The following is a 52,233-nucleotide window of genomic DNA, read 5'->3' on the forward strand; positions in this document are numbered from 1 at the left end:
AGCTCCTGGTACCTCCAAGAGCTCAGGAAAGTGGGGCTCCAAGCCCATCCTGAAGAACCCATCCTTAGCCCCCAGCTCACTATTGCTGCTCCCCAGCCCATAGAGCTTTCTCCCTCAGTTTCCCCTTGGTACAGTCAAAAATGTCACCCTCTGCAAAACACCAGGGATTTAAAGCCAATGAGAAATAATCTTTTAGTGTTTTTAATGGAAAATTATTTGTTTCCTCTAAATGTAGTAGGCTTCTACTGACCCAAAAATACCTGCCACTCACTCCCCTCAATCCCAGCCCTGACTGCTATGAGGTTCCAAAGAACGGAGAGCTCCCTTCCTGCCCTTTCTTAGTTCAATGATACACCACTGAGAGCTCGGCACAGCTGAGCCGCCACCCATTTCTCAGCTCAGGTCCTTTGCAAGGTCTCCCCTCCTCCAGCCCTCAGGCTGCATAGACCGGACCCGAACCAAGCAGAACCATACACACAGGGTAGCGGCTCAGAGTATGGATGGTAGTACGGAGAGCCAGCTCCCGCAAGCCTGAGAGTTCTGGTTCAATGAAGGGAGGTCGTCCTAACCATTAGATATTGCCTCACTCCTGCAGGTCCCATTCTGACCATGGTCCTGACTGGCCCGGGGCATGGAATGTTGAGGGAAGATGTAAATAGGGGGAGGGTGTCCTTTGAAGACCATGGCCATGAGACATTCCTTGCTGCTATTCTAATGGCTGGGAGGAAGAGAGATCCCCATGTTGTCACTAGTTATGGTCACCAGCTCCCATACAGGAATGAATTCCCCTTCGTGGGTTCTGAACAATAACAGCAGCACAAACTCAGGGGGGAAATTGGAAGGAGAGGGACCTGGTCCAGAAGGAAGACTTGAGAAAAGCACTTGCAGTCAAGCTTAGAAAGAAGGGCTAACGAATCTCTCGGAGCTTCGGCTCTCGAGGACCTGAGCTGGCAAAGGAAGAGGACTCTTCTGTCCCAGAGATGCTACCAAGCAGATGTCAACACTCAAGACTCGGTGTCCCCCAGGGCTCTGGTGCTAAGCCCTCTGGTCACCCTTTCTCCCCAGCTGACACTCTTGTCACCCACAAACAGTTTCAGGGCAGAGACATACTTAAAAAGGGGTTTTATTGCCAACCTTCAAAAATTAAGTTGTGCTCTAGAAGCAAAAGACGCTGGATGCTATTTCTCCTCCTCCTCCTCCTCTGGCCAGGCAGGTGGAGCTACCACCATTCACATTTGTTGTCACCTCACCCCTTTCCAGGACCTCTTTCACTAAGAAAGGAGAACACTATATGTGGCGCTGATACCCAACAGATCAATGCAGACCAATGATTCCGTTTTTAAAAGCGTAGCACCCCTAGAGAGGCGGAGGTCGGGAAGGAAGTCTCCAGAGGGAAAAAGAAGATGGTGGGAATCCTTTGTATAATGTATACATTGGCTCTTAATTACATAAAATGTAAGCTTGTGCCTACTCCAGGGACCCACCTCCTCCTGGAGACCCCCATCCTTTTCTCTGAGCCCCATTTACTGTCACTTCCCAGTAACTGGAGGCCCTACAGTGACTTCTAGGAACAGGAGATCTCCCATCTCCCATTCCTACTCAGCCCTGAGTGTTATGGAGATCTGAGGTCTGCACCTCAAATTTAGAGGGAACTAACAACTGTCAGCAAACAGGTTCCCACATATCTCTCTGAAGCAGAATTCTATGGATGAGTCCAATTAAACCCCGTAACTCCAGCACGACTTTGGAAAAAAAGCCAACTTACTCATGGCAATATCTGTGTTACAAGATAAAATTTCAGTAAATAAGGCATCAACTTGCATTGCTAATTTCTGCTGTAGCCAATGCCAGTGCTTGACAAAGGCCAGCCCACAATTTTAACATTAAATGACCACTCTGTGCAAGGCACTGTGCCAGGTGCTGCATCATTAGGAAGGTCCATGGTGGCGTTCTCTCTTTTTTTAATCCTTCACTAAACAAAAAGTGCTCATGCAAAAAAAAAAAAAAAAAAAAAAAGTCTGGAAAATTTATGAACCCAGCATAGACTTGGAGGGCCTTTAGTGAAATTTCCAGAATAGGTTAAGCCCCTGAGCAGGCATTCTGTGGCTATAACAGGTAACTACTGGTTGCATACATCTGGGGATATTGAGATCCAGGCTGTTCCAGGGAGAGCAGCTGATTGATACCAAGAACCGTTTCTGAACATGCAGAGTCCAGTCTTGGTTGATGAAGGGAGAGAGACAGTAAGATGAACAATCCATAGTGACACACAAGGCAAACTGACTGGGACATCTCCCCTCCACCTCCACGCCCCTCCCTGTCCCTACAAACCCTGGAAGAAGAGACAGTTGTGAGGCTGGGGAGGGAAAGGTGAGGGAAATGGAATTCCTATCACTGCACCAGTTCTTCTTTTCCCACCGAACTATCCAAGTTTCCAGTCCCAGTGGGAAAGTAGGTGAGAGATTAGGAGGGAGAAAGATGAGTGGGACACAAATCACAAGGTCCAACTCTATCCCAGATTTTCCACAATGACCTTGGTGGAAATCACTAGAGATCACTCGCCTGGCAGGACCTGGCCCTGTTATCCACTGGTGGGACTGAGAGGAATTACTCATTCCCAGGACAAATTCCATCAATTCAGTTGCTATAACTAACACTACTCAAAGGAATGTTTGTGGTCATTTACGAGAAATGGCCTGACTGACATCCTGATGTCTATTTAACCAATCCAGGTGAAGGGAGGAGACTAAGTGTATAAATGGCATAAATGTAAATGTCACTCAAGGAGGACAAAAATTGTGATCCTCCTGGAAGTGAGTTTATTTTGCAGTCTTAAAAAAATAAAAATAAGAAAGGTTCTTTTGTGGGAGTGTCCAGAATTGAAACTAACGCAAGAATTTAAGAAATTGGACAACCTGGATTACAATCCTGCACCAAAGTAGGGGGATGAACCAGGTAAACCTTTGAGAGCCCTTCCAAAGAGAATCATGGAAACCTGTGATGGCTCAGCATTCCCCAGCTAATTGGTCCCCTAAGGCCAACCAACACTCCTCCTTATCTCTTATTCTGCAGGAGCAACCCCCAGGCTGTGAAAGGGTCTCAGCTCCACTGTTTGAGTTTTAGGAATCAAAAAGCAGAAAGACTCAAACACTTTTTTGCTAAGCATAAGTAGGTGGTCTACCTAGGAAATCCTTGAGCATTTGGAAGTGAAGTTGCCCCCAACCTCCCTTTTCCCAAAGGACACAACAAAGTGATGAGGATGTGTCCTGAAGCTGGAATGTAAACTCTAGCACACCTCCCAACCCCTTCAGGACCTATGACTAATAATGGACCCAAAGCTAAATCAAAGTGGCTAAGACAAATACTGAGACATTAAGAACGGTCAAAGGCAGCCATGACTTTTCTCCCTGAGTGGGTAGCAGACATTATTGTCATTCATCTCTCTACACTGCCCAAGTAGGTTATCAGGACAAGGGCGGAGGGAATCACATCCCAAGAAATGTCTAGTCTACAGGGACCATTAATCCCTGATGAATTCTGGCTAAATTGTTCCAGATACTTAACAGCTCTCTCTTAGACTGGTGATCAATAATTCTAGCCTAGATCATGTTGGGAAAGCCCCAGACCCAGACCCGAGCCATGGATATATGGTTGGGCCCCATCAGACAATTCCGCATTGAGAGGAGGGGGAGCAGGAATTTCCAGAACAGCGAGTGCATTACTGTTCTTTTCTGGCATAACTGGCCTTCCTTCCAAAGATGCTTTTCCTCTCCTGACTGATCCTTTATGCAGCCTGATTTTATCTTCAAATGACCGTGCAGACGACCAGAAGGTGAGGAGGCACAGCAGAGATAAGCCTGGATGTTCATGGCCACCCCTTCCCTGCATCTGAGGCTGAGCACCCCGAGGCATCCTGGTCACTCACGTCCAGCTATTTGGGGTTAGATGGAGACCCTGCAGAGCTGCAAGATGGAGACATGTTATTGACAGGCTGTCATCCTTCTACAGTGGTAACTTTCTGTGCCACATCAACGAAGAGAAGACTTCACTAGAAAGAGAGCATTCAAGAGAAGAGGAAAGGGGGACATTGCTAAGAAAGTGACTGGACAAGGGGTAGGGCCAAGCCCAGACGTACGACTGTCTGCTGGCCCAGCAACAGCATTGGTGAATAAAAATTTTGAGGGAGACCATAAAAGGGGAAAAAAAAGAAGGGAAAAAAGTGCTTAAGCATGCCCTAGGGAGCACTTCTTCTGTACAGAGTCACTAAGTCCTTCTGCTTTTCTTTCTGCTTCTCTGTCAGAGTGGTCGATGGTTCCTTGTTCAGTTCCAAAACCTTAATCTCTTGCAAGACTTGAGTCGCTTGCCTCAGCTGCTCTACTGCCTGGTTGAGCAATGTCTCGGCATTGACAGGGGGTCCATTTCCCTCCTGAGCATGCTCCAGCTCTCTGCCTAGGACCTTGCTCAAGAGCTGCTCAGTCTTTTCCCTTTCAGAGATCACCTTCTTCTCTATCTTGACCAGCTGGCACCTATCCAGGGGCAGGCCTTGACCCTTGTCACTCTCAGTCAGCAGGTTCCCAAGGAGGCACATCGGGGCTGGAGCAATGGCAGTGCAGGGGATCCATCCTGGAGGATCGCTCCTGAGCCCTCCTGGGCTCCCTTATTCTCCAAGGAAGCTGGGCTGGGCTCTGCAGGGGCCAGCTGCCCCTCGTCCTCCTTCGGGGGAGTCTTCTGGTCAGCTCTCTCCTCCCCAGCTCTCTGCAGGACTTGCTTCTAGAATGGGCTCGGCTCCATTGGGACTGTCAGTCACGCCATTCACTGAAACTTGGAAAAATCTGGATCGGGATCCGGAGTCTTGGCAGCCTGTGAGCCCTGGCATTGGTCTTGGCCGGTGGTCTCAATGCCCTTTAGAGATGCTTTCAATTTCTCAGACAGAATCTTTGGCGGAGGGGTCGGGGGCTTCCCCCCCTCCTTGGAAGCCGCAGTCTCTGAACTGGTGGGTTGCTCTGATTCTTTGCCAGCAGGGGTAGGAGGCTCTGGGCTGGGATTTTCCCAGCTTACTTTCAGTTTGTCAAGCTGGACCTTGGGAGGTGGCTCAGGAGGCTTTTCTGAGCTCCTGTTTCCTTCCATCAGATTCTCTTTACTGCCCCCCTCTTCGGGGGCTGAAGTTCCCAAGTCCTCCTTGGTGGCTTCGGCCGCGCCCTGGTGCTCAGGGAGGTCTTGGGCGCTTTCAGCGGAGGGAGCTGGGGAGCTCTTCTCCGCCTCTGGTTCTTCAGCACTCTTGTCCACATTTGGCTTCTCTGGGTCCTGGGAGGGTTTGGTTGGAGGCATGGGTGGTCGAGGTATCTCGGTGGGGGGGGCGATCGTTGATGTTGTTGCTGGGAGTGAAGGAGGGGGGCTCGCTGTCTGGCACATCAAGGTCCAGCCTCGACAGCCCATCAGATGCAGCGCTGGCCACCTGATCAGGGAGAAGAGAATACAGTCTGAGTGTCATCTTCCCCAACTAACATCATTCAAGGCAATGCAGGGAGTAACAAGGACAGTTACAAATGGCATTAATCCTCCTCTCAAAGGTCACCTGAGTCAGGGGGATCAAGCAATTGCTCTAGGTAAGTTTTGGGGTTGCCAGGCATTGACATTACCCTGTCCTACTGCCCCCCCATACACACACACACACACACACACACACACACACACACACACACACACAACAAAATTCTATAACATTCTAGAGGCACCGGAATAGAAAGGAAGGATGGAGTTTATTATTTATAATCATTATAAACAGAAAAAGAGCATTGAGCTGAGAAGCAGGGGAACTGGGTTCTAGAGCCAGATCTCTTAGCAACTGTCTGACTTGAGGGACTTTTTCTTTTCTGTTTGGGGGTTTTTTGTGGAGGCTGAGTCTCCTTATCTTGCCCAGACTGGAAGCGGAGCAGCCACTCACTGACCCCATCCCACTGCTGATTGGCACAAAAGCTTTATTTAGCAAGTTCCATTTCTCACCCAGGCCAGTTTGCCCTTCTTTGGGCAACCCGGTGGAACCCCTATTCCCAAGGGACCGATGTACTTCAGCCAGAACTCCCAAGCTCAAAGGACCCACCAAGCTCAGGCTCCCAAGGAGTAGGCCTATAGGCTGAGCTTGGTGACTTCATTTTCCACTAGACAACTTCTAAGGTTTCTGTGACTCTGGGACATCTCCTTTGGAGATTTGGCTTAATCTCTTCTGAGTCAGGCTCACAAGCAGGCAGTTTAGCCTACAGTTCAATGGATTTAGTCTGTATTTGGGGGATAAAGTGGAGAATGAGACTGAGCAGGATCCATGGCTTCTCCCTGACAATCTGGGGGGACTTTTCTCACATCAGCTTCACGGCCCCACAATCTTGGGGGAGTGGGGGAGAGCAACATTTCCAGGACATCATGGACAGTAACATTACTCTAGTGAGGAAGAGTTTTGAATAAGAACAATAAACCCACTGAGCCCACTGAGTCACATGCAAATCAAGGAAGCTACCATGGCAACAGTCAGAAAGTCATCAAAAAGATGGCCAGGAAAAGAATTTGTAAATATTGACAAAAAAGATGACTCAGGACGCCTGGGTCCTTGTCCCAGAGTCCACCAACATACTATGTGACTGAGACAAGTCACCTCTCTGAGCCTCAGTTTCCCCATATGGAAAATGAATTTTTTGGGCAAGAGGATCAATAAGGTTCCTCCCAGCTCTAAAATTCTGTGATAGAATCTTGCTATCTTCCTTGAGACTATTCATGGTCTTATGAGCTTCACAAATATCATTAGGTGAGAAAAGTAGGAAATACCCAAGTTATTCAGTAAAGGCCTATTTTCTAAGACCTGCACCAACCAAGTGTCAATCCTGCTCCCCATATCCCCTCACCATTCCTATACTCTTGCCTGGTGTCTCTTTCTTCCTCATGTAGGGTTTGTTTTCCCTACTTTTCCCTACTTTTCTCCCCCTACTTCAGATGTGAGGGAGGGGGCTCCAGGGTTAGTAAATGCCCTTTGCGATTCCATCTGAGCTCTGTTTATTCCTCCTGCTCTAACCACCTTATGTCTAGTTATATCATTATATATGGGAAGAAACTGAGGCACAAGTGGAAGGATATGTTCTACAAATGATCAGCTGCAAAATTCATTCCCTTCAAAAATACATAAATAAAAAATTCATTCCCTTCCCAAGTCTTTTTTTTAACAGCCTTCATTTTTTCTCCTTCTAAACTCAGGTATGTTTGACCTTCTAGAGCAAGTACATTGTGCCTGAGGGGATGTGTCAGTGGTGTAGGGGAAGATGTGTTCCCCTTTCCTCTCCCAGATTTCACAAGGGTCTGGGTAGAAACCAGGCACTGTATGTCATAGACAGGAAGTTGTTATAAATTAGGGTCCTATTTAGAAGAAAAAAAACAGAGCAGCTCAGTAGTTTTCCCCAGAGACCCTGCTCTGAGGTGCCCTGTCTTGGCTCTGTGAACTGGCACCGCTATTCCCAAGCAATTCCTAATCCAGTGAGTCCTCAGGCCTTTTTTCCAGGAGAACATTCTCCCTAAGGGAAGAATGAACAGTCACAAGTATAAGAGAAATCTAAAGGTTAAATAAGGTCCAACCCCCAAACCACAGCTTATTTTCAGGAGGAAAGAAAACAGTTGCATAATAAACATACCCAAAAGTCCCTCTTTCTTCCCATCTCCCTGCCTGTCTTGAGGGTTCTGTGGACCTGGAACAATGATTTGTCAGGGCCCTCCCTGACTTTTGGGGAGTCTGGGAATGTTCTGCAAAGAAGGGACCCCATCTCTGGTCCCTTATCTCTTCCAAGAGGTTCTTTCAGTTCTTGTGATCTAACAGGGACACTCCTATTGCACAACTGAATCCTTAAGACTCAGATTCTCTCCAACTGCACATCCACTTAAATATCCTTCCTTTCTTCTCACTTCTTGCCCTGATCTCCAAGGCTGTTCTATCCTCAATGAGACTTAGTACCCTTTGTTCTCTCCAACAACTTCATTCTTGCTTTCTCTAGCTACCAGCTCCTCTCCTGCCCACAAACATGATCAGCTTTTCTCAGTTTTGGAAAAAATCTTCACTTCCTCCTCTAGCCAGGATCCGATTTCTTTATTTCCTTTCATACCCAAATTACCTACTAGAATGAGTGATCTATTCCCATTGCCCTCTATTCCTTTTCTCTGTCTCTCTCTCTTGATCTCTCTCTTGTTTCTCTTCTTTCCATCTCTGTCTCTCTCTGTCTCTGTCTCTTTCCCTCCCTCTCTCCCTCCCTCCCTCTCCATCTCTTTCTCTCTCTCTCTCTCTTTCTCTCTCTCTCTCTCTCTCTCTCTCTCTCTCTCTCTCTCTCTCTCTCTCTCTCTCTCTCTCTCTCTCTCTCTCTCTCTTCCCCCCCATCTCTGTCTCTTTCTCAAATCAAATGGGATTAAATTACTTGCCCAGTATCATACAGTAAATGTCTGAGGTCAGATTTGTATTCAAGTGTTCTAGCCACTAAACCACCTAGTTACCCCTAAAGCTGCTTCTCTCAAAGGTCACCCATGATATCCAAGTTGCCAAATATAATAGCTTCTCCCCCATCTTCTGACCTGTTGCTTCATTCAATACTGCTTATCAGGCCCCTCCCACTTAGAATTCTTCGACTTTGGGACTCTGCGATACTATCCCAATATTGCTAATGGCCTCCTCATTTATCTCTTTCAAGTCTCTTCTTTTCTCCAAATCATCCTTCAGAAAGTGTTTTTTTTTTTGTTTTTTGTTTTTTGTTTTTTTTTGTTTGGTTTTTTTGCTGAGGCAGTTGGGGATAAGTGACTTGCCCAGAGTCACCCAGCTAGGAAGTGTTAAGTGTCTGAGATCAGATTTGAATTCAGGCCCTCCTGACTTCAGGGCTGGTGCTCTATCCACTGCACCCCCTAGCTGCCCTCAGAAAGTGTTTTTCATACCCAGGTCTGCTCTTGATCACAAAACTCCTGTAGCTCTTTATCACCTATAGGACCAAAAGGTTATATACTATTTCATTTGATAGTCAACATCTTGCACAATGACATGATGACTCTCCTTCATACATTCTATAGTCCAGATAAACTATCTTCCCTTGGACACTTCCCTCCTGCCCCATATGAAATGAATTATTCAATAGTTATTCTTTTCATTGTATTTAAGAGAGGACTCTCCATCTTACCCCTCCCTTCCCCATATCTGTCAATGGTATCAGTAACATGCTGGTCACCCAGCCTCAAAACTTCAGTCCTGCTGGACTCTTCCCTCTTTCTCAATACCCAGGCCAGCCAATTACCAACGGATGTCAGTTCTTCCTTCATCTACGCCCACCCTCTTTCCTTCCTATTTCCTGTACCATGGCCCCAATTCTAGCCTTTCCTGGTGTTAGCTCGCTCGTGGACTAATATTATATCTTCCTCAATGGTCTTTCTATTTATTCACTGTTTCTTCTCTTTAGAACCCTTCAAGTCTCCATCAGATTTGTGTTCAGGAAGCACAAATATGATGGTTATCACTACCCTCCTTAAAAACAAAACAAAGCAAAAACATAAACGAAAAATAACTCTAATGACCGTACTTCCTAAACAGGGCCCCAAATTCCTAGTTTGCCATTCAAGGCTTCCCACAATCTGTCCCCAAAATTCCACACCATCCTAATCTCCCCAAAGTACACATACTCCAAACTCCAGCCAAACTGAGCTATGTAAGGATAAGATTTCTGGCTCAGCCTTTGCACATGCCTCTGCCTAGGAGGGATTCCCCAACATTGCTGCTAATCAACATCCATCTTTAGAAGCTCAGCTTTTACTGTTGCCGTCTACAGCAAGGGTTCACTGCTCATTCCAACCAAAAATTCTCTCTCCCCCTCTGAGATTAGAGTACTTTGTTCAAAGTAGTTAAGTGGCATAATAGATAGAACAATGGACCCAGAGACAAAAAGAAAGGAGTTTGAAGGCAGCCTTAGACACTTACTAATTGTGTGACCCTGGGCAATCTCCCTCAGCCTCAGTTTCCCTATCTTTAAAATGGGGATAATAACAGCAATTACCTCACTGCATAACTGTAAGAACCATACATGAATTTTAGTACATGTAAAATACTTCGCAAACTTTAAAGCACTCTATAAATTTCAGCTATTGTTATTGTTATTACTTATTCCACTTCCCATGTATTCTACTTCCCATGTATTCTACTTCCAAGTAGGCTATAGGCTCCCTGGGAAAGCCCATGTTATAACCTCTTTCTGTATGCCCCTTGGTACCTATCAAAAGATTTTATAACACATAACAGAGGGCCTCAAAGTACTTATTTGTTTAGTTGATTTTTTTTTTGAGGCAATTGAGGTTGTGACTTGCCCAGGGTCACACAGCTAGTAAGTGTTAAGTACCTCAGGTCCTCCTGCCTCCAGGGCCAATGCTCTATTCACTGTGCCATTTAACTAACACTCCCCCCCAAAGCACTTATAGAATAAATATTTAGACAATAAATGCAGCCTCTTAGGCTCACAGACACACACAGACACACACAGACACACACACACACACACACACACACACACACACACACATCTCGATAGTTTTTCTCCATGGACTTCTGGATTTTCTTGGAACTCTCCATCATGCCCCACTGCACCAGGACCTCCTCTCATTCCCTCTCCCTTCCCATTTTCATTTAGCTTTTTGTTTTATCTTCCCCCTTTATTAGAATGTAAACTCTCTGAGGGCAGGGATTTGTTTTAATTTGTCTTCTCAGCACATAGTAGGTGCTTAATAAGTGTCCTGTTATTGTTTCTAAAACAATAGCTAAACGGAATAGCTAAGCGGCTAAAAGTGCTAAAAGGCCCACAAAGTTACACATATGTAACTTGCATATGCAAGCACACACTCAGGCGCACAAACTTGTGATTCACAAATGAATGCACACACATCTCACAGCCCTCCCTCCCACCACCCTATTTCATCTCATAGAGGTATATGGCCTTTGATCCCGGCCCCAGGCCTCAAGGACACTACTGTCCAAGGGCCCAGGACAAAGCCATAGTGTGGTCCTGTACCAGGCACAATCCTGTGCCTGATACTGATACTGACCCTTCCCCCTTCACCAGGATGAGGGGATTCTAATGGACAAAGCCGTAATCTCTGAGGACACTGGCCCCCCAGACCTCACCAGCTGTTATCTGGTGACAAAGGAGCCATACAACCCCCACTCTCCTTCTTCCTGGCTGAATGTATTGTAGTCACCCCTGGTGTGTGTGGGGAGGGGGAGGAGAGGATTGGGGGGAGGGAGTACTAATAGAGAAGGAGAAGACATGGGAGGGGTACCCAGTCCTCAGTTACAGTTGAAGGGCCCCACCCACAGCCTGAACAGGTCCTTACCTCTTTCAGGTGGATTCTTGTGGGTGGCCGGCGCCGCTGTCCCCCCCTCACCCGATCCCGGGTCACGTGTTCCAGGGCACAGCTCTTGTCCACTTTAACCTGAAAATGTTAATGAGACTAGAGTTAGTTATCTGTTCAAAGCCTTAGAAGGAAGGGAAAAAAAACACAGATCTGGAATTAAATCCAATCTAAACTACTCCAATCAATTAACACATACTTACTAATATATAGATGATATCTATAAATTAATTTATAGATTAGGTACTAAGAATATAAAAATAAAAATGAAACCATTCCTAACCTCAAGAGACTTATATTCTATTGGGGGAGATGACATGTATGTATGAATGTGTATGTGTGTGTGTATGTGTGTGTGTATGTGTGTGTATATGTATATATATATATATATATATATATATGGAGAGAGAGAGAGAGAGAGAGAGAGAGAGAGAGAGAGAGAGAGAGAGAGAGAAGGTGGTGCTTAAAATAAGCTAGATATAGATATATAGATATATGGATATAGGTATGTATGTATATAAGGTAGTGCTTGAGACAAGCTTTGAGGGTTGCACTGGGTGTCCCTACTTGCTGCCCTGGCCACTTCTCCTCATCACCTCAAGTACTTCTGGGGGCATGAGGAGCAGCACTTCAGCAGGTCCTGACATCTATACAATGGAGACAGCATCTCTATGGCCCCAAAGTTGTTCTCTAGTTGAACTGGAGTGACACTTTCTGGCACATTCCTGTACCTCAAATTCACTAAAAAGCTTCCTTAAGAAGAATCCAGCTGTGTTATAGGCCCTGACTTGGAGCTCCGGCCTTGCCCACCACTCCCCAAGCACTCTCAGGGAGCTGTCCACCACAGGATGAACCATGGACACCAGTCTCCTACTTCAGACACAGTAGGCAGTGTCCAAAACAGAAACCAAAGAAAACAGATGGAAGGAAGGAAGAAGGGAGATAGGGAGGAAGGGAAAGGAAGGGAAGGAGAAAAAGAAGAAAGGAAAGGAAAGAGGGAAAGGAGAGGAGATGAGAGGAGAGGAAAGGAGAAGGGAAGGAAGGGGAGGAGAGAGGAGAGGAGAAGAGGAAAGGGGCAAGAGAAGAGAAGGGAGGAGAGAAGAGAAGAACAGAAAGGAAGGGAGGGAAGGGGAGGAGAGGAAAAGGAAGGGGAAGGAGAGGAAAGAGAAGGTCTACCATGGTCTGAATGTGAACCTTACTCCTGCTTAAAAAGTCAACTGCTTGGTCCTGCTATAGTGGGAATCCCTCCCCTTCCCTGTCTAAGCCCAGCTTTCATGAGTTTTGTAGCACTTTCAGGAATAGCAGCAAAGAGATCAAAATCCACCTATCACCTCCCCAATACTCTCAGTGGGTGGGTCACAATCATCTATCTTCCTCAAAGGGGAAGAGGGCCAAAGGCACGAGGGAGTCAGTGGAGATCTCCCTGGGAAAATGGTACAGTGGGAAAAATGCTAGATTGGTCATCTTACACATGCTACCTATGCAACATGAGCAAAATCATTTAATGTTTCTTCAGTTTCCTCATCTATAAAATAAGGAGAAAGGGGTTCAATAAATGACTTCTAAATTTTCTTCCAATGCAAAATTTATGATCCCAGGAACCTCCAGGTAAAAGCTGACATTCTCAGTAAGAATTCAAGTCTGCTCACAGTATTGCCCCTCTTTCAAAGTCTCAGCACCAACATGAGAGGGAAAAGGAAGGGAAAAGGTTATGCATCTATGGCTACAATCATAATCAGAAGACCCACCACAATTTCTAAGGGTCCCAAAGGCAAGGCTGGCTTTTGGCTAATGCCCAGAGCCCCTTCATCCTCAGGACTAGATTTTCCCTTGCCATAGTCTATAGACTCTATTTTTTTCCCAGCCTACGATTTTTATTATAGAATGTCTAGTATGAAAATTCTCTCCACCAACTCAAGCTAACAACTTCATTGTAACTTACAGTTTTGAAGAATATCCAAGGTCAAATGACACCCAGGACCACAAAGGCAAAAGTGGAAACTGAATTTAAACATTGCTGACTCCTAGGTCAGGTCTCTATCCACTGTGCCTTTCCTTACTGGGATTCCTATATCCTGCATCCTCGCTTTCTGCTGCCAATAATGGGAAGGGATCTGACTAACCTGAGCTAAGCTGTGCCTCACCCATAACAGGTTTAGTGAATTGCTACTTCCCTGGTATTTGGCAGGGGGCAAGGCCTTGTCCCAAAGAATCCACAGCAAGATTTACTTTCAATACTTCAGGGATCTGTGATTTTCCCAGTGTGGGTCCCCCCATTACCATATCAGAGCAATACCTTTCGTGGAACAACAACTTACCTTCGGATGGTATTTTAAGGTTTATGAGAGGCAAAGTGGGGGAATGGATAAAAATCAGGGTTTGGGTCCTGTCTTTGCTCCCCCTGCCACTGTGACCCTGGGTAAATCCCGTAACTGTTCAGTGAACTGGGCTACATTCTAAAAGCATACGTTCTGGGAAGATGCTGACCCGCATTAGGAAATGGAGCTTTCTTGTGCCAGGATTCACTATAAAATGAAACCAAAAGTCTGGCTTGTACCATTTTCCCCCTTTACATTTTTTCCTTTCCTTTTCTTTCTTTATGTAAGGCAATAGAATTTAACTGACATAGGGCCACACAGCCAATAAGTGTCTGACCTCAGGTCCTCCTGACTCCAGAGCTGCTTCTCTATCCATTGTACCACCTAGCTGTCCTAGCTTGGGGTAGATTTCAAAGCTAGTGGATCTGTCTCTGGCTTCTCCTCAAAAAATCACACTCCTCCTCTGGGCAGAGCTACCCACTGAGCCCAGCAGAGATAGACCTACTGTTTTCTATTGTTGACAAGTCATAAAGACAAAAGATGGAAGGAAGGAAGAAGGGAGAAAGGGAGGAAGGGAAAGGAAGGGAAAGAGGAAAAGAGGAAAGGAAAGGAAAGAGGGAAAGGCGAGGAGAGTCAAAGAGAGAAGATAGGAGGGGAAAAGAGAGAAAAGGAGAGGGAGAAAGAACAAGCCACTTCCCTTTTCTGGGACTCAGTTTCCTTCTCTGGAAAATGAGAGGAGCAGACCAGATGACCTCCAAACCTTTTCCAGTCCCAGCCTAGGATTCTCACCTCATCAAAGGCTTTATTCTTGCCTTTGTTAATGCCTTCATTGAGGGCTTTGATCCAGGATTCCTTCTCCTCCCCATTCTGAGCCTGGAATTTGATGTCATGAACCTAGGAGAAAATAAATACAATTTAACAGACTTCAGATGTGTCTACCACCACCATTTAAAAGGTGACAGAGAACACTATCTTTGAAAGTAAGACTCCACCCTTCCCCCCCACTTGTACACAAACAGGCCACATACTCACATAACACACCCCCACATACATGCACATCCCCTACGCATATCCTACACACATGTACACACACATACAGAAAATATTATAATCCTTCGGTTACACAAATGTTCCTCAGTCAGGGTTGAGGAATCTGTATGTTCAGGAAGTGGAGCATTAATGGAATTACAATTAATGGAATTACAATGTTTTCTAACCCCCAGTCAAGCACAACACCTGATACTTTCATGAGGGAATAGGGCAGTAGCCAGGAAAACAGGAGAAGAGGGGGAGGGAAATAAGAGCATAGAGTCGGGGAGAGGCAGGAAGGGCACTCCAAGGGAGCTTGCGACTGTACCCAATTGGAAAAGCAGAATAAAGATGATGGAGTGGAAAGACCTGCAGGGCTAAATAAAAATAATAGCAGCTGACATCTACACAGCACTTTGAAGTTTGCAAAAAGCTCTCAACTCACAACAACTCCATTAGGTAGGATGTGTTATCTCCGCTAATCAAACTGAGGAAACTGAAGCACAGAGAGGGTACAATTGGCCCAAAGACACAACTACTAAACATCAGAGCCAGAATTTACACCCAAGTCTTCCAACACCAAATTTAGTACTCTCTGTATTACAGGCCACACTTACCTCCATCCAATAGTGGCAGAACGGAAGCTAGCTCCCTTAAGCACATACCCTGTAATCTCAGATTAATGTTTGGAAACCTGAGTGTAAATACTACCCTGGTGACTGCTTAGAAAAGACATAGAAAGAAAGAAAGAAAGAAAGAAAGAAAGAAAGAAAGAAAGAAAGAAAGAAAGAAAGAAAGAAAGAAAGAAAGAAAGAAAGAAAGAAAGAAAGAAAGAAAGAAAGAAAGAAAGAAAGAAAGAAAGAAAGAAAGGACATCAAAGGCAGACTACAGTCTGTTCTAGTCATTCACCATCACCCCAAAGTCCCAAAGTCTTCTCTCAAATACTTCTCAATACTCAATACTCAAATAATTCTCTGGGGTCTTCCCTCGGTCCATCCTGTGCTTTTGCTTTAAGAGCTTGGTGGTCTGTAGCAGAGTTCCCCTTTACTCCCCACATACCCTCCAACACACAGACTCCCCATCAAAGAGAAATGATAAGGAGAGAAGAAGAATATTCAGTTGATTTAATGACCAATTAACCTCAGAGCAGCTAGGTGGTAAAGTGGATCTGAGTTCAAATCCAGCCTCAGACATTTGACACATTGGCTGTGTGACCCTGTTTAAGTCACTTAGCCCCGACTGCCCCCCTCAAATAAATTAATAAATATCCAATTAATATTGATAGTGGCTTAAATTTATAGAATATTTTGTGAAGGCATCAACAGAAGCTTTATAATTCCCATTTTACAGATGGAGAAAGTGAAACTCAGGGACTTATCACTGTGATTACTAGCAGGAAAATTGGACATCATGTAGACAGAGAGTTCTTAAATCTTTTTTATGCTGTGAACCCTTCTGCTGTCCAGTCAAGTCTATGAACCCCTTTTAAAAAGAATGTTTTTAAATGTATGAAACACAATATTTAATATTACAAAGAAGACCAATTATATTGAAATTAAGATGCAAGTATTTTTCCCATCCAAGTTCAGCGTCAGTCTAGGGGGCCAATGGAGGCCCAGTTAAGGGACTGATCTCCTCTCGTAGAAGAATTGAGTCCCAGTGAGGAAAAAGATGGTATTCAACTCAGGTCTACTGGCCCCAAGTCTCAAGTCTCCAAAAAATCCACTTATTTGTTGGATTTGTAGAAGGCATTTCTCTTGTCTCTAGTTTCCCATGTCATAGAATACCTTCTCCTTACAGTTCATTATTATATAATACCTTCTTTAGCATGTGTGTCTTATAGAAACATTCCCAGCCCTCTCCTTACCGCCCAAGAAGCAACATAGTGTAGCATATATGGTATTGGATTTAAAATCCACAAGACCTGTGTACAAATCTCACCTCAGAAACTCATTAACTGGAAAAATCACTTAACCTCTCTGGGCCTCAGTCTCCTAATCTACAAAATGAGAGGGTGAAACTGGAGGGCTTCTAAGATCAGTGCCAGTTCTAAATCTATGATTTAAATCTAGGCCGAGTGGCAGAGTGAATAGGGTTCTGGGCCTGGAGTCAGGGAGACGAGTTTAAATCCAGTCTTGGACACTTCTTAACTTTTTAACCACAGACAAGTCATTTAATCTTGTCTGTCTCAGTTTCCTTATCTGGAAAATGAGGATAAACAGTCCCTACCTTTTAGGGTTGCTGTGAGAATAAAGTGAGGTAATATTTGTCAACCCAAAAGGCCTATAAATATTTGCTATGAGCTAATATTATCATCCTGTCACTTAACCATGTACTCAATTGCACGCAGATCATCAAGTAAGAACCGATTTCTCCACCTTGAAGAAAAAGAACGGCAGCTCTGGGGTGGGAGTAGATGGGACAGTTATCCCTGGAGAGACAGACATTAGGAAAATAGTGCCCTTTAATCTCGTACTCCTAAGATATTTCGGGAAATTCAGGGGTAGTACATAGAATTGGAAGAAAACCTCAGGCTACAGAATAAGAATGTAACTCTAGTTAGTAACATTATATCATACTTTATCCATTCCAAACTACTTTCATGTCCATTATCTCACCTGATGCCTATAATATTATGAAGTTATCTTGTTGGGAAACAATTTCCCCACTCTACCAATGCAAAAACAGAGGTCCAGAAATCTCAAAAGTTCTTTCCCAAAATCTCAAAGTGCCACAAGGCCTCAAAATTTCTCTAGTTTTCCACTGAACCAAGCTGTCCAGCACCCCAAACCCTTTAGTAATAGAAACATTTTTTAAATATCTGTCTGGTCAATACAATGACCATCAGATCAGGCTGGTAATTCCTCTGCTGGATTTTCAGGGCTTCTTCTTCCTAAGAACATGGACTCAGCTTCACATTAGGACTTTTTTTTTAATTTTTTAAAATTAATTTTATAATTATAATTTTTTTGACAGTACATATGCATGGGTAATTTTTTACAACATTACCCCTTGCACTCACTTCTGTTCCGAATTTTCCCCTCCTTCTCTCTACTCCCTTCCCTAGATGACAGGCAGTCCCATACATGTTAAATGTAGGACTTTTTTTTTAAAGGGCTTTTAAAAGGCTTACTCTGGTGCCATATTTTAGAATTCTCCATTCAGCTGTTTCAATTTCCCTGACATATTTCAGGCCTCTCTCTTTACCCCAAATGAATAAAGGACTGGAATGAGCTGGACACAGGCCAAAGAGGCCACTGTCCCAGTAAAAGAAAAGAGAAAAAAAGAAGGAAGAAGAAAGGGAAAGGGAGAAAAAGAAAAGAGAGAAGAGAAATAAGAAAAATGAAGGAGAAAGAAGCAAAAGGGAAAGAGAGAAAAAGCTTAAGTGGGAGCCAGCAGACAGCAAGGGCCAGAATGGAGCACTATATTATCCCAGTAGTCCTGCAGCCTGACTGACAATGTCTGAGCATGACCTCATGGGTCAGGGGCGTGGGGACCCAGGGAGGCACAAAGAGAGGGTATACAAGACACTAGGGCTTTTGTTTATTTAATTAAAGGGGGAAAAAGGTCCCCGGACTAGACAGCAATGCCCACGTGATCTCTGTAGCCAGTCCTGTGGAGTATGAAGGGGAACACACAGGGAGATAGAAAACATCCTGTAGGCTAGCTGATGAGGGGGGCTGGAGAGGGGAGAAAGTGATGGTGATGACCCAGTACAGGCAGAGAGTACAAGAAGGCCCTTCTCTCACACAGCAGCCCCTCTTCTCCAGAGAAGCGCACCCGCCTCTCTGCCTGCAGGCGCCTAGAGCTCCAAGGAGAATGCCTTCCTTAGCTAGCAGACTCTGGGGGAGAAGGGGAAAGCCTGCCCCAGGAAATCAGACATAAACAAGGGAAATATAGTAGCTCCCAGGATCCCTGCCCCAAGCACTGCCTGAGCCGTGAACCTCTTCCCTCCTTCTCCCCACTGGGCAGAGCTTCAAGAAGACAACAGGCCTGAAGGGGACTTCCCAAAAGCTGGGGACCCATCGGCTCCCAAAGTTCTGGCTGGAGCAGCTTGCCCTCCCCCTCCCCCTTCCCCATTCATTCACTCAATCAAGCAGGTTATTCCTGTTTTTACCCTAGGGAAGAGATAGGGGTTAGACTACATGACTTCTAAAGTCAAAGATTCTATGGGTGTCCAGAAACTCAACCAGGAGGGCATATGGGCGAGAGGGGTTTGAGGATGCCCATCATCCCTATCCTACCCTAATAGGGGCTCTTATTACCACCCAACTGGACTATTTTAATGGCTTCTAATAAGAGTTATTACTTCCATCCTCTCCAAACAATCCTTCACACCTTATCTTTCTCACATCACTCACCTGCTCAAACCTTCTCTGACAGCTCCCTGTTAACTATCAAAGGTTGATCTTTGACTACGCTAGACTCTAGGGCCACTTCACCTTTTTAGCTCTCTGCAATTATTTCCCCTTTAAGTGGACTAAACTCTAGTCAATCAGATTCTGTCCCTGCATTCTTTCAATGCTTTCCCGTCTTTAGTCACACTGTTGCCCACTCCAGGAAAGGCTCTTGCTGCCCTTAGCCCTATGGGATTTCCCCATACATCCTCTACCACCCAACTCAAAGGAAACTCCTTCCAAAAAGCCTTCTCTCATTGCCTTCCTCAATTAATAATGACCTTTTTGCCCTCAAACCTCACAAAGTACTTTGCATTTATCTTATACGTTTTATTATTATGTATTAATGCAATAATCATGTATTAAATATGTATTACTTTGTTACCTTATGTCTCTGATTTGTAGCTATGCCATATTTCCTGATAGAGTATGAACTCTGTGACAGCAGGAAATACGCCTAACCTAAATTCTGTTTTCTCCTGATCAACTAAAACATCACCCTGTTCAAAGGAATTACCTGTGAAATATCTGTTACATTGAATTTGTTGAAACCCAGGCTCTAGGGACATGCTAAGGGGTCCCCGGGCTTCTCCTCACTTATGCGTCCTAGCTCCTCGTGCCCTGATCTATTCTCTGGAGGGCAGCTACATGAGGGAAGTTTCAAATGTATAGGACCTTCCATAGATACTAGTAAAATCAAGGTGCCACAACAAAGATGAAGCTTCCAGAGACAGACCAGTTCAGTTCCTGAATTTGAGGTTAGCTTATAGCTTATAGTCATAGTTATAGTCATAGTCATAGCTTATAGCTTATAGGTTACCTTTGAGCTTACGACATTCATAGTCTTAGGGTCAATCAATCTCTTCAGCCTTGGGGGTCATCAACCTTTTAATTGTAGGGTTATTTTTAAAAATGTAAAAAAAAAAAACAGAACTATGATCACATTTCTCTGATGTTATCAACCCCACTAAGCAAAATGATCTCTTTTTTTCCTAGTTTTCTTCTCTCCAGACCATAAAATGACAAGGAGAGCTCTGGTAGTCATCATAGGGAGAAAAGAAGTGACGAAGGGAAAGCAAGTGGTGAGATTGAGAAAGGGAGGAAAAGCAAGAAAAAAAAAAAAAAGGGAGGGAGAAATAGCAAAAAAAAAAAAAGTGGGAGAAGGCAAGACAAGAGAAGGAGCAAGGAAAGGGGGATGAAAGAGCAGGAAAGTAGGAGGCAGAGAAGAAAAGAAAAAGGTGGATAGAAAGAACAAGAAAGGGAGGAGAGAGAAAGCCAAAAAAAGAGGAAGAAAAAGAATAAGAAAGGGAGAGAAGGAAAAAAGTTAAGCAAGAAGAGAGAGAACAAACACGAGCAAAAGGACTCCCAGCTAAGGATCCCACGGCTTCTCCATTTCTGCCCTCCCTAACTCCATTTTGGATGTTTCTCAGAAACTGAGTCACCCAGAATTTCAACATAGTGCCCAGCTCGTCTCTGCATCCCACAGAGTCCTCCAAAAACACCGCTCTAACATCTGACCTTCAATTGTCCCTACAAGAAGCTCAGATGCCCATTCCTTCCTTCTTTCACATATCCCTTCCCAGGGCCACCTGGACTTTGAGGAGGGAGGAGGAAGGGAAGCGGCTGGAGCCAGGGAACACCTGAGCCACAGGTCACCCCGACAGGTGATGCAGGAAGGCATCATCCTGAAAAGTGTTCTTTCTTTTTGTTCCCTTTACTATGAAAGACTGAGGGAGAAAGAGAACGTAGTAAATCAGAGACACCGCTGAGGCAGGAAACCTTCTGGCAAAGGTACCCCAAAGCCTATCTACACAGGGGGATTTGCACAGGGTTAACAAAGGCAGTGTCTCATACATGCACACACATCCAGATCTGGGAGTAAGACTGCTGGTCTTAAGTCTTCAACTGGGCTTAGCCTTGCATCCATTCTCCTAGAGGAAACTCATCTGCCAGACAGCCAGAAAGAAGGTCTGACTCCTCTTCCATCTGGAGCAAAGATTAAATAACTATTGTCAAATGGCACAAACCTGGCCTGAGCAGTAACCTCTGCCCCAGCCCCATAACTTCCCTTCCTCTAAAAAGCCAATACTTATAACAATAACAAGATCAATATTAATAATAGCAAGCATTTGTAAAGTTTTAAGGATTGCAAAATGCTTTGAAAATATTATCCTATTTTTCCTTACAACAACCCTATTATTATCAAATATCCTCATTTTACAGATGAAGAAACTGAGGCAGACAGGCAAGTTAAGTGACTTGCCCTGCCACCAGCTTTATAGCTGGTAACTCAAGGTCTTCCAGACTCCAGTTCTATTGTTCCATACACTAGAATACCTGGATTTTGGCTGCTCCCCAGCAGGGATCATCTTTTTTCCTTTTTTTGTATCCCTGGGAGCTTAGTGGAGTTCCTACCCTATTATTGTAGGGGCTTAATAAATGTTTGCTAAGTGTGGGACCTAGCTACTCTAGTCCTGGCTCTGGTTTGTCCCTCTTGTGCCTCTCTGAGGTCCTCAGATCTCTCTGCTGTCTCCTAGACCTCTCATTCCAACTTCATACCTTGAATCAGAATCCATCCCTCACTGGAGGACAAGGGTTAATAAACTAATACTGGGAAACACAAAGCTTCCAGTGCAGGAGGCACAACAAGTATGATCAGGTACCGGGAAAGAAAGGAGTGGTGGAGAAGGAGTATCTTGGACTGAGGTGGAAAAACGCTCCATGAAGACTGGGGGAGGGACAAGATGACCTCTTCAGGGAGTGGGGAGGGGGGGGTTTAGAAAAATGAGTTGGCAAAGGGAATCTATGATTCAGTCTCACACAATTGTTCCTGCTGCACATCACAAATGGAAAATGCTGGGTGGGTAAGTAACACAGCACACCACACAGCTGCATATGGAAGTTGGGGGGGGGGGGGAAACGCAATCTGAACTCTGTCTCAACATCTGTGAAAGTATGCTGTGTGTCAACACCCACTACAGACTCCCAGCCAAAGAAAAAATGGCATAAACAGCAAACTTTTCATCTGCAACCCACTCCCCCCAACCTTTTTTTTTTTTTTTTTTTTTTTTTTTTTTTTTTTTTTTTGGCCACAGAGGAATTTTGCCAGCAAGAAATCATACCCAGGCTCAGATAGAAATGAAATCAGGGAAATGGGGAGGGTGGAGCTCTTTAAAGTCATGGGATCTCCCAACAGAGAATGATAAGGGAAGAGCCCAGAAATTCGGAGAGGTCAATGCTGAGCTCATGCCCAGGGACTAGGGGAGATAGACCCTCCAATTCTCTTGCTATGGTGTTTTCAAAACACTCTCTATTAGGACATTACTTAAGATAGGAGCAGGGAAGTAGAGGGAATGCAGGGGGGGAAGAGGGGGACTAGGAAGACCATCATGAACACCTAAACAACTAGGGGCCACCTGAATCCAGGGGTAGCCAGCCTCTCCTTGGGCTAAGATCCAAAGTCCCCAACCCCCAGATCTTTAGAGCTCAAAGTAATTCAGCTCTACATCTCCCATTTCCAAACTTTAGCCTCAATCTTAAAGAAATATACACATACAAACTGCTTCTGTCAGACACCACTTCCCCTATGAAAAACTAGGGAGTAGGACCCACTGGGGTTCAGTCAGGGACAGGTTCCACTGATCAGACCAAAGGAAAACTTACAGATACAGCCTGGGTACAGGCTGTCTCCTGGCAGAAAAGGCAGGGAGGCTGTGCTAAAGATACATTGCTCAATACAGAAAGAGGTTTAAATGCATCTCCTGTCAATAATCAACTGGGGAGATGTCCAAGAGAAAATTATTAAAAGGACCCACTTGTAGCAGGCCCCTCAGTCAGACGATTTCAGATTCCAATTAATGTAAGCTCTCCATGTGATAGTGTGAGGGAGGGATGTCTGCTCAAACCCAGCAGCCTTTTAGCCAAGGCCTTGGAAGAGGGGACAGGCACATGCACCCAAGAACTCACCCAGGCACATTTAGCTCAATGGAGGAGCTACAGAACTGAGTTAGACACAGCATCAGTGCAGTAGGCACTTCCCAGAACAACCCCCATTGTAGGAAAAGAAGGAACACATCAATTGATGGAAGGAGCTCAGAATCAGGGAAAACCTGAGTTCAAATTTCACCCTTCATCTTATGCAGTTCCTAGCTAGAACTCAGGCATTTCCCAAAGCTTTCCCTGACCCTTTCCAAACCTCCTTCACTCATCTGAAAAATGGAGCTAGTAACAGGTATCTGGAAGGGTCCTCAAGAGAGTCACCTAAGATGATGCACACTTTAAAGTACTAAGTATTGTGGTGTTGTTATAAATACTGAATTGTTAATAATAATGTAATAAACAATAATAATATAGTTTTCCAAAAGGAATCTCCTGGGGGCAGCTAGGTGACACAGCCCAGCCCTGAAGTCAGGAGGACCGGAGTTCAAATCTGATCTCAGACACTTAATTGTAACACTTCCCAGCTGTGTGATCCTGGGCAAGTCACTTGATTCCAATTGCTTCAGAAAAAAAAAAAAAAAAAAACCCTAGTGACCCTAAATCACCTGTGACCCCAGGTGAGCACACAATCTTTCCTCAGTCAAACTCTCTAAGCCTCTGAGCTGGAGAGTAGGTGCCAACTTGGACTGATGAAGGGAATTCCTCCTTCAGAGTGTGCAATAGTGATGGATGATTGAGTGCTGCCCAACAAAAAACAAAATTATAAGGACTAGGGGGAGGAGGTGCAGAGAGAAGGAAGGGGCAAAGGAGATATTTCCTTACCTTGTTCCCAGGAGATCGAAGTAAAATAAACCTATGCTTCTTCTTTAAGAGAGCTCGATAGTCTTGGCACTTCTCATAGCTGCCCAGTTCTACAGTCTCTATGCAGTTCTGCTCATCCTGAGGAGAAGAAAGAAAGGTGATCACTAGATTAATTAGAGGATGAAATTCCATCTTAGTTCCAACCCTGCTCGAGCACTTACACACACACACACACACACACACACACACACACACACACACACACACACAAGCAACACACACACTCAGGGCTGGAATTTAGGGAGGCCAGCAATCTCCCCTATGGTGTTACCTGTAAGAGGAAAGACTAGTACACAAAGGAAATTTTAAAATATTACTTTTTAATAATTGCACAAGTTTTATATCAAGTATTTATTGATGAAAATCTCTTGGATAACTACAAAAAAAAAAAAAAAGAAAAAAGAAAAAGAAAGAGCTCTGGGCAGGGAGACTGGCTACAGAAGATCCAATGAAAAAACAAACATTTACTATAGGAGTTCGAAATAACAAGGTACATCACTGAGGCACAATTCAGCATAAAAGGGTCTTGCCTTCAAAAGCCTTACGGCACATAGGTGGGAGGCAGGGTATATAAGGGGGGGAAAAAAAAGGAAGAATTGTAACAATAAGTAGGTTCCTATAATAAGGAAGGAAGGAAGGAAGGAAGGAAGGAAGGAAGGAAGGAAGGAAGGAAGGAAGGAAGGAAGGAAGGAAGGAAGGAAGGAAGGAAGGAAGGAAGGAAGGAAGGAAGGAAGGAAGGAAGGAAGGAAGGAAGGAAGGAAGGAAGGAAGGAAGGAAGGGAGGAAGGAAGGGAGGAAGGAAGGGAGGAAGGAAGGGAGGAAGGAAGGGGAAGGGAGGAAGGGGAAGGGAGGAAGGGAGGAAGGGAGGAAAGGAGGAAGGGAGGAAGGGAGGAAAGGAGGGAGGGAGGGAGGGAAGGAGGGAGGAAGGGAGGAATGGAGGGAGGGAGGGAGGAAGGGAGGGAGGGAGGGAGGAAGGAAGGAAGGGAGGAAGGAAGGAAGGAAGGAAGGAAGGAAGGAAGGAAGGAAGGAAGGAAGGAAGGAAGGAAGGAAGGAAGGAAGGAAGGAAGGAAGGAAGGAAGGAAGGAAGGAAGGAAGGGAAGGAAGGAAGGGAAGGAAGGAAGGAAGGAAGGAAGGAAGGAAGGAAGGAAGGAAGGAAGGAAGGAAGGAAGGAAGGAAGGGAGGGAGGGAGGGAGGGAGGGAGGGAGGAAGGCGGGAGGGAATAAAATGAAAACAAACAAGGACAGCTTTGAAAGTTATATGTGGACAAAAAAGACTGCTCACCTCCAGATACAGAAATGATAGTCTCAGACATAAATTTTTTTTAGAAGACATGGTCAAATTTGATTTGTTTGATTATACATGTTTGTAAGAGGGGATTTTGTTTTTTTGCTTTCTCAAATGGGAAAATAACAGAAGGTAAGAGACAGAAAAGGAAGAGCTTCATATGAAAACATTTTTTAAAATGGATATGTCAAATGTATTATATACTTAAAAAGCATGATGTAAACAAGAGATTTATAGTTTTATATCCAGTCCTTAAAATGTCAGCCCTAAAATGTCAGTCTGCAATTTAACCAATGGATCCTCTTTAACTTATTTTACAAATGAAGAAATTGAGACAGGGAAAGTTGTAAAGGGCTTTGCTCAGAGTCACTAATGTAATTAGTGGCAGAATTGGGATTCAAACTCAGCTCTTCTGCTTCTAAATCCAGTGAGCTTTCTCATATACTATATGACCTTTAAGTTAGGCATTGAAGACTTGGTAAAAGGTTCTTGTTCCTACAAGAGAACTGCATAAGCCAAAAAAAAAAGTGGGGGGAGGGAAGGGGAACATGGACTAGCTAGTGGATAGTAAGCCTTTCTACTAGACTACTTGGTGGTTCTGGATCAAGCCTGGATACTATGAAATGTCATGGAGAGCTTGGTCACTGACCCTGTTCTTAGACTCCTGAAGCTTCTGTGAAGGTGGAATAATTACCTAAGAATAAATGCAGAACTTTTGGACATCATGAAGTCCATGGATTCTTGGACAGATTTCTGGGTGTCTATGAACTTGGATGGAAAAAAAATTGTAAATTTATTCAACATAATTGGTTTGCTTTGTAATTTTCTTTATGTATTAAAAACCGTTTTGAGAACAGGTCTGTAGACTTCACCCAATGGCTAAAGGGGTCAACGACACAAAGAAAGATAAGAAGCCCTCACTTTACAGTAAACTAAGGCCCAAACAAAACCATATAACTAACTGGTCTGTAGCTCCATTGACCAATCAGCTAATAACAAGCATTTATCAAGTGCCAAGTATGTAATGGGCACTGCTCTAGGCACAAAGGAAAAAAAAGACAGTTAAGTTCTGAAATATTTTCTTCTTTTCTCAAGAAGCTTATATTCAATCAATTGATCAAAAGAAATCCCTCTTGAGCTATGCTCTCCTTGGATCTCTTGGTCATGAGGGTAAAGTCAAAGCCTAATAGTTCTGGGATGAAGCCTGTGGGAATCCAGAGGACAGTTCCCCTAGAAAGTGTCATCCCAGGAAGCTCTGTCTTTAGTGACCACACATCTTCCAGCATCCTCTGTGATTAAACAAATCTCGGACAGCCACAGAGACCCCCCACACTAACTTTACCTGCAGCCCCCTCAAGCTCTTCAGGGGATTCTCTGTGGTGCATTCCTCCCACCCCAAACACACACAAGGATGGGGCTGGGGAGAGGCAGCAAATTAAACCTCCTTTCTTCCCCACTCCCATTTAATTGGTTTATCCCCTGGGTGTGACTAAGTTAAAGCGTTCTTCCTGGGTGTGGTTTTCTCTTCCCGGAGGGAGTTCTGAAGTAGCAGAAGCGGATCTGGTCTGGCCTGGAACACACAGAGCCTGGGGCTGAATCCTCCAGTAACCCCGCCACCCTAAAAGAGGCAGCAGCCGAGCCTGGGTACCACAGAGAGAGCCTGCAGGAAACAGCAAAGGCTCTGGCTGGTTCTGATCCCACTAACCTGAGCTAAGGGTTTCACATGCAGTTGTCACTTATGAGACACAGCTGAGCGGATGCACTGATAGCTTTTGATAATTCCTATGTACAGGTGTTTATCTGAGCTGTTTTGTTGACACAAGGTGCTGAAGGCCTAGGAACCTGCACCACACCAGTCTTGCATCCCCATCCCCTCCAAACTCAGGCTCCTTATGGGAATCCCCCCTGCCTGGCTCCACTCTAGCTTGTCCTAGTCTTCAAGACCTAGCTCATGTCCCCCACCCCAACTCTGGAAAGTCTTGCTAGACCCAACCAGTGATCCATCTCCCCTACAGCAAGGATGCCTTCCTTATTTGACATTTATAGAAAACCAGCGCATTACTGATTACAAAGTCCTTTTTCCACAGCCTTGCCATCAAGTAGATGGTTCAAGTGTAAAGGGGTGGTTTCTGTCTGCACAAGTGTTATTCCCATTTTCCAGATGAAGAAGCTGAGGCTCAAAGTTAATGGGATTTGCCCAGGATGTGTCACAACCAGCAGTCCAACCTGAGGCATCCCACTTCTAGCTGTGTCCTTTCCTCTTCAACACTGTCATATGTGAGGGTTGACTGACTAAATTAGCGTCCGAGGGGCTTCCTTGTGAACTCTGATGAAGCTGATCCTGGTTGAGAAAAGACCCAACTACAAGGCAGTTTCTAAGAGAAACTACTGCTTTTTTCAGGACTGCAGAGGCAACCTCCCAGCTGGACAAATACAAACATAGAAACCCCCTTCCCTCTTGCCCTTCCCCAAGATAGACATCCTGGAAAGTGATAACCGCGGCTGGGGGTTTGGGGGAGTAAGGCCGGCCCTCTGCCGATGCCATTGCCAAGAGATGTTATTCCTGAATGGCCAGCTAGCTACCAGCTGCCTGCTCATACCCAACCCAGCTGGGGGAGAATTTCTGGGCATTCTGAGCTTCATCTCAGCTCAAATTGCTGAATCATTTCTGACCTTCTACAGCTCAGAAAACTACCCCCTCAAATAACAAATCCAAAGCATTAGGAGAAGCATCTTTAGAATATCAACTTCCCTGTCAGCAAGAGAGAGAAGCATTCCTAAGGATCCCTGTTCCTTGTCTCAAAAAAAAAAAAAAAGGGAGGGGTTAGAAGTGAGCTAAGAGATATTTCATAATTCCTGTCCCACAGCCAAATCCCTCACTATCCCCCTTCCTCAGAAGGTTAAATTCCTGAAATTGTGTTTTGGGTTTCAAATAGTGATCCTTTTTGTTTAACTGAATTTTTCTCTCTTCTTTGTAAATCATATCCGGATGAAGCAGTAGGTAAGTGAAACTTCTCCATTCTCTAGGCTCCCACCAGATGTGGACAAAGATATGCCCGACAGAGTCTGACAGCCCCGCAGCTGCTAGGCTGTCACTCATCCTCACAGCAGCTGGAAAGCTGAGCTGTGACAAGAGCATTTCTTTATAAAAATACCACCACAAGTCCATGTTTCCAACTCAGGCACATCCAAATTTGGCAATGGTGGCAGCAGCACTGCCTCTTACATCTGGAGGGTGTCTGCATTCTCACCCGCTCCTGTTCCCCAAGCACCACAATCCCTGAGTGGGACTCAGGTAGGAGAAGGATGAGATGCCCTGCAAAAGGCAGCACCTTTTGAGAAGGATCTAAATTTATGCTTCTCAATTCTGTGTGTGTGTGTGTGTGTGTGTGTGTGTGTGTGTGTGACACATTTGTGAACTTGCACTTTAGAAGTGGGAGGTCTTCTGCTTCCTCTACTCCTCAAGCCAGCTATTCTCTGATAACATTCATTTCATTTCACTCCTCAACCATGTATAGTAACATCTTCTTTATTCAGAGGACAAACAAGATCATCTCAGTCCTTTAGCTTGAAAGAGGCTGGGCTCCTTAGAACCTCCCAGAGAGTTTTATTGACTCTTACTTATCCAACAATTCTAAGAAACTCAATGGTCTGGTTTCTTACATTATAGATTAGAAGCAGCAAAGGAAAGGGGGCAAGGGCTGGTGCTATTAGAGGAAAGTACAATAACAGTAGAGTTGACAGCTGACAGCCTGACACACTGAAGAGAGAAACAGAAAAAACTAAAAAAGCACAGAAGTGTATTACTATTCAATACAATAATGGATGTTTGTAAAGATGATCCTGAGTCATCAAGAAAAGGTTAAATTCTATTTCTGATTTAATAAAACAGACTATAACATATTTTATAAAGACTTCATTCAAAATTATTAGAACAAAATATTTTTCAATTTTCAGTTAAAAAAAAAAAAACTACTTTCAGCTTTCTCTGATCTTCTCAGCAGTAAATAATCACTACACCTCCTGAGATTCTTCATAATACTGTCTCTATCTCTCCTATGCCCTTTTCACATTCTACCTTAAATTATAGTTGCTAGTGACCTTCTCATCTAAGTAGATTCCAAGCTCTTTATCATCAGGGACTATATCTTATTCACTTTTGTATTAATTAATAATGCTCACTGAATTTAATTTAATATGAGAAGTTCAATTATATGAAACCATTCATTCCCAGAGAATGCTTGATCAATGAGATAATGAGATAGATATGCTATTCCTCCACATTTGCGTACTTTACACTTGTGTCAGAAATACCCATTCTTCTCTTCACCATGGTTCCAGCCACTTCCACCCCGATATCAAAGTGACCTGCCAATTCACTGTCTGATGACCTAAATCAATAGAAAAATGTCTACATTTCTCTAACCTCCTCTCTAAGCATCAGGGAAGGATATACTGTCCAGCCTTAGGAAACTGATCTGGTCCAAGCATCCTCCTTCAGGCTCATCATGCCCACATGGCAGCATGTTGCTAAGCCAACAGCAGAAGAGATAAAGTGTCCGAGATTATACAGGAAACAGAAGGCAGAGACATAACGAGAGCTCTTTAGGAAGTGGTGGGAATGAAAACAATATGACTGAATGGCTGTTGTAGGGTGGGGTTCAGAAATAGCTCCAGCCATGTTCATTTGGCTGAATTCCACCTCCGTTTATCACTAAGACCACTGTGATGATGACCATGATAATTATTTTTATTAATAATAAAAAGAATGAGGATGCTAATGATAGTGGTATTATCCTGTACTTATAAAGTACATTTCCTATTTGTTATCTCATTTGTTACTCAAAATAACTCTGGAATGGAGGTAGAACAGGTATCATTACCCTGACTTTGAAGATTAAAAAAACACAAAATCCAGAGGAAGTAAGTGATCTAAGATCATACTGTATGTTAAAGGCAAAGCTAGACCCAGAACTAACAATAGGATTTCTGTAAACACTTTTAGACTTATAAAGTACTTTGTACATGTGGTCTCTTTTGTTCCTCATAACAGCCCTGTGAGGTAGGCACTGTTATTATCCCCATTTTACAGATGAGGAAGTTGAGGTTAAGCAAAGTAGAGTGCCTTGTCTCAGGACCACCCAGCTAATAAGTATGAGGGATTTGAACTCACTCAGGTCTTTCTGACTCCAATTTCAACAATCTATCCACTGTGCCATATGATTCTGATTCCTACTCTGCACCCAATTAGATTAGAATCTGTCTTCCTATTTCTTCCATGTTTTTAGGATGGATAACTCTCCCAACTTCTGTCTATCACAACCTCCGACCTGTCACTCCCCCATCCCTGACCCTCCCCAACCTGCTCTTCCAATCCCCAAGTCTTACACTTACAACTTGATTGAACTTGCTGGGTTCCTTACCTCGTTCTCGTAGACTAGAAGCTGTGCCTTGCAGAGCAGGAGATATCGATCTTTCCAAAGTCCCAGGAGGCCCCCACTACTCTTCTTGATCCATCCGGCTTTATCTGCCATCTGGGCACCCCGAAGTTTCTCACCACCCTCCTTCATGCCCTGAAATGATAGCAATGGACACACCCGCATGAGGAAGAGATTCCAGAGCCAAGTTGGGAAGGAACTTCCCTTATCCCCCAACCTCTGGCTGTCAGTGATGATGGAGGACAGTCACTGTAAGACAGTGTTAAAAATATAACATGTTACCCTGCTAAAATTGGGGTGTCAACCATTTTTACATTGGGAACTTTCTCTCAGTGGCTCCTACTGGGCATTTCAGGATTTTCAATTTTACACCCATCTTAGCTGACAACTTAGACTCTCTCAAGTTTGCATGACTGTGTATACCCAGTGTGAGTTTATGTGGGGAAGAGGGGAGGTGTCAAAATCCGGAGGATGCTAGATGAAAATTAACATTTACTAATTTGGGACATTTTATTATTTACATAAAACTTAAAAAAAAAAAAAAAAGGTCCAATCAAAAGTAAAAGTGGCTGTACCACTCCTCCTCCTCCTCCTCTTCATGGGTGAGTTCATCTCTTCTGGCCCTATGGAAACAGCCAGAAAAGCTGTCTTTGGAAGAACATACATATGCAAATTTATTTTGTCTCCAGAAATGTTCACAGAGGCACCCTGTTTATAGCAAAGCAGAGCTTTGCCATCCATCAGGAAGAATCTTCCCCTTACACTGCAGCAAGACTCTTCACATACCCCATTCCTCCTGGACTTTCACTTCTGGAATTCGTGAATCCCCAAATAATCTCAGCCTATAGGGCTCTCTCAGGACTTTCTGCCAAGGTAACTTCTCTCACTTGGCGTTTGTAGTCTTATTGAGCTGAACCTTATAAACAAAGCTTCTGAAGTTCCTCCACCCTCACTCCTTCTTGACCTCTTCCAAGAAAGCAAGAGATCCTTTTAGGGTTCTCAATTTCACCAATCCAAGCTCTAACTGGCAGCATGCCTCTTAGGCAGAATATACAAGAAGGACAGTAACAGAGGCTAGTTATCACCCCACGGCAAGCACAGCTACCTGATTTCTGGTATAGAACAATCCCAGTTCTTCAAAGGAAAGAAACAAATTACTTGAATAATGTCCAACTAAGCACTTTTACTCACATAATCCTATGAGATAGGTCATATTTTTAGCTTGTTTGGGTTTGTTGTTGTTGTTGTTTTTTAGTATTTTTACATTTTATATAGGAAGAAATTGAAGTTAAGTAACTTGCCCATAGTCACAATGATTAGGAAGTCATAAGGACTCAGAGAGCAACCTGCCCTTCTGACTCTGTGTTCAATATTCTTTTTCCTACATAATATTCTCTTTGCACTTGAAGGAATGAAGAAATCAGAATCCATTCAAAAGCACAGACCCCTTAAGCAAGTTCTCTTGCTTTCAAGCCCTTCTGGAAGGAAATGGGAAAGCATCCTAGCCTAGTCTATATCCCCATCTCCATCCTATGCCCCACTAATTCAAATACTAGATAATTCCTATTTCAATACACAGAATCTGGTCCCAGCCTGGAAGTCTACAAAAACTGGGACCTAATCCCAGTTCTTTATCAAATAAACACTGTGACACTCAGATTTCCCTCTAGAAATTTTGGAATATAGGTAACCAAATACCACTCAGACTACTGGGATATAAACTGATCTCGTCCAGGAGAAGTTTGATTGGGAAATGGGCCAATTATGCAATTGTTGCACTGGTACCCACATGGAATGTAAGTTCTTTGAGGACAGGGACTGATGTGTGTGTGTGTGTGTGTGTGTGTGTGTGTGTGTGTGTTCTATACTTAACACAATTACGAAACACTTAGTAAACACTGAATAAATGCCTGATTGATGATTGTTGACTGAAAAGATGGATTCCAACTCATTAACTGAACCCCCAATGGACCAAGAATAACACAAAGTGAGAAAGCACGGAATGTGTGCACTCTGCACTCTGGACCATAGGCAGTAGCCTCCACATTAAGATCATGGTTCCACTGAAGGGTTGACAGAACATCAGGACAATGAGGCCCGACTACTTCTCCAGGTACTTATCTGGCAGTGTAACTACCAGATAGATGCCATTTTTTCAGGGATAAAATATGGTCCCAATGTACAAATCCAAGAACCAGAAGAAATCCAGGTCCTCCTCCACTGCCCATACCTAGAAAAGAGGCAAGCAAAAATTTAAAACTGCATTTTTGTACTGCCTTTTTCTCTAAGTGTCTGATGCTCTGTCCTCAGGTCCAATCTTCCTGAAATACTAATGGAATCAGAATACTTAGGAGCAGAGTGGCAGCAACCGTGATGTGAGCAAGCTGAATTTCTAACAGCTACTGAATGTCTAGCTGTAGGTGATACAAATGTCTTACAATGCAATGTCCCTTCTCAAGAAGCTTACAATCTAGAAAGTATAGAAATGAGAGGGCACGGACAGCTCACACAATGTACCATAGGAAGCAATCCTGGAGATGTGATTCATATTTGGGATACAATTACCTTGCCACACAAGACAGGATAAATATGGTACTAGACTGTGTAGTACAGACTAGATGCTAAAAGAATTAACAGAAAGAAAAATTCAAGTAGGGTCAGGGAAGACTTCATGGACAGTGTCTCTTTTCTCCCTAGGTTTTGGTCCAACATTTTCCATTAACCCTTGGAAAGAGCACTGAATCTGGAGTTAGTGCACATGGGTTCAAATGGAGCTCCAAAACTTACTATCTACAATCTAACCAGAATATTTACTTCTTCAGGTCTCAAATTTCCTCATTTATAAATGAAAAATGGTCTAAATGATCTCTTAATATCTTTTTCAGCTCCAAATTCAGGATCCTACTTAAACCACTCCAGTTCACAGGGATCTCTCTCTCTCCTGGACACTTTAGTGAAGTTACTTTTTCATACTGTTTGTTCATTTTATATTTTAGCATATGAAGCTTCAGAAAGATATTTGGCCCCTGACTTGTCTTCTAAGTAGATTATAAACACCTTGAAGGCAGGGAACCACTCTACATATATCTCTATATTGTCTCTCTTTCCCTTTCCCCTCAAATGCTAGGCAAACCAGATGAATAAATAATATATAAGTATCAGGTAGGATGTGTGCTGATAAAATGTTTAACAACCAGCTTTTTTTAGAGGGGGAGAGAAGGATGTGTGCAAGACATTCTTTTAATTTAATCTTCAGTATTAAAATTGTTCCATCCCTTTCTATACAATCAACAGAATAAATCAAGCCTGATTTGCAGTCTACCAATTTCTGAGGAACTCACAGCAAAAATTTCTCAATCCTCAGAACCTGTATGAGAAGATTCCATCATACCACTGGTACTAGATAAATTAGAGATGATCAAGATTGGAGTGAGAGGCTATAGTAAGGTGGTTAATACACAATGTTAATCCTGAAAAGTGCAGTGCTCCATAAATGTGTATCAAATCATCCTATTGTGCCATGGAAAGAAGCTGCAGGATTTGGAGTAAGAAAGTTTAAATTTTAATTGTGCCTCTGCTGCATCCTCGAATTAAAGCCTTTGCTGAGTAACAGCTTTCTGGACCTCTGTTTCTTCATGTGTAAAATGTGGCATTCAGACCAGAAGAGTATGGAGGTGGCTACCAGCTCCTTAAGCTAGGCCCGAAAGGACATGAAAGACTGTATAATTTAGAAGTTGAAGGGATCTTAGAGAACATCTCACTTAGCCCTCTCATTCTGAAGAAAGTGGGAAACTGAGGCTCAGGAAGCAATTTGTCCAAGAGCCATGCTCTGCCAAAGAATAAACAGACCTCAGACTCTAAGGCCAAATCCCTCAACTCTTCATGTTCTGCCACAGATTTAGATGGGTAGAATGAGTAAAGGATAGGCATAGTTAACAGCATGACATGTCTTTTATTATCGCACCTCATCATCATCCCCACACATCACACATGGTCCCCCCTTTGCAGATGGCTAAGTTTAGATATACTCTGTTCTTGCTGTCACTCCGTTCCACCTGCCTCCTCCCTTTTCCTCCTCCCCCTCAGACTCTGAGCCACCCTCCCCCCTACTCCATGAGGTCAGGGGATTGCAATGCACCCGGAAGTTTTAATAAGCCATCCCCTTTCCTTGGCGAAGCAAACCACTGCCACAGTGGAGGCTTTGTCCTTCTCAGCCTAATTTCACGGCTGCCTCTCCTCTCACTCACTGACCGGCTGACCTGGCCTCTTCTGTTTTTCCCTTCCTTGTCCCTCCTCCCAATTATCAGGTCTCCATGGGTACATTTTGGGTACCTTCTGCTATATCCCAAGACCACTCAGCATCAGGATGCCTCTTCTTCCCAGGGGCATCCCAGAGCCAAGGACAAGATGCCACCATAACCACTACAAGGAAGGTTTTTCACTCGGGGAGAGAGTGACCAAACTGCATAATCTGCTAAACAAAAAAGTGCTAGGTAGCCATGGACAAGACTCAAAAGTGTCCAGAATGATAGCCTTAAATTGGTACAGAGCACCCTATTCACTGAGATTCCTATAGTCAAATACAACAAATTTTTAACCTCATGAATGAGTAATACAAAGATACTAAGTAAATTAGAGATGGCAAAGGCTAAGCCTAGATGCAACTAGAATGCCTGAAGTCAAAGCTGGAGTGGGGGGGGAGAGAAAGTACTTCCTGTAGAAAGTAACTTCTAACCAGTTCTGAACTAGAAAGGGACATACTTTGGCAATCATAAGGATGAGGACATATAAAGGGCAGAGAAGGTTCCCAAGTAAATCAGCACACAGAACACTAAAGCTGGGAAAAATCTAAAAGATCAGAATACAAGATATTCCAAACCCCTCATTTTATACATCAGGAAATGGAAATCACAGAAATGAAGTGATGGCCCAAAATTCTACTTGGTAGACACTCAATCTAATCTGTTACAAGTCCTATCCACTACTCAACACTGCCTCTGCAAAAAGGGAAGAGGTCTGCAGGGAACAGTCAGAAGAGATAGATTGGAACAAAGAATACAAGGCAGATAACGCCAATGGATTAGAGAAAACTATGGCCAGGAATTGAAATCTGATTTAGAAGAAATTGAGAGGAGACAAGAGTTTCTGGGAAAGGGAGTGGCAGTATCAAAATGATGCTAAGGGCAGGCTTTCTTCACTTCCCTATACAGGATGAAGAGGAAGCTATATTGTCTAGGTGTGAGGAAATGGAATTAGGCCTGTAAGTGCAAGCCTGGGGAGGAAAAAGTCAGAGCTGAGAAATAATTTAGGATAAAAAATAATTAGGATCTAGTACCAAGATAAATATAAGGTAATATAAGGTAAAGAGATAAAGAGATAAAAGGTAAGAAGAAAAAGAGGTATTGAAGATTCAATATGACTTCCAAATTGCAGGGGAGAGGATGTGATGAGGGATGAAAACTCCAGTGGCAGTGAACAAAATGGTAGATGGGAGGATGAGGGGAAAGGATAAACATTACATTTTCACTTTTTTAGTTATAATTGTCTTTAATAGAGAATACATTGGGTCTGAAGTCTCTGGTTGAGATAGTTTGGAGGTGGACTCCCAAAACCATCTGTAAAGAGGCTCTGACCTAAAAAGTTAGATTGGCAAGAAACCAAATCACCCTGTTCCAACAATGGCCATGCTACCCCAACCTTAGAACCTAGATACTTAAGAATAGTAGCACATAGTAGATACTATGTAGATACTTAAGAATAGTAGCACATAGTAGATACTATGTTACCCAAAGTTACAGAATGAACAGCAGAGATGGACTAAAACCTCCCCTATCTCACTCTAGTGTCTGATCATGTTGCTACCCATAAAAACATAACACTGAGACAGCAGGGAGGAAAGACAGTAGATATTCTTTGATCAATGGTCATTCCAGTTGACCATATGTGAAAAGCTTGTGGCCCAAGTCAGTCAGGATCTTGGTACTCTCAGCTATCACTTCAACCAGGGATTAGGAACTTGGGTTCAGGGAGTGCTAAGGACCATAATGGCACCATTATGGCCACATTTTTCCTTGACCACCCAGGCTCAGGTCATCCTGGCCAAGAGAAAAGAGTCAAGTTCTTAGACCTCCTACTTCTAACCTCCAATCTCTAAACTCTTGATTCAGTCTGGAATCTGAGACTCCAGAATTTCCTCTCAATGGAAGAATAAGGAAGTACCACCTCCAATTACCTAAATAATAGGAATTCTTTCCCACCTACCCAAGCCACTATGACCCTTCTAGGTAAGAGAAATTCTAGACCCTTTGCACACACACATACACACACACACACACACACACACACACACACACACACACACACACACACACACATATATATATATATATATATCTGTCTCTCTCTGATCAAAAGGCTCCAGAAAATGCTGGACTAAGTTGAGGAAAGGCTGTGGCCTGCCATTAGGGCTGATACTTCTCTCCCACTGTCACCCTTCCCCTCTCTACTTTCTTTTCAGCTCTCTTCCTTACAGGGAAACTGTTCCTCATACCTGCAGAGGATAGGAGAGGGAAAAAGGGGGGATAACAGTCAAAGACATCATCTGCAGCCCTAAGGGTCAGTCTTCTGCTCAGCCTAGGGAAACGGCAACTCGGGCTACCCAACACAGTCTTATAAATGACCTCTGTCCTCCTCCTTCCCCCAAACCCCTCCCCCTCCCGGTGTTCCTTGGACAGATGTGGTTCGGTGGGTGGGATTACATAAAGTACCTTTTCTGGGTAGAAAAACGAAATTTCTGAGTTCGAGGAGGGGCATGTGTGTGTCAGCAAGCTCCCCTTCCCAAATCCTCTCTATACCAGGCAGGTTTCCTTCATCTACTGAGATACATAGTTACATTGACTCAGATCTCTGTTATATCTGGCAGTTTAGGTTTGCCCAACAACCTATTAGAACTTGAAAGAAAGGTTCCCCTTCTCTGCCAGACACAGAAACACACTTAAAGGGTGTTTCTCCTACCACAAAAGTAGGGTTGAATTTCGGGGCCCCAGGAAGCTTTCCCCCTTTCCTGAATTAGGAGGTGGTCACACCTTCAGAGCCCGGGTCTGGGGAAAGAGGCAGGAAAGGAGGGGTAATCAGACCAGGGTTGGAGGCAGGACCTGGGCACAGAAGAAGCCCCCCAGCCAGCCCGCACTCCCTCTACTCCAAGGATGAGCAGCGCCGCCAGCCCTGCACGCCCTCGCAGGCATCGTCTCTCGGGATCCCCGAACCACTAGCCTCCTGCCTGCCTGCTCGCCCCCGCCCTTCCTCCCGGTCTGTTCCCTGGACTCTCCCTCAGTCTCGCCCCAGTCAGCGGATCCGGGGCCCCTGCTCAGTGCCCGCAGCCTGGGCTGAGCCCGGGGCACGGTGCGCCCGTATCCGCCGCCGCCATCCTCGCGGCCAAGGAGGAGATACGCGGCCGAGACCGAGGAACCCCGAATAGGACCGAGGGAGGGGTCCAGAACGATCCCGGTCCAGGCCATCCAGACGCCTGAGGTTGGAGCCCGGCAGAGGCGCGCCCGTCCCCCCGAGACTGAGCTCGACAGCCCCTTCTCCTCCCTCCCTCCGTCCTGGGGCTGGGGGGCCCCTACCGCCAGTCTCACCTCCTCCTCCATGGCCGGGCCGAGCGGGAGGCTGGGGGGAGGAGGGGAACGGGCGGGCGGCTCCCGCTCCTGCCGCTCCGCCCTGGGTGTCACTAGCCCGTCCGCCGCGGGGCCCCTGCGGTTCTGTTCGCCCCCATCCCGGCCGGGCGGCGGCTACTCCCCTCTGTCTGTCCCGCCCGCAGCTCAGCCAGAAGAAGAAACTTCGGCGAGGGGCGGAGCCGGAGGCGGGGAAAGATTTCTGGGGTCGGGGCGGGACTGGGGGCGGGACGAGGGGGCCGGGAGAGGCTGGTGGGGCCAGAGTCGGGGTGGGGCCGGACTCTGGAAGTGGGGGATAAGGACCCGAGGAACCGAGAGGAGTTGTTGTGTTAGTGGGGCCAGAACCTGGGCGGGGCAAGGGGCCGGACAAGGGGCGGAACGAGATGGGGGTCGGAATGGGTTGATGTATTGGTGGGACCAGAGCCTGGGCGGGGCTCGAAGGCGGGACCGAAGGGACCAGGAGGGGCTGTGGGGCCGGGGCCGGGGCCTGAGCCTAATAGGGGCAGGGGCCGGAACTAGCGGTGGGGCGGGCCCTTTCTTTCCTCTGGGCACGTCCCCGATACGGGGCTGGGTGGAGTGTAGGATGGGGGATCGTAGTGCCCGGTCTCAGTCTGAAGTCACCTGTCCGGAGAAGAACCCCTAACCTGGGCTAGGGAGGCGGAAAGGGCTCCGGAACCGACCCAAAATTCGAGCTGTGGTAGGGGCAAGGGCTGGAGGCGGATGGCTAGGGACTAAAGATGGGAGTAAGCGAGATAAGTCTAGGACGGGGCCCGCCTTGAATGGGTTGAACCAGGCGGAGCTAGGACTTGAAGAAGGCGGAGTCGAAGCTGCCGGAGTTTAAACCTCCAGCCGATCACCTGCTGAGACGTGACTCTAGTCCGGCCCTTCATCCCCCTCCTCTTTCTTCAACCCTGTCTCCTTCTGGTTGGCTGGTCTTGGGACCCGCCTGTGTAGCGCCTCTTTGGTTGTGGGTACCACTCTCTGCCCTCCTCCATCTGATCAGAGTAGTGGTCTAGGAGAAGGAAAGCAAAGAAGAGAGCGTTGGAGGCAGAAGGAGGCTTAAGGAAGCTATAGACATTAAAGCAGGGTCTGGGCGGCTTCTTTTTGCAATCGGTTACATCAATCTGGTCACCTCCCTCTCAGGCCTGTCAGAGATCTGGGAATTAGCACACCTCCGTTCTTTTGGCAGGTCAGTCTCTCATTCTTAATGTCTTTCAGAACTCGACTCTTGCTCTTGTGAGCTTCAATTTACTCTGGTACACATGAAATGCTATGTAGTAGAGTTGAACTTCGAATTAGGAGAAACCTGAGTTGTCAATCTAGCTTTTTAGCGTTTAGCTGTTTTGGAACCTTGAACACAAGTCATTTAACCAAACCTTAGTTTTCTCATCTGTAAAATGGTAATAATAATACCTATAGCCCTGTTCCCCAGGGCTGTTGCAAGGATTAGATGAGATAATAACGTGCTTTTGCAGACTGTAAAGTGCTATATAAATGGCAGCTATTATTACCAAGAAGGGACTCTGGAATTGGGAGCAATTGGATTTCTCAAACGCCGGGAGAATTAAATCTAAGATCTTTGCCAGGTGGTACTATGTGATTTTCAATGTGACTGCAGCCAATTCTAGTCCTCTTCTTTCTCCTCTTATCAGAAGTTGGTACATGCTCTCCCCTCCAAATTAGTCCCCAGATAAGATAACCACTACTTTCCAAATGAAATTCCTCTCTTTCCAGACAGGGAACATCTTGTTTTTTCTTTTCTTCTTCCCCTGTAGACATGTTTTCCCTCTCACCTCTCAAGCTGTTTGGACATCAGCTGGTTTCTCTTTGGGGGTTTAGTTTTGTCCCATCCCCATTGCCAAAATTTCCTCATTACAAAGTTCCACTGTGAGAACAGTACCAGCTGACATTTAGAATCTCTTGGAGTCACCACAGAAAGGGTTAAATCATACTTGCAGGATCAGTTATGACCTCCTTAGCTTCTTATTTCTATTGCAGCAACTTTATACAGTAGTTGGGTCTCGACTTCCAGATCTGCCCTTTCCCAGACAACTGTCTTTTCCCAGCCTGGGCACCCTGACCTGCTTTCAGCCTTGTATCCTCAAAGAGCAGTTTGAGGGCCTGGTGCCCCAGAGGTAACAGTGCCCCTGGACTGGTTTGTCACATGTTGAATAAAGATGAGAAAATCGGGCCATTCTCAGCTCTCAGGATAGATTTGGGCCGTCAAAAAGAGATATTGGACTCACTGAGAAATCACTGAGCTTGTCAATCCATGGAATGTGAAGAAGGTAGGGAGCTGTAGTGACCGGGGCTCCTGGACAGAGGAAGATGTCCTATCCTGCTTAGGGTCTCCATTTCTTTGTTCTTTTCCCCTCCAGCCCCACACAAAGCCCAACTTGACATCACAGCATCAGAGATTTAGAGCTCAAGGGACCTTGAAGGTTATTTATTCCCTGTCTTCATTTGCAAATAAGGAAACTGAGGTTCAGAGAGATTATTTCTCTTGTCTTCCTCTGGAAGTGCTTAGAATCCTACCACCCCTTCAGACTACATCTCAGATATCACCTTTTCCTCTTGCCTGACCACAATGATCCCTTCTTTCTGTGAACTGGAATACCTATACCATTCATTTGGCACCCCCTCTTTATTGTCTTCCATCTTATAGTTAGACATCACTTGTCTCCCCAACTAAGAGGTAAATATGAGGAGCATGAGAACATGAATCATGTTTAGGTTTCTGTATCTCCAGCACATAGACATTCAGTAAATGGTGTTTTGTTTGTTTTTGGTTTTTTTTACTGATAGGATGCTTCTGACAGTGCTAGAGGGAAGCCTGCTGGGTATTTACTATGAATAAACCCAACACAAATTTTCCAATACCAAAGCTTTTTTGTTGCTGTTTTTCCTCAAGTACTTGACAGGTCTAAATTATTCTGGTGCCTCTTGTGTTTATTGTAGTATCTGTTGAAGAAAATCCAGTCTAGGATATCTGAGGAAGCCAGACCTGTCGCAAGCCAATGCAGACTTTTTTTTTTTTTTTCTCAATCTCCAGCCTTTTGCAATCATTGTTCTGCCCTCTTATCCTGTCTTGGGTTTAGATATGCTGGGTTGTACTAGTTAAATCTTCAGCTTCAGTTGTCGAGTCTAAAGAGTCTATGTCTGTGTCCTGCTCTGTTCCCACCATAGTACAATGCATCTCCCAAACCCCTCATTTTATCATTAAAGAATCAGGGCTCAGTTCTCATTTACATTCTGTGCATGGAATCTGAAAGGTAAGGGTTCCAATCCTGCCCTATAGTTATTTGCTAAGTGACCCAATTAATAATTCTAGTACTTAGTACAGTGCCCAGCACATAGAAATTTATTTAACAAGTGCTAGTTGATTTGATTTGGCTTGATTTGATCCTCTGCAAATCATTTAACTTCAATGAATCTATTTTTTTTTTCATGCATAAAATGGGGAGGTTGGACCTGTGATCTCTAAAGTCCCTTCTAGCTCTAAATCAATTGTTCTTAACCTTTTTTATATCCTGGACCCCTCCGACAGTATGGCAAAGTCTATGGATTTCCTTTCAGAATAATGTATTATTAAATTTGCACACAATAAACTAACAAAAATTACATAAGAAACCAATTATATTGAAACAAATTATTTTGAAAAAAAATTTTAAGCTAAGTTCATAGACCTCAGGTGAAGAGCCACATCTTTAAATAATTGATTCCATGACAAATGTCCCTTACAGCTATTATGTTTCATGAGTCTATATCTTTTAGAATGCAAAGGAACCCTGAAAATACTGAGACCAAGGCACTGAAGGAGGCATCCTCATTTTCTGCAGTGGGCTCACAATATATAGAAAGCACTCCTATAATCTGACTATAATCTGACTACTCAGATCACATCTAGAATATTGTGTTCAGCTCTAGGAGGCCTATTTTAATCTGAGCATTGATCTATTGGAGATTATCTGAAGGAGACTGATAAGGATAAAGAGGCGCATGCAGTTCATGCCATTTGAAGACTAGCCAAAGGAATTAGAGATGCTGAATCTGGAAAATAAAAGGCTTAGAGGAGATATGATAGCCATCTTCAAGTATTCAAGTATGTTAAAGGGTGTCACATGGAAAAAAGATTCAACTTCAATTTATCAAACATTTCCTAAGTGAAGACTATGAATATATAGACAAAACTAAAGATCTTGCCTTCTACTATGAATGATAATGTGTATAGTGAGAAGATTGCAGGCTTTGGTATCACAAAGTCTAGATTTGAATCTCAGATCTTCTGTTTACTCCCCCTGTTGAACTTTAGGACTAAATAGCCTCTAATGTCCCATCCCATCCCAGCGATCCCATACAAAAACATCATATACACAAGTAAGTAAACTTCCCTTTCAAGAGAAGTGCTACCATCTGAGTCATTTAGAAAGGAGCTTGTGTAAGAAATAACACCTGTGTTCTTCACTTGAAAGTAGCAAGAGCTACAATAAGAGTGATGAGAGGAGAAGCAAAATCCAGATAGACTTGGGTAGGAGAAAGAGGACAAAGACTTGAAGTCAAGAAATGGAAGGAAGGAAGGAAGGAAAGAAGGAAAGAGGGAGGGAAGAAGGGAGAGATGGAGGAAGGGAGAAAGGAAAGGAGGGAGGAAGGAAGAGAAGGAGGGATGGGGAGGGAGGGAGGGAGGGAGGGGTAAGAAGGGAAGGAAATTTTTGTTAAGTACCCACTATGTTCTAGGTACTGTGCTAAGTGCTTTATATGATCCTTCCAACAACTCTGCTTGGTGCTATTGTTATTCTCATTTTACAGAAAAAGAGCAGAATAGTATTCATTGGAAGTTTCATGAAGGCAAACTAAGGTTTGATATAAGGAAAAACTCCCTGATGATGGTATCTCTCCAAAAGTGCAGTGGGCTGCTGTCAGAGGTGTACATTCTACCCTCCTTTGAAGTCTTTTCAGCAAAGGTTGAATGCCCACTTGCTAAGTATAATATAGAGGGAATTTTTTTTTTTTTAAGAATGGAGAAACTGGATCTAGATGGTCACTGAGATATCTTGCAGCTCTGAAAATCTGTAACTCTGACTTGCTGAATGTTTTTTATGTCATACAAGCTAAATTCTCCTCAATTGTTTTCATCCCATGCTATACAATGTATTTTGTCACTAGACTACATAAGCAATACAGAAGTATAATCTGGGGATCTTACCATAGTAAAGCTAATAATAAGTTCTGGGAGGCAAGAATCATGAATGGGTAAGTACCACAATATGAAACATTCTCCCCTGTTCAGTAACTCCTTTCCCCACAGAGCTGACCCTGAGCATAATTATAACATAGGTGGAGCTAGTCTTGGATCCATGCCAATCTACAAAATAGACCTGCCTGCCTCTAAAAATGCCCTACAACTCAACCTTTCTTACCAAATCTTCCTTGATGAAGTAAAACTTAGATGATTTTTCGTCCTATATAATCAGACTTGTTTGTTCATTCAACTCCTCAGTGCTAAAAAGGCAAACTAAGCTTTTTTTTTTTAAGCAATTACACTCTTAGTACACTGGTAGTCAGTGCTAAAGCATTAAGTAATGCTACCTATATTTTTTATTTACAGTAGTCCTTATTCTGTAAGACTTTCTCTCTGGAGTTGTACTGGGGGAGAGCCCCAGGGCTTGCAATCAGGAGGGTACTGGGGATAGAGAACAGGGAATAAATGAAATAGTGTACAGAATAGGATAAAAAGTAAGATAGGATGGATATGGCAGCCTGGACTGGGAATTCAAAGACAAGAGAGAGGAATCAGAGATATGGGAGGAGTCCTTTCCATGTCTGGACCTGCCCTTGACTCCTCAATCCACCATTCTATTAGGGATGACTGGTCTTGTTCCTATACAGCTTAACCCATTTGCCAGCAACATAAGGAAATAATGAGAAAGTAAGATCAGAAGAAAAGAAAGAGAATAGTCAGCAAAGAAAAATGGCCAGAAAAGAAATAAGTACCTTAGCGAGTCCTCCCCTGAAGAAAAGCACCTGAGAAATGCCTCCTAGCTCCCAGTGGGAAGAACTGGCATTAAGGTATTGGTTAAGTACTTTATGCCGAAAGAATTACCAAACTGTGCATACCCTTTGACCCAGCAGTGTCTCTACTGGGCCTGTATCCCAAAGAGATCTTAAAGAAAGGAAAAGGACCCACTATGTGCAGAAATGTCTGTGGCAACCCTTTTATAGTGACAAGAAACAGAAACTGAGTGGATGCCCATCAGTTGGAGAATAGCTAAATAAGTTATGGTATATAAATGTTATGGAATATTATTGTTCTGTAAGAAACGACCAGCAGGATGATTTCAGACAGGCCTGGAGAGACTTAGAAGACCTGATGCTAAGTGAGGTGAGTAGAACCAAGAAAGCATTGTTTACAGCAGGGGTTCTCAAACTATGGCCAAAGGGCCAGATGCAGCCTCTGAAGACATTTATGCAGTCCACTGGGTTATGGCAAATGGGCTGAGGGGCGGAGACAGAGTGTGAGTTTTTGTTTTTACCATAGTCTGGCCCTCCCACAGTCTGAGGGACAATGAACTGGCCCCTATTTAAAAAGTTTGAGGACCACTGGTTTACAGCAACAAGAAGACTATATAATAATCAATTATGATGGACATGGCTCTTTCAACAATGAAGTAATTCAAGCAATTCCAATAGACTTGTCATGGAGAGAGCCATCTGCATCCACAAAGAGGACTATGGGGACTGAATGTGGATCACAAAATAGCATTTTTACATTTTTTTGTTTTTTGCTTGCTTTTTTCTTTCTCTTTTTTTTCCTTTTTAATATGATTTTTCTTATACAGCATGGAAATATATGGCATGTGTAATGCAATTCCACAATTCTTCCAGTGGAAGAATTGCATATATTTAACATATATTGAATTACTTACTGTCTAGGAGAAAAAATATGGAATATAAGGTTTTGCAAGAATGAATGTTAAAAACTATCTTTGCATATATTTTGAAAATAAAAAGCTATTATTAAAAATAAGTTAAGTTCTAGAATTTGGGAGAATTCATATAAACTAGTCATTTTCTTCTTTTTTTCCTATTGTTTTCTTTTTTCTCTAGATATACATGTACATTAATTTTTTAATACAAATTTCTTTTTGAATAATGTTGGGAGAGAAAGGAAAAAAAACATGGAAAAAAAAACAGAAGAAAAAGAAAAAAAGTGAACATCATGTGTTGATTTACATTCAGTCTTCATAATTCTCTCTCTAGGTGCAGATGGCATTTTCTGTCCAAAGTTTATTGAAATTGCTTTGAAACACTGAAAAGCTGAGAACCAAGACTTTCATATTTGATCATCTCACAATCTTGCTGTTACTATGTACAATATATTCCTGGTTCTATTTGTTTCACTCAGCATCAGTTTGTGTAAATCTTTCCAGGCCTTTCTAATATCAGCCTGTTCATCATTTTCTATAGAACAATAATATTACATTACTTTCATATACCACAATTTATTCAGCCATTTCCCAATTGATGTGTAACCATTCATTTTCCAAATCTTTGCCAACACAAAAAAAGCTGCTGCAAACATTTTTGCACATGTGAGTCCTTGTCCCTCCTTTATGATTTCCTTGGGATAGAGGCCCAGTAGTAGCACTGCTGTATCAAAAGATATGCAGAGTTTGATAGCTCTTTGAAAATAGTTCCAATTGGCTCTCCAGAATGGTTGGATAATTTCACAACTCCACCAACAATGCATTAGTCCCAATTTTTTCACATCCTCTCCAACATTTGTCATTATCTTTTCTTGTGATCTTAGTCAATCTGAGAGTATTACGTGGTACTTCAGAGTTGTATTAATTTGTGTTTCTCTAATCAACAGTGATTTAGAGCATTTTTCATGTGACTATAAATGGCTTTAATTTCATCATCTGAAAATTGTTCATATTCTTTGAATGGATTTCTTAAATATGGAAGAAACCATAAGCATATATACATGTTTTAGTATACTGGCTTCTATTCCCTCTGCTTTTATGATCATGAGCATAAAATTGTATAGTTAAGCCATGCTTATATAATCAACTTATTTATGCTGTTCTAATAAGACTTGCTGTTATGGCCAGAAACTCAAGGATCTTCCCCTCTCAAATGGATTTTTTTCATGAAGGCACATGAGGTCACCTTTTGCCTCAATTCTTACCTAAACTTTAGTTATTGAATGGATGTTGTCTCAGACAAAATGAAATCTGTTAAAGGCCTTAGTTTAAGAGGGCCAAGGATTCCCACTGCATTCAAGGCATCATCAATTGTCTTGACCTTTCTATGTCTTTTGCCACTGGATTTTGATGATTCTGGAGGAGAGAGCTGATGACTGCAATTCACTCCCAATTCACTTCCAGATCAATAAATCACCCTTGTGATATTTTGATCCTCTTCCAGTACCAAGAATAAACAACAAATAACAATATGACTTCATGAAAAGGCAACAAGAAGGGACTTTTCCCATTGAATAAGAACCAAACTAAGAGATTAATTAGAAAAATACACCATGACCACAGCCCTAGATTAATGAAGAGGGACAGTGTCCCCTCCCAAAAGGGAAAAAGTTACCAGGTGAGGATAGCCATCTCTCTGAGAACCATAGTAAGCTTAGTGTTTGCCCAAGGTACTCTCAGATGTTGAGGGGAGATCTGACCAATGAGCTATGTGTGGCACTGACATTGAAATTCTTATTGTTGATTGCCATCTGGGGGAGGGGGTTGGGGGAGGAAGGGGAAAAAATCTGAATAGAAGTAAGTGCAAGGGATAATGTTGTAAAAAATTACCCATGCATATGTACTGTCAAAAAATGTTATAATTATAAAATAAAATTAAAATTAAAAAAAAATAAAGTACAAAAAAACAAAAAAAAAATTCTTATTGTTGAATAGGATCAGGCAAGTGTACATTTGTGCCTCTGATGATTAAACATGTATAATGTAATTTCTGCATTTATAAACTTAGTTCTTGTTCTTATGTGTCTTTTTTTTAAGGGAGAGGATAGAATGTTTTTTAAAGGCTCCCAAATGACTTGTTCTAATTGCATATATATAATCTATATCAAATTGTTTTGGGAGGGAGGAGGGAAGGAAGGAAAGGAGGAAAAACGTGGAACTGAACATCTTATAAAAAAATAAATATTGAAACTCTGAGGTATCACCTCACACTCTCAGATTGACTAAGATGACAAGAAAAGATAACACTGTTGGAAGAGATGCAGGAAAACAGGAATGTTGTTGGTGAGGTTGTGAACTGATCTAGACATTCTGAAGAGCAATTTGGAATTATGCCTAAAGGTTATAAAAGTGTGCATACCCAGCACTGTCTCTACTGAGTCAGTATCCCAAAAAGATCATTAAAGAAGGAAAAGGACTTATGTGTGCAAAAATGTTTGTAGCAGATTTTTTTTGTGATACCAAGGAATTGGAAATTGGCAGATGCCCATCAGTTAGGGAATGGCTGAATAAGTTATTATATATTAATATAATGGAATATTATTTTTCTATAAGAAATTATAAACAGGGTGATTTCAGAAAAGCCTGGAAAGACTTATACAAACTGATGCTGAGTGAAGTGAGCAGAAACAAGAGAACTCTGGACATAGTAACAGCAAGATTATGTAACGATCAACTGTGATGGACTTGGCTCTTTTTAGCAATTCAGTGATCCAAAACAACTCTATTAGGGGAGTGGAATATGCCATCTGCATTCAGAAAGAGAATTATGGAGATTGAATGCAGAGCAAAGCATTCTATTTTCACCTTTTTGGATTTTTTTTCCCTTTTTTATAGTTTTTCCCTTTTGTTCTGATTATTTCTTATAACATGACTAATATGAAAATATGTTTAAAATTATTGTATACGTATAACCTATATCAGATTGCTTCCTATTTGGGGTGAGGGGGAGGGAATAAAATATTTGGAATTCAAAATCTTACAAAAATTAATGTTGAAGGGTGACTAGTTGGTACAGTGGATAGAGCACCAACCCTGAAGTCAGGAGGACCTGCGTTCAAATACGGCCTCAGACACTTAACACTTCCTAGCTGTGTGATCCTGGGCAAGTCACTTAACCCCAATTGGTTCAGAAAAAAAAAAATTGAAAAATTACATTTACATGTAATTGGAAAAAATTAAATTCTATTTCTATTTTTAAAAACAAGTCCTTTGCTTTCCCTCCCTGAATTATCTTCTCACTCTTCTTTCTTTAAAAAAAAATTTTATTTAATTTTTTTTTAGTGGAACAGCTAGGTAGGTAGCCCAGCAAATAGAGTATTGACCATAGAGTCAGGGGAACCTTAGTTCAAATGTAGCCTCATATTTAACATTTTTAAAAATTGAGTTATAAATTGTCTCCCTCCCTCCTTCTCCTAGCCCCTTCTTGAGAAACAAGTTTTTTGATATAAAGTATACATGTATAGTCATGCAAAACATTTCCATGTTAACTATGTTGCAAAAGAAAATGGGACCAAAAAATCAAGAAAAATAAAGTTTAAAAAAATAGTATGCTTCAATCAAAATTCAGATTCCATCAATTCTTTCACTGGAGGTTGATAGCAATTTTTATCCTAAATCCTTCAGATTTATCTTGAATCACTGTATTACTGAGAATAGCTAAGTCATCTGTAGTTGATCATCACCAAATATTGCTGTTACTGTGTACAGTATTCTGGTTCTGCTTACTTCAATTTGCATCAGTTCACGTAAATCTTCCCAAGTTTTTCTGCAAACATCCTGCTTAACCTTTCTTTTAAAAAAATTTTTTTAGTTTTTCCTAGTTACATACAAAATTTTTTAATTTGTTTTTTTTTTTAATTTTGAATTTCAAATTCTCCCCCACACACTCCCTCTTTCTTGAGAAGGAAAGCCATTTGATGTTATACATGTGCAGTCATACAAAACATATTTCCATAAATGTTATAAGAGAAAATGCAGATCAAACGCCCTTCCAATAAAAATGTTTAAAAAAGTATACTTCAATCTGTATTCACATTCCACTAGTTATTTCATTAGAGATAGATAGTACTTTTCATTTTAAGTCTTTGGTATTGTCTTAAATCATTGTGTTGATGGAAATAGTTAAGTCATTCAAAATTGATCTCTGATCAAAATTGCTGTCACTATGTGCAATGCTCCCCTGGTTCTGCTTATTTCACTTTGCATCAGTTCAGGCAAATCTGCTTTTCAGATTTTTCTGATAGCATTCCTGCTCATCATTTCTTAAAACACAACAGTATTCCATCACAGTTATATACCACAATTTATTCTGCCATTTCCCAATTGATGGACATCCTTTCAGTTTCCGAATTTTTGCCAACAAAAAAAAAAAATTAGTTGCTCTAAATATTTTTGTACATGTAAGTCATTTTCTTTTTTTTTTTTTTTAATCTCTTAGGAATACAGACTTAGTAGTAGTATTGCTGGGTCAAAAGCATTTATAGCCCTTTGGATATAGTTCCCAACTGCCTCTACAGAATGGTTGGATAAATTCACAGCTTCACCAACAACACATCCTAATGTGGCTTTTTCCCATGTCCCCTCCAGGATTTGTCATTTTCCTTTTCTGTCATATTAACTAATTTGGCAGTGTGAGGTGGTACTTCAAAGTTGTTTTAATTTAGTTACTCTAATCAATAGTGATTTAGGACTTACATGAACTGGTGCTGAGTGAGGAGAACAGAACCAGGAGAACATTGTAGAGAGTAACAGCAAGATTATGTGATAATATATTTCTTACAAAAGTTTTGCTTTTCTTTTAGAGGGATTAGGACTGATATGGAGAACAAGAGAGGATGGAAAGAATATGCATTTTTGTTAAGTGAAATAATAAGATTTAATTTTTTTAAATGTCACTTAATTTTTCATCTTTACCCCATGGCTAAATGTTAATTATTATTGCTGACTTTTAATAGCAATTTTTCTTAATGTTATAATTGTTAATAAAACTTTATAATTACCAAAAAAAAAGATTATATGATAATAAACCATGATAGACTTAGTTCTTTTCAACAATAGGGCAATCCAAGACAATTCCCATAGACTTGTGATAGAAAATGCTATCTGCAACTAGAGAGAGAATTATGGAAACTGAATGCAGATTAAAGCATGTTATTTCACCTTTTTTGTTTGATTTTTCTTCCTTATAGTTTTTCCCTTTAGTTCTGATTTTTCTTTCACAACATGACTAATATGGAAATATGCTTTAAGTGATTATACATGTATAAACTATCAGATTGCTTGCTGTCTTAGGGAGGGGAAAGTTAAGGAGAGCAAAAAAAAAATTTGGAACTCAAAATCTTAGGGCTTTTTGATTTGTTTGTTTGTTGTTGTTGTTGTTATTTTGCAAGGCAATTAGAGTTAAGTGACTTGCCCAGTTTCAAGTGTAAAGTTCCTAAGGTCACTTTTGAACTCAGGTCCTCCTGATTCCAAGGCTCCTACTCTATCCACTGAGCCATCTAGCTGCTCCTGGAACCAAAAATCTTTTGGGGTTTTTTCTTTTTTTTTTTTTTTTAATTGATGTTTTTTATTTTCAAAACATATGCAAGGGGGCGCAGTGGATAGAGCACCAGCCTTGAATTCAGGAGGACTCGAGTTCAAATCTGGTTTCAGATACTTAACATTTCCTAGCTGTGTGACCCTGGGCAGGTCACTTAACCCCAGCCTTGGGAGGGGGGGGAACATATGCAAGGATAATTTTTCAGCATTGACCCTTGACAAACCTTGTGTTCCAATTTTCCTTCTCCCTTCTCCCCACCCCTTCCCCTAGATGACATGTAATCTAATATATGTTAAATATGGCAAAAATATGTTAAATCCAAAGTAGGCATACATATTTATACAATTACTGTGCTGCACAAGAAAAATCAGATCAAAAAGGAAGAAAATGAGAAAGAAAACAAAATTGAAGCAAACCACAACAAAAAGAGAGAAAATGAGCACCAGCCCTGAAGTCAAGAGGATCTGAGTTCAAATCTAGTCTCAGACACTTAACACTTATTAGCTGTGTGACCCTGGGCAAGTCATTTAAGCCCAATTGCCTCAATCAAAAAAAAGAAAAAAGAAAAGAAAAGAGAGAAAATGTTATGTTGGGATCCATCCTCAGTTCTCTCTCTGGGTGTAAATGTCTCTCTTCATCACAAGATTGGAACTGGTTTGAATCATCTCATTATTGAAAAGAGCCACGTCCATCAGAATTGATTATCATATAATCTTCTTGTCATGTACAATGATCTCCTGATTCTGCTCATTTCATTTGGCATCAGTTCATATAAGTCTCTCCAGGCCTCTCTAAAATCCTGATCATTTCTTATAGAACAACAATATTCAATAGCACTCACAAACCATAATTTATTCAGCCATTCTCCAATTGATGGGCATCCACTCAGTTTCCAGTTTCTTGCCACTACACAAAGGGCTGCCACAAACATTTTTACACATATGTGTCAATTTCTCTCCTTTAAGATCTCTTTGGATATAAGCTCAGCTAGAAACACTGCTGGGTCAAAGGGTAAGCATAGTTTGATAACTCTTTGGCCATGGCACTCAAAATCTTACAAAAATAAATGTTAATTTGCACATAATTGGAAAAATTACCATTGAAATTTTTTTAATTATCCATTTTATGTCTGATGTTCTTTCTCTCTCTGTTGCCCTTGTTCATAAATTCTTTCCTTCTTCATAAATCTGACAGGCAAAATTTTTCATGTTTCTCTAGTTTGCTTATCATATCAACCTTTATGTCTAAATTATGAACCCATATTGACCTTATCTCGATATATGGTATGAGATATTGCTCCATAACTAGTTTCTGCCAAAGTGCTTTCCAGTATTCCCAGCAATTTTTGTCAAATACTAAGTTTTCTTGGCTCT

At 42.8% G+C, this 52,233-nt stretch overlaps 1 protein-coding gene across 1 annotated transcript; it reads right to left on the reverse strand.

Moving 5' to 3' along the window:
- Nucleotides 1-2,796: 2,796 nt before the first annotated feature.
- On the reverse strand, nucleotides 2,797-38,471 carry PLEKHO2 (pleckstrin homology domain containing O2). The gene is given in 10 exon segments (XM_074294832.1): nucleotides 2,797-4,581; nucleotides 4,584-4,761; nucleotides 4,763-4,827; nucleotides 4,830-5,358; nucleotides 5,360-5,455; nucleotides 11,383-11,481; nucleotides 14,508-14,612; nucleotides 23,906-24,022; nucleotides 30,651-30,800; nucleotides 38,303-38,471. Coding segments are annotated over 10 exon segments (1,698 nt in total). The 5' UTR covers nucleotides 38,315-38,471; the 3' UTR covers nucleotides 2,797-4,234.
- Between the last annotated feature and the right edge of the window lie 13,762 nt (nucleotides 38,472-52,233).

This window comes from Sminthopsis crassicaudata, chromosome 2 (assembly GCF_048593235.1).
Source record: "Sminthopsis crassicaudata isolate SCR6 chromosome 2, ASM4859323v1, whole genome shotgun sequence".
Classification (NCBI taxonomy): Eukaryota; Metazoa; Chordata; class Mammalia; order Dasyuromorphia; family Dasyuridae; genus Sminthopsis; species Sminthopsis crassicaudata.